The sequence below is a fragment of the Triticum aestivum genome, chromosome 7A, assembly GCF_018294505.1.
Source record: "Triticum aestivum cultivar Chinese Spring chromosome 7A, IWGSC CS RefSeq v2.1, whole genome shotgun sequence".
Classification (NCBI taxonomy): Eukaryota; Viridiplantae; Streptophyta; class Magnoliopsida; order Poales; family Poaceae; genus Triticum; species Triticum aestivum.
Window position 1 is genome coordinate 634,892,768 of NC_057812.1, and position 72,089 is coordinate 634,964,856.

Here is a 72,089-nt window from a genome sequence, read left to right on the forward strand (position 1 = left end):
AACTGATTATGTTTTTGCTATGTCCGTGTTCTTGTTAGTTTATTTTCGGATCCCTTTTGGCTCAAGGTCACTAAGGGACTTTTGTTAAGCTTGTTGAGTATCTCCATGCCATGTTCTTCTTTTCCATGTTCAGGTCCTGTAGCATGTTGTTTTGTTGCTCCAAAGAGGGCTATATGATCTGAAATTTCAGACAAGTGTTAATTTCACTAAGTCTGAGATCTGTTTTCCATTTGCGTTTTTGCCATGCTTGTTTGAACCTGTTAATGGATGAATTGGCCGTAGCTCAATGCTAGAATTTTGTTAAGCATCTTGAATGCTTCCCTGCCATGTATTTTGTTGCCATGTTTGAGTGTTGTAGCATGTTCATTTCGTTGCATTTAGAGGCCTACTTGCTGTAAATTGCAGACCGGTGTCATATTTGAGTCGCTTGCCTTTTCCAAACTGTAACTCCGATTCCGGCGTTCTTTATATCGTTTTCAAGCGATTTCATATCATCTTTCCAGTGGCACACTTGGAATTCCAAGTTGAGGCCAGGTTCATGCATTTCCTGTCATATCTTGCATTTTGCATCCCGCATAGCATACCATCATTGCATCTTATTGTTTGAGCTTGCACGTGGTTGATTGTATCCTTGTTGCTTGTTTGTCTTGTTTGGATAGAGCCGGGAGACGAGTTCGCTAACGAGGAGCCCGTTGAGTTTGCTTTTGAGGATCCAGTCAACTCTGACAGATTTGCAGGCAAGATGATCATACCCTCGAAATCACTACTATCTTTGCTATGCTAGTTTGCTCGCTCTTTTGCTATGCCAATGCTACGATGCCTACCTTTTGCTTGTCAGTCTCCCAAATTGCCATGTCAAACCCCTAACCCCCCATGTCCTAGCAAACCGTTGATTGGCTATCTTACCGCTTTGCTCAGCCCCTCTTATAGCGTTGGTAGTTGCAGGTGAAGATTGGAGGCCGTTCCTTGTTGGAACATTTATTTACTTGTTGGGATATCATTATATTGCTATGTTATCTTAATGCATCTATATACTTGGTAAAGGGTGGAAGGCTCGGCCTCTCGCCTAGTGTTTTGTTCCACTCTTGCCGCCCTAGTTTCCGTCATATCGGTGTTATGTTCCCGGATTTTGCGTTCCTTACGCGGTTGGGTTATAATGGGAACCCCTTGATAGTTCGTCTTGATTAAAGCTTTTCCAGCAATGCCCAACCTTGGTCTTACCATTTGCCACCTAGCCTCTTTTCCCTTGGGTTTCCGGAGCCCGAGGGTCATCTTATTTTAAACCCCCCCCCCCCCCCCGGGCCAGTGCTCCTCTGAGTGTTGGTCCGAACTGAGCTGCCTGCGGGGCCACCTCGAGGAAACTTGAGGGTTGGTTTTACTCGTAGCTAGTCTCATCTGAGTGTGCCCTGAGAACGAGATATGTGCAGCTCCTATCGGGATTTGTCGGCACATTCGGGCGGTGTTGCTGGTCTTGTTTTAACCTGTCGAAGTGTCTTGAATTGCCGAGGTACCGAGTCTGATCGGAACATCTTGGGAGGAGGTCTATTCCTTCGTTGACCGTGAGAGCTTGTCATGGGCTAAGTGGGGACTCCCCTGCAGGGTTTGAACTTTCGAAAGCCGTGCCCGCGGTTATGGGCAGATGGGAATTTGTTAATGTCCGGTTGTAGATAACTTGAACCTTAACTAAATTAAAATGAATCAACCGTGTGTGTTACCGTGATGGCCTCTTCTCAGCGGAGACCGGGAAGTGGACACGGTGTTGGAGTAATGTTTGCGCAGGTTGCTCTCTAGTTTCTCGCTCGCGCTTTGCCTCCTCTTCTCGCTCTATTTTGCGAATAAGTTAGGCACCATATATGCTAGTCACTTGCTGCAGCTCCACATATTTTTACCTTACCCTTCCTATAAGCTTAAATGGTCTTGATCGCGAGGGTGCGAGATTGCTGAGTCCCTGTGGCTCATAGATTACTATTACACCAGATGCAGGTCCAGGTGATTCCGCTCCAGGTGGTGCGTACGAGCTCAAGTGGGAGTTCGACGAGGACTCTCAATGTTACTATGTTTCCTTTCCTGATGATCAGTAGTGGTGCCCTATTGGGGGTGATCGGGACCATGTCGCTTGTTGGGTTATCTTTCATTTTGGCGCCGTAGTCGGGCCATGAGTGTTTGGTTGATGTATGTTATTTATGTACTTGATTGATGTGGCGAGTGTAAGCCAACTATGTTATCCCTTTTCATTATCTATATTACATGGGATGTTTGTGATGATTACCTGACTTGCGACATATGCCTTCAATGCGATTATGCCTCTAAGTCGTGCCTCGACATGTGGGAGATATAGTCGCATCGAGGGTGTTACATCAGCTCAGCTCCGCCTAGCCAAAAAAAATAGAACAACCGAAGGTGAAGAGCAGAGTATAGCCAAGGGGCTTTATTTCCAAAGTTTCCTCCCGGGGCCCTTAATTCATTGAATTCGTTGGCATAGGGGTGTCCCAGGCAGTGGTTCATTCAATGAGAAATAAATACATGAGGGCAGGATTCGTCGTGCCGGGCTAATTCATTCTGGAAAAAGGGGAAGGGAGTCACTTGAGCAATGTGAAGGGAAGGAAGTCGTGGGCTGAGCCGGAGGTCACTTTTCCCGATCCATCTCATAGGTGTTTTTCCTCTCTCACCCCATCATCGTACCCAGTACTACAATCAGCTCAACCCTATCTATTCATCTCTTTTTTTACATGGAATGTTTTGGGTCTCTCTTGTTCATAGATCTTGAAAGTGGATCAACAGAAATTTCTTAAAGGATTTATCTACAAAAAGATCAAGATCTCTATCATCATCCATCTCTATATCTAGATATGGATGAACCCTCGAAGCCTGTCCCCTACAATGATGCCCCCTGGGCAAAAGGAAAGGGGCCCCTCAATCGTTCTAATCATTTCTCTCATTCCCTTTTGTTTGTTTTTTGGGGTTGGTTCGTTTCCTCCTCCTATCTACGCAATTCTCTGTATTCATTCGTGATCATCTTAGGTGAAAGGATAGGTATAAATTTTGTGGAGGGGCGGCTGTGAACGGGGGGGCGGAGTCCGCCCCCCCCCCCCCCCCTTGTGTGGCGCCCCCTCCTCTCCCTCAAACCTATATATAGTAGTGGCTTTGGCACTTTTTCAGCACACAAGTTTTGGAGCCTCATCTAGTTCTACTTGGTTCTACTTGATCAATTAGAACTAGACCAAGATCCTCTAATGCTCATAACTAGAAGCCTAGTGTGGTTCTAATCTCCTCCCTCTAATTCTTTGGCGACGATTAGCTCTAGGCGACGAAGCGCTACCAAATCATGCAGACCGCACGCTTGCAACTCATAGAGAGGTTCGTGGGTGGTTCATGGGATCGTTCACAATTCAAGGGACTCCAAATACAATCTACACCGACTCATCTTCTTCCGCTGCTACTCAAAGTCAGTAACGACCAAATCCAAACCGTTAATGCATATTCATATTCTTGGGTGATCCGAGGGCATTTTTTTTGTTTTCTACTACGTTTCCCGACAGTTTAGGCTCCACCCCATTAAGACAAGTCCCAAATAAAGTGTCTATGTCATTAGGTGGGATAACATTAAAGTCCACGTGCATTGTGCGCCATAGTAAATTGGCCAGTGGGCATGGAAAGTACATATGTTGCATTGATTCATCAGTTTCACAAAAACAACATCGTTTGCAAGGTTTTCATTGGTAAAGATTATGTTCTTGTGAACAAACCACATAAAAGCTTTTATACTTAGGGGTACCTTAATTTTACAAATGTGCGATGATTTTGGGATTGGTCCAGTATTAATCAAATTAATATACATTGATTTAACTGAGAATACACCTGACTCCGACAGTCTCCAATATAGTGTATCCGGCTCATCTGATAGGTTGATCTCCATCAAACTCCACACGAGATGCAACCATCTATCCCATCACTCACCCACAAATGATCTTCTGAAATGAATGTTAAGGGAAACGGATCCTAAAATTGTACTAACGAAAGCATCTTTCCGTTGTACAATATTGTAAAGGGTAGGATACTGAATGGCGAGTGGTTTTCTCCTAGCTATGTGTCCTCCCAAAACCCGATGGTATTACCATTCCGAACACTGAATTTGGTCCTATTGAAATAAGCCACCTTCGTAAAGATCAATACTTTCCAAAATAGTGAATCATTCGGCTGAGCCGTTACATATGCGAGTGTTTTGGAATATAGGTACTTGTTACGCAACAATTATATCTACACTCACTCGTTCTCCCCCGGAAGTCTGTACAAGCATTTGCTAAGTAGGCACCTATTCTTTATATCCAGGTTTTCAATCCCTAGGCCCCCTTGGTCCTTCGGCCTACATATTATGTCCCATTTAGCCAACCTGTATTTTGAATTGTTCTCGTCGCTTTGCCCCCAAAACTTGATCGATATCAATCTAACCTTTTCCGTACCCCCACAGGTAATTCAAAGAAAGATAAAAGGAACACCGGCATACTCATCAACACAGAGTTAATGAGAATTAGTTGTCCCCCATAAGACATAAGCTTGCCCTTCCAGCAACTTATTTTTTCTCAAATCGATCCTCAATGCGTCTTCACTCTTTATTAGTTAGCTTTTGATGATGAATTGGTATGCCCATATATCTACAAGGGAGGGCTCCCGACTCACACCCAAACAACTGTCTATAATTATCATGTTCTTCTTTGGCGCACCCAAAGCATAATAATTCACTCTTGTTGAAATTAATTTCCAAACTCGATAGTTGTTCAAAAATGCATAAAACCAGCTTCATATTCCTCCCCGTCACCAGATTGTGTTCCATGAAAATAATAGTATCGTTGGCATATTGGAGGATGAAAACCCCACCATCCACTAAACGAGGGATTAGTCCACCTACTTGACCTTCCTCCTTGGCCCACCAATGAGAACTGCCAACATATCAGCCATAATATTAAACAACATAGGAGACATTGGGTCCCATCTCTTAATCCTTTTTGCCTCTGGAAATAATGACATATGTCATCATTAACCTTTATTTCAATGCTGCCTTTTTGTACGAAAGATTCGACTTGCTTCTTCCAGGATTCATCAAAACCCTTCATATGTAAGGCCTATTGCACAAATGGTCATTTAACTTTGTCATATGACTTCTCAAAATCCACCTCGAAGGCAACTCCATCTAGTTTCTTCGAGTGAATTTTGTGCAAAGTTTCATGAAGAACGACTAGCCCCTCCAGGATATGTCGTCCCGACATGAAGGCCATCTGTGTCGGCTGCACTACAGAATGCGCAATATGTGTGAGTCGATTAGTGCCAACTTTTGTAAATATTTCGGAGCTCACATTAAGCAGACATATCGGTCTGAACTGCTCAATGTGGACTGCCTCCTCCTTCTTTGGCAACAAAGTAATGGTCCCAAAGTTGAGGTGAAATAATTGTAATTGACCACAGAACAAATCACGGAACATGGGCAGAAGGTTTCCCTTAATAATGTCCCAACACCTCTTATAAAATTTAGTTGGAAAACCATCCGGACCGGTGCGTTATTATTTTTCATCTCTGCTATCGCCTCAAATACCTCATTCTTAGCAAAGGGAGCCAACAGTATCTCGTTCTCGTCGGTCCCCAGTAGACCTGGCCATCCTCCGGGCCAGGCCGGGCTTCGGGCCAGGCCTGACCAAGCCCGAGGTAGAAAACTCAGGACCGAGCCTGACCCGACCCGGCCATCGGGCCTAGTTTTCAGGCCCGAGCCCGGCCCGTCACAGCAAAAAAAACACCGGGCCTCAGCCCTCGGGCCGGGCCTCTTTAGTAAATGGCATAAACAGTGGGCCTAGGCCTGGCCCGACCTAGCCTTCAGGATCAAAACCTAGGCCCAGGCCCGGCCTAGGAGCAGCGTCGGGCCGGGCGGCCCATGGCCAGGAGCCCCAGCTGATTCACATCATCAGTCATTTTCTCATCAAGCAACACACAATTATTCTCTCATGCCCCAAAGAGTTCTATAGAATTCTGAGATATACAATTTTAGGTTCTCGTGTCCTACAGTAGTACCCTCATCCTGTTCCAATTGTATGATTCTCTTTCTGTGTTTTCCATTCGCAATCATATGAAAAAAACTAAGTATTATTATCTCCAGAGTCACTTGTCGGACCTTCACTCTGAGAGCCCATTATAATTATCTCCTCTTCTCGAGCTTCTCTTCGGCTTCTCGTTTAACCTTGCGATTGGTTGCGCCTAGCACATTGACCTCGTCTTTCAGGTCTAAATCAATAATTAGATTGAGAAGCCTCTCCTTCACCAATTTGTAGACACCACTTTGATTCTTTGCCCAGACCTGCAGGAACTATCTCAAATGTCTAATCTTACATTGGCATTTCTCGATGTTTGTCTGACCTCGGTTTTCCATAGCCCATTCCCTAGCTATCAAATCGAGGAAGCCTTCCCATTCAAACCATGACAATTCGAAGGAGAAAACATTCTTGTTTCCTACACGGCTTCCCCAAAGTTAATAAAAATAGGAGTATAATCAGATAGGCCCCTCTGTAATGCTTGCATCGTTACAGAGGATATTTTTGTTTGCATTCCACACTACCGAGAACTCGATCCAACTTCTCACACGTTGGATTGTCCAAGTTGTTCATCCAGGTGTTTTGTCTACCTATGAGATCGATCTCTCTGAGATCTAGACTTTCAATGATTGCATTGGACATAAAAGACCATGGTGCCACTTACAAAATAGGAATGACAAACCGGGTAGATAAGAGAATTCAAATAAAGAGGAAAAGAAGATATCAACCGTCGGGCTGGCCCTCTTGTTCTTTGTTCTTTCTCTCCCCCAAACCGGGTAGATAAGAGAATTTCAAATAAAGAGGAAAAGAAGATAGCAACTCTCAAAACGAAACGGGCTTGCCCCATAACATTGCCCCCGGGAAAGAGAACAACTGCCCGAATCTTCGTGTGTTATCCAATGGGGATAAAATTTGAATGATGACAAATTAAATTTAGTCAAGTGAAAAATGACAATTCTTTTTTATTTGCATCTCTCTCTGATGTGTAATAATGTTGGAGTGTCATTTTCTAATCGCCAATATTGAAACTCTGAGAATGCAGTACTGCAGAATTGATAGCACAGTGATACTCTCATTTACAATTCTGTTGCAGCTCAAGCTTTCTACATTTTTCTTTTTTTTGAGAGTACGCAATCGCGTACCTTAGCTTTATAGAAGAAGGAAATATGTACAAGAAATTGTTACAAGTGAGGGGTATGATCTGGCACACAACTTAACCGATGTTGCCTGAGATCCCCAGCTCCACTCCAACACTACACTCTACTACTCACAAAATATGCTAACTCCACGTCCTCCTGCCAACGCCCAAGTGCGCATGATTTCGAAAGTCTGCATGGTAAAATGCTGCACTGTGTCAATCGCAGTTCTCTGGCCAAAAACCATACCGTTTCTATGCTTCCAAAGCTGCCAAGTGAATAGCATCACTAGCGAATCAAAACCATTTCTGTGATTAGCTGGTATTACTGTGCGACTCGCCATCCACCAGTCCTCCAAGGAGTCATTTGTGGTTGGGACCAGAGAGATATCCAACCGAGCTTGTTGAAAGCATTTGTGCCAGATTTGTCGAGCAAATACACATTGAACCAGGATGTGATCCACCGTGTCTTCCTCCTGGGCACATATGTAGCATGGTGATCGATGATCTTGAAGCCCATGTCTGAATCTATGATCGGCCGTCCAGAGACGATAATGCGTGGCTAGCCACATGAAAAGCTTGCAGGAGAGAGGAGCCCAACACTTCCAGATGGCCTTTGCCGGGGCAAAGCCAATGCTACCTTGCCAAAGCATCGCGTAGGTAGATGCCGAGGAGTAGACGCCAAGGTTGTTCCATTTCCAGATTGGGGTATCCACCTGCACTGGGTCAAGCTGAATGGTGATCATGATCTCCCAAAGCCGGACAAGTTGCACCAGAACCTCTGCTGACAAGTCCCCGGATACATCATTGGCCCAGCGATGTAGAAGAAGAGCATTCGCTACTGTCCTCCTGTTAGCCACTTGCGTGCGCACACATGCACGAACCAGCGGCGCGATCTCAGCAATGGTGGAGCCATTGAGCCATCTATCCTTCCAGAACAAGATACGCTGTCCATCTCCCACCTTCCACTGAACAAGGCACGTGAAAGCCGCATGTGTCTGCTTGTCCATAGTAAGAGAAAGGCCCTACCATGGCCTGCCCTAATCTGTGCGCTTCAGCCATTCCCAGCGTAGTCGAAGGGCGAGCCCCTGCCTGTTGAGGTCGAGTACTCCGAGTCCGCCAAGATGTTTGGGACGGCAGACTCGCTTCCAAGCCTCCATGTATTTGCTCCGATCCCGCCCAGAAGAATGCACGACAGGCTTTATCCACTTGATTCAGTGCCCACTTGGGGGCCTCAGCGATGAGTAAGTGATGCATAGGCCTGGCATGAACCACATTATTCACTAGAATCAGTCGTCCTGGCCTTGTAACCAGCCCTCACTGGTAGAAAAAGGGCCTATAGTCCCGGTTCGTAAGGGCCTTTAGTCCCGGTTCCTGAACCGGGACTAAAGTGTCGGTACTAATGCCCCGACCCTTTAGTCCCGGTTCAATCCAGAACCGGGACTGATGGGCCTCCACGTGGGCAGTGCGCAGAGCCCAGTCGGGAGACCCTTTGGTCCCGGTTGGTGGCACCAACCGGGACCAATAGGCATCCACGCGTCAGCATTTCTGTGGCTGGGGTTTTTGTTTTTTTTGAAAGGGGGGGGGTTGGGGGTTTTGGGGGGTTAATTTAGGTGTTTCATATATTGTGTTAGCTAGCTATAATTAATAGAGAGAAGTGTCCTCTCTTACGTCCGTGCTTGGTCGACGCTACGTACTATACATACGTATAGAGAGGACTAGACACGCTAGTTAGCTAGTAAGCAAACGAAGGAAACAGAAGATCGTCATGAACATATATGCATACAGAGAGAAGTGATATCGACCACCTCTCCTTCTCCGAGAGATTGGTCAAACAACAAGTTCTCGTATATCTATCCGACACTACCGGCTACATATATACAATAATTATCTCTTACAAATATAATCATACGGACTCATGGTCCACATAGTATTCTCCGTCTTCAGCGATCACTTGGTCAAGAAAGAATGCCGCCAATTCCTCTTGAATTGCTCGCATGCGAGCTGGTGCTAGGAGTTCATCCCGCTTCCGAAACATCTAATTTGAAGAAGGGGGTCAATACACATATATATGAATGAATGAAACTCAATACAAATGATGGTAATAAAATAAAATTGTGAATGTTGCGTACTTCATATTGTTCGTCAGAGTACCCGCCCCGCTCACAGGTCATGTGGCGGATGGACTCGCAGACGTAGTATCCACAGAAATCATTCCCTTGTTCCTGCCACAACCACTTTACAAGAAATAGAGGTCAATCAAACTGATAAGCAAGAATGCTAAATGGTATTGATGAAACTAGCGCTTGAATCACTAGGAGATGCACGGAACATGGTACTATAGTACTTACTTTTGGGTGTCTAAATTCCAGCTCCTTCGGTAGTCCCGGAACTTTTCTGGTGAATTTTCTCCAAACCCTGCCGAACAAAGAAAACAATTACTTGATATCAAGAAATGAACAAAGTTGCTGATATGGTGCATAATGATCGATTTAACTTACTTCTTGAGGATTTCAGTCATGTCTGCATACTCCTGGGGATCTTTTCGTTTAGAGTCCAAGACGGTTACTACTCCCTGCTCAAGCCTAATCTCTAGGAGAATATAGTGGAAACTGCACACGCATGCATAACTCATCAATTACATTACTATAACCTGGACTAATATATAAGGGAAACCGAATATGCACAAGACAGTAACACTCACTTGAAGTTGTAAGGAAAGAGTATTATATCTTGGTTTTCATTTTTTTTTGAATGATCATAGCAAGTTGGCCTCGGTATCTCCGGGACGATGTTCAACCTCAGTTGCATCTATGAGATATGTGTTAACGAACCCAATATCACCGATTTGTCTTTTCTTCAATTCGGCGATCTTCATTCTGCATAATATAGTGAGGATAACTATAAATACATGCAATGAAAGAGATGAGCTATATAGAGAGACTTAATGACAGAAGTAGTAGTACTTACAGACAGTAGCAGGTGATCGTTGTTTTATTGAGGGCCAATTGATTGAAAAACTGATAGAACTCCTCAAATGGAATAGGCAATAGTTCAATTCCAACGAGGTCATGCTCCGGTTTAACTCTCGCATACAAAGTACTCCTCCCCCCAGACTCTCTGCAGATTTTCAAGTACCAATCATGTAATCTTCGCATCATCTTTGTTAAAGATTTTTCATCTTTGACGAGAGGCTTCCCGTACTCGTATCTGTGTATCTGCACCTCCATGGTATCATAATGTACATCGTCGGGCAGGTAATCGTCAACGTTGCCATAACCGGGCACCATCCTCGGATCGACGATGTCGCTAGGCACCTTGAGGGGGGGGCACGATTGCTTCGCTTGTTCGCCGAGCTGGGCAATTTGTTTCCCAGCTGCTCGTCGTTCTTTCAGCCTTTGATCACTGACTGTACTTCCCGACCGCTCCGCTTCGGCCCATGTCTTTGCAATAATGCGCTCATAGTTGCCTTTCGGCGGAGACTTGGGTGGTTTTGCCAGGGCAGCCAGAGTGCGCTTCACTTTCACCGGATCTACCTTCTCCTCCGGAGGTGGATGTCTCTTTGCTTTCAACCCTTGAAACCAGTCATCCACTTCGGTTCGCGCGATCTTCGCGTTCTCCTCCGGGGTCCTCTCATATGGTAACTTCTCTGGAGTCTTCAGAGAAGGACCGAATCTGTATGTCCTCCCGCCTCTGGTTGTACTGCTAGACGCCGACCGAGCAGACGGAGCGGTTGTATTCTTTACTTGCTTACGAGGCGGAGGAGAAGGACTACGACGCGTCGGAGCAGCTGGAGCGGCGGCAGGTCTCTTCCGCCCTTGCTGACGAGGCGGAGAAGGAGGAGGTTGGCTTCTCGGGCGCGTCGGCGCAGACGGAGAAGGAGGCGGAGTGCCACCACGCGCCGGAGAAGGAGCCGGCCGAGGGCCCTGATCGTCACTCGCCGGAGGAGGAGGCGGTGGAGGAGGCGGAGTGCCCTGACTCGCCGGAGGAGGAGGAGGCGGAGGTGTCCAGTTCGGAAGGTTGATGAGCTCCTTCCGCCATAGGCATGGAGTCTTCAGAGCAGACCCCAGCTGAGTCTCCCCTTCACCGGTAGGGTGGTCAAGCTGGAGGTCCTCAAATCCCTCTGTTATTTCATCCACCATCACCCTAGCATATCCTTCTGGAATCGGCCAGCAGTGAAAAGTTGTGCCGGGTTCAGTAGGATAAACAGAGCCAATAGCCGCCTTGACCTTCAAATTCTTCCATTGCGTCATAAGGTGGCAATTTTGAGACTCCGTGATAGCATCCACGGGATAGCTGGCAGGAGCCGTCAAGGCATGCTCCGGCTGAAGTAGCTCGGTGGAAGCCACGCTGCTTCTGCGCTGAGATGGCGGGGTAGCTTCGGGGGAGGCTTCGGCAGTACGTTTGCTGTGATTTGCTTCTCGTTCCTCTATCGCGTCTACCCTTGCTTGCAGCGCCTGCATTTGGGTCTGCTGCACTTTTTTCCTCCTCTCATGGGATTTGTAACCGCCTGCGTCCGGAAACCCAACCTTCCACGGAATGGAGCCTGGCGTGCCTCGTGTCCGTCCAGGGTGCTCAGGATTCCCGAGGGCCATTGTGAGCTTGTCGTTCTCTCTGTCTGGAAAGAACGTCCCTTCCTGCGCTGCTTCGATATACTGCTTAAGCTTACTGACTGGTATGTCCATTTGATTGTTCGTCCAAATGCACTTCCCTGTTACAGGGTCCAAGGTTCCGCCAGCCCCGAAGAACCAAGTCCGGCAACGGTCTGGCCAGTTAATTGTCTCTGGTTCGATCCCTTTATGAACCAGATCATTCTCAGTCTTGGACCACTTAGGCCAGGCTACAAGGTAGCCACCTGACCCCGTGCGATGGTGAAGCTTCTTCTTCACAGCATTTTGCTTGTTTGTCGCCGACATCTTCTTACTCTTTTCCGATGTCTTGTGGGCCACAAATGCGGGCCAGTGATCTCTGATCTTCTCATATCTGCCCTTGAATTCTGGTGTCTCATTATTTTCGACAAACTTATTCAGCTCTTTCTTCCACCTCCTGAATAGTTCTGCCATCCTCTTCAGAGCAAAAGACTTGATTATTTCTCTTTAACTGGGTTCTCTAGATTATCCTCTGGCGGTAGGGTGAAATTTGACTTCAGCTCAGTCCAAAGATCATTTTTCTGCATATCATTGACATAAGACACCTCAGGGTCTTCTGTAGCCGGCTTAAACCATTGCTGGATGCTTATCGGGATCTTGTCCCTAACCAGAACCCCGCACTGAGCAACAAATGCGCTCTTTGTCCTGAGGGGTTCAATAGGTTGGCCGTCGGGCGCGATTGCTATGATCTCAAACTTTTCATCTGAGCTCAACTTTTTCTTCGGGCCTCATCTCTTTACCAAAGTTGTGCTCGATCCGGAGGGCTAGAAAAAAGAACAAAGACTTAATTAATATGTGTACATACCAAAACAATGAATGCATCAATCAGCTAGTCAGCATAGGCTTAACTAATATATATACCTGGCCGGACTCGGTTCGGTCACCGGAGCCGTCATCACGGTCTCCTTCTTGCACCGGCATTGGGTCACCGGAGCCGTCCTCATGTTCTTCTTCTTGCACCGGCATTAGGTCACCGTAGCCAGCTTGTTCACCCTCTCCTTCCAGACCATCGGTTTCGTTGAGAAACAACGAGATGGCATCACTTCCTTCTGTGATTATGTCCCTCAACAACGCTTCTTTTGCTTCATCTAGGGCGGTGTCCATAGTTTCTACAAATATTTACAACATGGCAATTATTATTCAAACATGACAGATGGATATATTAGTGCCAAACGTAGAACTAGCTACCTAATCATAGTAAGCTATCAGGAGGGGGTATATATCGACAACGACGACACTACATCTATGTCCCTCGACGACCCTCGTTCCCGATAAAAAAAAGAGGAAGAAGAAGAAAAAAAGAGGAGAAGAAATAATAGAGGAGAAGAACTCCTCTATTCTTTCTTCTCCTCTTTTTTTTTCTTCCTCTTCTTTTTTTATCCTCTTCTTCCTCTCATGTTCGAGAGGATCGCCGAGGGGTCGGGAGGTTGCCTAGTGTCAAAGGATTCAACAAAACCATGTCTTCATCATTAGGCGAAAGTAACATGTGCATGATGGTATGAAGCTCTTCAAAGTTGTTCTGGAACGGAGTCCCAGATAGGATAATTCGCTTTTTGGTACAAAGTTCAGAAAGAGCCTTCCGAATATCGCTATTTGGAAGGCCTTTGCTGAATTCGTACCAAAAGGCGGATTATTCTATCCGGGACTCCATTCCAGAACAACTTTGCAGAGCTTCGTACCAACATGCCCTGGTTACTTCCGGCTAATGATGAAGGCATGGATTTCTTCAATACTTTGACACTAGGAAACCTCTCTCGACCCCTCGGCGATCCTCGACCCCTCGAACCCTCGACGACCCTGGAACCCTTGACCCCTAGACGACCCTAGAACCCTCGACCCTTGACCCTATAGAACCCTCGAACCCTTGACCCTGAAACCCTCGACCCTTGACCCCTTAACGACCCTCGACCCTCTACCCTAGTTCCCGACCCTCGACCCCTCGGCGATCCTCGACACCCTCGTTCCCGATAAAAATTAAGAAGAAGAAGAAGAAGAAGAAGAAGAAGAAGAAGAAGAAGAAGAAGAAGAAGAAGAAGAAGAAGAAGAAGAAGAAGAAGAAGAAGAAGAAGAAGAAGAAGAAGAAGAAGAAGAAGAAGAAGAAGAAGAAGAAGAAGAAGAAGAAGAAGAAGAAGAAGAAGAAGAAGAAGAAGAAGAAGAAGAAGAAGAAGAAGAAGAAGAAGAAGAAGAGGAGAAGAAGAAAGGAATAGTGGAGAAGAAGAAAAAATAGAATATATTCTATTTTTTCTTCTTCTCCACTATTCCTTTCTTCTTCTCCTCTTCTTTTTTCTTCTTCTTATTTATTTCTCCTCTTCTTCCTTTCCTCTTCTTCTTTTTATTTAGTTCTCTCGACCCCTCGTCCCTCTCTCGACCCCTCGACGACCCTCGTCCCTGATAACATTTTTTTTCTCCCCTCGACACCTCTCAACCTCTCGTCCCACTCTCGACCCCTCATCATCATCTATCACCCCCCTCGTTTCCTTTTTCCACTCCTTCCTTTTGTTCTTCTTCTTCTTCTTCCTTCTTCCTTCTTCCTCTTTTCTTCCTTTTCCTTATTTTACTTTTTCCTCTACACTAACCTAATTAAAATGCACTAACCTAAAATCGATATCTACTAACAAACTAAATAAAAAATTAATACATATATGAAAAAACATATATAAACAAAAAAATGCTATGAACATTATATTCATACATACATATATAGCCACACCCATTCATCATATAGCTATAAACAAAAAAAATAATACATATATGAAAAACATATATAAAAAACAGAGCCTCGACGGCGGCGGCTCACAACGGGGGCGGCCGGCGAGGGCGACGGCGGCGGCGGGCTCGAGGCGGCGCGGGACGCGGGCGACGATGTCGGGGCGGCATGAGCGACGACGGGGAGGCGCGGGGCAGAGCCTGGCGGCGACGGGGTAGGGGCGATGAGGACAGCGGGCTCGGGGCAGCGCGGGGCGCGGGCGACGGCGGGGGCTACAACGACGTGCGCGGGCGACGACGATGAGGAACTGAATGAAATTTTTGACAAGTGTTGTATATATAGCAAGAGCATTGGTCCCGGTTCGTGGAACAAACCGGGACCAATGCCCCCTTTAGTCCCGGTTGGTGCCACCAACCGGGACCAAAGGCCAATTTTCAGCAGCCCAAAGGGCGGGAAGCGGCGGCCTTTGGTCCCGGTTGGTGGCACCAACCGGGACTAAAGGGGGGCATTGGTCCCGGTTGGTGCCACGAACCGTGACCAATGCCCCCTTTAGTCCCGGTTGGTGCCACCAACCGGGACCAATGGCCTTGTGCTGCCCCGCGCCCAAAAGTTTAGTCCCACATCGCTAGCTGAAGGGCGCCGGCACTTGTTTATAAGCGCTGGTGTGCCTCCCCATTCGAGCTCCTCTCTAATGCAGGCTTTCGGGCCTAAACTTGCTACTGCCTGTGGGCCTATTGGGCCTTCTGCGGGCCTGAATCCTGGCCCATGTAGGGTTTCTAGTCGTATTCAGGCCGTGGAGGCCCAGTAGGTGGCATTTTTTTTGGTTTTTTCTTTTTTATTTCTACATTTTTTGGTTTTTTATTTTTTTTATTTCTACTTAAAACTAAATACTTACAGTTTTTTAGTGATTTCTTTTTGCTTTTAGGTCACAAAAATTATAAACTTTCTGTTAGTGCCATTAGTTTTAAATTTTGAATAGTTTAAATTTGAATTTTTAAAAATTTGTGTGAATCACTAGTTTATGAATAACTTTACTATAAAAATAGAATTTTTTTCTATTTATTTTTTATTTATACTTACAACTAAATACTTATAGTTTTTAGTGATTTCTTTTTGATTTTAGGTCACAAAAATTATAAACTTTCTGTTAGTGCCATTAGTTTTAAAATTTTGAATAGTTTAAATTTGTATTTTTTAAAATTTGTGTGAATCACTAGTTTATGAATAACTTTACTATAAAAATAGAATTTTTTTCTTTTTTGCTATTTATTTTTATTTATACTTACAATTAAATACTTATAGTTTGATTTTAGGTCACAAAAATTATATTATTTTTGCTATTGAAGAATATTATAGTTTTATTTTAGTTGATCATAACATAATATTTTAATTGATTGTTTTTATTTTCATAAAAGTTTTGTAGTTCATTCTGTTTGCTATTAATTCATTCTTTGAGCTAAATGACTCTGAAATTGGAAAGCATTTAAAAATGAACTCTGAAAAGGTTGAAAGTTGGCATGGTATCATCATTTCACCCACATAGCATGTTCCAAAAAGTAGAGAGGGTTACGACAAAAACTTGATGCACTTCATGTACAAAATGGACAATCACTTTCGAAGTATCAAAGTTTCGGACAATAACTGCGCCACATCATTGTCTAGGACGAATGGTTCATCTGTGTACCCAAGATTGTTTAGATCCACTGTTGTCATACCGTACTGTGGGTCTACCTGTACCCCGCCTCCTGACATATTGATCCATTTGCCTCAACACATAAAACCTTGAACCATAAGACATGAAAGCATTTCAAATGAACTCTGAAAAAGTTGAAAGTTGGGATGGTATCATAATTTCACCCACATAGCATGTGCATGTACAAAACGGACAATGGTAGCATGTTCGTCTGTTACAAATTTGGCATGGTATCATCATAATAGTTGCGGGAGAAAGTCTTCACTTTTTCTTCGCTTGTGTCATTTGCTTATTGCGCCGTAACCATGGATAATCTTCATTGTTTATCAGGATGCTTGGGTCAGCCTTGACATTGAAGGGAGGAATTTCATGAAACTTTTCATAATCTTCAGACATGTCTGTCTTGCCGTCCACTCCCAGGATGTCCCTTTTTCCTGAAAGAACTATGTGGCGCTTTGGCTCATCGTATGATGTATTCGCTTCCTTATCTTTTCTTTTTCTCGGTTTGGTAGACATGTCCTTCACATAGATAACCTGTGCCACATCATTGGCTAGGACGAACGGTTCGTCAGTGTACCCAAGATTTTTCAGATCCACTGTTGTCATTCCGTACTGTGGGTCTACCTGTACCCCGCCGCCTAACAGATTGACCCATTTGCACTTAAACAAAGGGACCTTAAAATCAGGTCCGTAGTCAAGTTCCCATATGTCCACTATGTAACCATAATATGTATCCTTTCCGCTCTCGGTTGCTGCATCAAAGCGGACACCGCTGTTTTGGTTGGTGCTCTTTTGATCTTGGGCGATCGTGTAAAATGTATTCCCATTTATCTCGTATCCTTTGTAAGTCAATACAGTCAAAGATGGTCCCCTGGACAACAAGTACAACTCATCACAAACAGTGTTGTCACCTCTGAGACGTGTTTCCAACCAACTGCTGAAAGTCCTGATGTGTTCACATGTAATCCAGTCGTCGCACTGCTCCGGGTGTTTGGAGCGCAGACTGTTCTTGTGTTCATCGACATACGGGGTCACCAAGGTAGAGTTCTGTAGAACTGTGTAGTGTGCTTGAGACCAAGAATATCCGTCCCTGCATATTATTGAGTCTCTTCCAAGAGTGCCTTTTCCAGTCAGTCTCCCCTCATACCACGATTTAGGGAGACCTATCTTGTTAAGGCCAGGAATGAAGTCAACACAAAACCCGATAACATCCTCTGTTTGATGGCCCATGGAGATGCTTCCTTCTGGCCTAGCGCGGTTACGGACATATTTCTTTAGGACTCCCATGAACCTCTCAAAGGGGAACATATTGTGTAGAAATACGGGCCCCAGGATGACAATCTCGTCGACTAGATGAACTAGGACGTGCGTCATGATATTGAAGAAGGATGCTGGGAACACCAGCTCGAAACTGACAAGACATTGCGCCACATCACTCCTTAGCCTTGGTATGATTTCTGGATCGATCACCTTCTGAGAGATTGCATTGAGGAATGCACATAGCTTCACAATGGCTAATCGGACGTTTTCCGGTAGAAGCCCCCTCAATGCAACCGGAAGCAGTTGCGTCATAATCACGTGGCAGTCATGAGACTTTAGGTTCTGAAACTTTTTCTCTGGCATATTTATTATTCCCTTTATATTCGACGAGAAGCCAGTCGTGACCTTCATACTGAGCAGGCATTCAAAGAAGATTTCTTTCTCTTCTTTCGTAAGAGCGTAGCTGGCAGGACCTTTATACTGCTTCGGAGGCATGCCGTCTTTTTCGTGCAAACGTTGCAGGTCCTCCCGTGCCTCAGGTGTATCTTTTGTCTTCCCATACACGCCCAAGAAGCCTAGCAGGTTCACGCAAAGGTTCTTCGTCACGTGCATCACGTCGATTGAGGAGCGGACCTCTAGGTCTTTCCAGTAGGGTAGGTCCCAAAATATAGATTTCTTCTTCCACATGGGTGCGTGTCCCTCAGCGTCATTCGGAACAGCTAGTCCACCGGGACCCTTTCCAAAGATTACGTAGTGTAAATCATTGACCATAGCAAGCACGTGATCACCGGTGCGCATGGCGGGCTTCTTTCGGTGATCTGCCTCGTCTTTGAAATGCTTGCCTTTCTTTCGACATTGATGGTTGGTCGGAAGAAATCGACGATGGCCCAGGTACACATTCTTCCTGCATTTGTCCAAGTATATACTTTCAGTGTCATCTAAACAGTGCGTGCATGCGTGGTATCCTTTGTTTGTCTGTCCTGAAAGGTTACTGAGAGCGGGCCAATCGTTGATGGTCACGAACAGCAACGCCTTAAGGTTAAATTCCTCCTGTCTGTGCTCATCCCACGTACGTACACCGTTTCCATTCCAAAGCTGTAAAAGTTCTTCAACTAATGACCTTAGGTACACATCAATGTTGTTGCCTGGTTGCTTAGGGCCTTGGATGAGAACTGGCATCATAATGAACTTCCGCTTCATGCACATCCAAGGAGGAAGGTTATACATACATAGAGTCACGGGCCAGGTGCTGTGATTGCTGCTCTGCTCCCTGAAAGGATTAATGCCATCCGCGCTTAAAGCAAACCATACATTCCTTGGGTCCTTTGCAAACTCATACCAGTACTTTCTCTCAATTTTTCTCCACTGCGACCCGTCAGCGGGTGCTCTCAACTTCCCATCTTTTTTTCGGTTCTCACTATGCCATCGCATCAACTTGGCATGCTCTTCGTTTTTGAACAGACGTTTCAACCGTGGTATTATAGGAGCATACCACATCACCTTCGCAGGAACCCTCTTCCTGGGGGGCTCGCCGTCAACATCACCAGGGTCATCTCGTCTGATCTTATACCGCAATGCACCGCATACCGGGCATGCGTTCAGATCCTTGTATGCACCGCGGTAGAGGATGCAGTCATTAGGGCATGCATGTATCTTCTCCACCTCCAATCCTAGAGGGCATACGACCTTCTTTGCTGCGTATGTACTGTCGGGCAATTCATTATCCTTTGGAAGCTTCTTCTTCAATATTTTCAGTAGCTTCTCAAATCCTTTGTCAGCCACAGCATTCTCTGCCTTCCACTGCAGCAATTCCAGTACGGTACCGAGCTTTGTGTTGCCATCTTCGCAATTGGGGTATAACCCTTTTTTGTGATCCTCTAACATGTGATCGAACTTCAGCTTCTCCTTTTGACTAATGCATTGCGTCCTTGCATCGACAATGACCCGGCGGAGATCATCATCATCGGGCACATCGTCTGGTTCCTCTTGATCTTCAGCAGCTTCACCCGTGGCAGCATCATTGGGCACATCGTCTGGTTCCTCTTGATCTTCACCAGCTCCCCCCGTTGCAGCATCACCGTATTCAGGGGGCACATAGTTGTCATCGTACTCTTCTTCTTCGCCGTCTTCCATCATAACCCCTATTTCTCCGTGCCTCGTCCAAACATTATAGTGTGGCATGAAACCCTTGTAAAGCAGGTGGGAGTGAAGGATTTTCCGGTTAGAGTAAGACCTCGTATTCCCACATTCAGTGCATGGACAACACATAAAACCATTCTGCTTGTTTGCCTCAGCCGCATCGAGAAACTCATGCACGCCCTTAATGTACTCGCGGGTGTGTCTGTCACCGTACATCCATTGCCGGTTCATCTGCGTGCATTATATATAATTAAGTGTCCAAATTAATAGAAGTTCATCATCACATTAAAACCAAAGTGCATACATAGTTCTCATCTAACAACATATAGCTCTCCAGAGCATCTAATTAATTAAACCATACATTGAAACTATGTAAAACATTTCAATGCGAAAACAAATGCGATCATAATCGCAACCAAGGTAACAATTGATCCAACGGCATAATGATACCAAGCCTCGGTATGAATGGCATATTTTCTAATCTTTCTAATCTTCAAGCGCATTGCATCCATCTTGATCTTGTGATCATCGACGACATCCGCAACATGCAACTCCAATATCATCTTCTCCTCCTCAATTTTTTTTATTTTTTCCTTCAACAAATTGTTTTCTTCTTCAACTAAATTTAACCTCTCTACAATAGGGTCGGTTGGCATTTCCGATTCACATACATCCTAGATAAATAAAATCTATGTCACGTTGGTCGGCATAATTTTCCTAAACAATAAATAAACCAATAGTTATAAAGATAATATACATACCACATCCGAATCATAGACAGGACGAGGGTCGACGGGGGCGGATACCAAAACCATCGCACTATATAAGATGCAATAATAAATGTAAGAAAATGATACAAGTATCTATCTAAACATACAAGTAAGAATATTTTTCCTTTCAGAAAGAAGATAAGAACAAGAGGCTCACCACGGTGGTGTCGGTGATGAGATCGGCGCGGGTGATCGACGGCGGTGAAGACGGGGATGGGGCATGACGGACCGCTAAATCTAGACAAATCTCGAGGAAAATGGAGCTTGGAGGTCGAGCTTCAAGAGGAGAAAGCTTAAGTAGAGTGGCTCGGGCATTCCATCGAACACCTCATGTGCATAGGAGGTGAGCTAAAGCACCACAAAGCCCTCTCCCCCTCGGCCAGAAAAAACAGAGCATTGTGCTCTGCTCTTGCGCGAGGGGGTATATATAGGCACCTCATTGGTCCTGGTTGGTGGCATGAACCGGGACTAAAGGGGAGCCTTTGGTCCCGGTTCAAGCCACCAACCGGGACCAATGGTGGTGGGCCAGGAGCGAGGCCCATTGGTCCCGGTTCGTCCCACCAACCAGGACCAAAAGGTCCAGACGAACCGGGACCAATGGCCCACGTGGCCTGGCCGGCCCCCTGGGCTCACGAACTGGGACCAATGCCCACATTGGTCCCGGTTCTAGACTAAACCGGGACTAATGGGCTGACCTGGCCTGGACCAAAGCCCTGTTTTCTACTAGTGCCTCTTTGCCAGCCCGGTAGGAAATTGAGGACTTGATCCACAATTGGTTGCCACTCCGCTCTCGTAAGTTGTTTGATCGAAAGCTGTAATCCAAGGTATCTACACGGGAAGTGGTCCATGCTCCAGGGTAAAGCTTGAGAAACACGCTGTCGATCCGCATCGTCCGATTGGATCATGATCGCCGAAGACTTCGCAAAATTCACATGTAATCCCGACGCTCTGCCAAAAAATTGCAGAGCTTCTCTGACGAAGCACAAGTCGCTGATTGTGGGCCTGATGAAAAGTATCACATCATCCGCATAAATTGACAGACTCTGAAGAGGAGTGCATCCTGGCATTGCTCTGATCGCACCCATCTATTGTGCTTTGATCATCATGGAGGAGAGTGTGTCCATGGCAATTACAAACAGAAGAGGGGAAACTGGGTCTCCTTGGCGCAACCCCTTCGCATGCCTGAACTTCTTTCCCTAACAGCCATTTACTATCACTCTTGAGCTTGCTGTGGTGAGCAGAATAGCCAGGCGTGAACACCACAGTTCTGAGAACCTTCGCACACAGCACTTCAAACAAAAAGGACCAGGAGATTGAGTCAAATGCTCGTGAGATGTCCAATTTTAGCATCACACCTTTGGCTTTCTTTTTGTGCAAATTACGGGCCACCTGTCTGACAAGCAGGAAGTTGTCATGTATATTTCTCCCACGGATATAGGCAGATTGATTCATCTTCACCAACTCTCCCATACGCGGACAGAGCCTAGATGCCATCAGTTTTGAGTTTATCTTAGGAATGCTATGAAGGAGGCTGATTGGCCTGAAGTCTCCGATCTGACAAGCATCAGGTTTTTTAGGTATGAGGGTGATTATCGCTTGGTTGAGCCTACCAAATCCTCTGCCATTTCCCAACTGGAATTTGTGAATAGCCACCATCATGTCGCCTTTGATAATCCGACAGGCTTTTCTGAAAAATAGACTGATGAAACCATCCGGTCCGGGCGCGCGCTCAGCAGGCATCTCCTTTATCACCGACCAGACCTCCTCCTCGGTGTAGATACTGTCCAACTCGTGCAGGTCAAGGGGCTCTACCTCCAGAAAGGCCAGGTCCATGGTTTGATCTCTGGAATGATATGTGCCCAGCAGCTCCTTGTAAGTGTCATAGAACGCATCTTCATTGCCCTCTTGCTCTGTAATGATCTGATCGCCGTGATGCAGTGATACGTCCATTTTGCACCATGCTTTTATATCGATATTTATTGCATTATGGACTATTATTTCACTTTATGTCACAATACTTATGACTATTCTCTCTTATTTTACAAGGTTTACATAAAGAGGGAGAATGCCGGCAGCTGGAATTCTGGGCTGGAAAAGAGCAAATATTAGAGACCTATTATGCACAACTCCAAAAGTCTTGAAACTCCACGGAACATCTTAAAATAAATAAAGAAAAATCCTCGCAAAAGATGAAGGCCAGGGGGCCCACACCCTTCTCACGAGGGTGCCCCCCCCTAGTGCGCGCCCCCTACCTCGTGGGCCCCTGGTGGCTCTCCGACGTCCATCTTCTCCTATATGAAGTCTTTCGATGAGAAAAAAGGAGGAGGAACTTTTCAGGACGAGACTCCGCCGCCACGAGGCAGAACCTTGGCGGATCTAATCTAGAGCTCCGGCAGAGCTGTTCTGCTGGGGATACTTCCCTCCCGGAGGGGGAAATCATCACCATCGTCATCACCAACGCTCCTCTCATCGGGAGAGGGCAATCTCCATCAACATCTTCACCAGCACCATGTCATCTCCAAACCCTAGTTCATCTCTTGTATCCAATTCTTGTCTCAAAGTCCGGGATTGGTGCTAGTAGGTTGCTAGTAGTGTTGATTACTCCTTGTAGTTGATGCTAGTTGGTTTAATTGGTGGGAGATCATATGTTCAGATCCTATATGCATATTATTACCCCTCTGATTATGAACATGAATATGCTTTGTGAGTAATTACGTTCGTTCCTGAGGACAAGGGAGAAGTCTTTCTATGAGTAGTCATGTGAATTTGGTATTCGTTTGATATTTTGATAAGATGTATGTTGTCTAGCCTCTAGTGGTGTTATGTGAACGTCAACTACATAACACTTCACCATTATTTGGGCCTAGAGGAAGGCATTGGGAAGTAATAAGTAGATGATGGGTTGCTAGAGTGACAGAAGCTTAAACCCTAGTTTATGTGTTGCTTCGTAAGGGGCTGATTTGGATCCATATGTTTCATGCTATGGTTAGGTTTACCTTAATACTTTTGTTGTAGTTGCGGATGCTTGCAATAAAGGTTAATCATAAGTGGGATGCATGTTCAAGTAAGAACAGCACCCAAGCACCGATCCACCCACATATCAAATTATCAAAGTATCGAACGCGAATCATATGAACGTGATGAAAACTAACTTGACGATATTCCCATGTGTCCTCGGGAGCGCTTTTCCTATTATAAGAGTTTGTTTCGGCTTGTCCTTTGCTACAAAAAGGATTGGGCCACCTTGCTGCACTTTACTTACTTTTGTTACTTGTTGCTCGTTACAATTTATCCTATCACAAAACTATCTGTTACCACTTATTTCAGTACTTGCAGAGAATACCTTGCTGAAGACCGCTTATCATTTCCTTCTGCTCCTCGTTGGGTTCGACACTCTTACTTATCGAAAGGACTATGATAGATCCCCTATACTTGTGGGTCATCATGCAGTGCCAGGATGAAGTTCCTAAGCTTCCTGCCATTGGCAATAAGGTGGAAAAGCTTCGTGTTGGCATCCCCCTCACTAAGCCAACGTATCCTAGAATGCTGCCTAGCAATTGTGCGTTCGAGAGATGCCAACCCAAGGGAGGTGAGCTTCAGCGTGTTGCGCAGCCACCTCTCTCCGGCTGACAGAAGTCTATGGTCCAGCGCCTTGTCGAGTTGTAGAATAATCTAGTTAGCGACAGCAATCTGTAGCTTAACGTTCCTCACTTTTTTTTTGGCCCCACATAGTGAGATACTGCGCCGTGTTTCTAAGTAGCACATCTAGCCGATGGAAAGGCTCTGTGATCTCCGGATCGCACTTCCAGGCTTCCTCCACTGCTTCCTCAAACCCGTCCAATTTAGTCCAAAAAGACTCAAATTGGAATCTCCTATGCGGGTGAAGGTGATCGTCCAAAGCCAGATGAAGTGGGCAGTGATCTGATGTAGCTGTGGACAAAGCCTGCAGTAGACAATCAGGATGATCTAGTTCCCAATCCACCGAGACAAAAGCTCGGTCAATTTTAGTCATGGTGGGCACCTCTCTCTCGTTGCACCAAGTAAAAAGCCGACCGTGGAGGAAGAGCTCCTTCAGACCATTATCGTCGACAAATCTTCTGAATGTGCCCATCATACGCCTATCAAGCAGCGAGTTACTCTTGTTAGAGGCCTGTAGTATTAAGTTGAAATCACCAATTACTAGCCAAGGACCCGGGCAGAGCGATCTTCTGGCCATAAGCTCCTCTAAGAATTGAATCTTCTCGCCATCATCCTGAGGCCCGTAGACAACTGAGAGCCACCAGGGCACCCCATCCAGAGGTGCAACGTAAGCCATGACAGAGTTGCTGTCCCGCACACAGTTAGATATGCCAATAACTAATGAGTCCCATGCCAGGATGATTCCACCTCGAGTCCCAATAGCCGGCAAGTACGCAAACCCATCATAGGATGGGCCACAACATTGCAAAATAATAAACTGGTCTGCAAACTCGAGTTTAGACTCCTGGATACAAAGTCTTGTCGGCCTACTAGAATCTACGAATTCTCTCAACGCCTTCCGCTTAGCCGGACTGTTCAAACCGCGAACATTCCAGCTGGTAAACTCCAACTTGACGCGCGACATTGGGTAGAACGAGCACTCCCAATTCCGCACAACCTAGGCCATGGCGATGGCCTCCGGAGTACCCTCCTTCCCGAAGTCCAACGGCAGAGACTTTCCGAAGATTGCCGCAATGGTGCGTAGATGTCGTTCTGGCAGCGGTGAGTTGAATAGGCCTCGCAGTTGGTCAAGCGATTCCTCCGAGATCGCCAACTCGTCCGGGGCAATGCCCAAGGCTTGCAGCAACACGGTCTCTGTCGTCAACGCCTTGGATCTCCTAGAGCTGGAAGAGCTGACGGATCGCGTGTTCCTGCGCGGGGTGAATGGGTCTTGACCAGGACGTATGCTGTTTGCAACTTCGATCTCTCGTAATAGAGGCGGTGCTAGTTTCTTGAGGAACCCAGAGCAAAAAGACTTGATGCTAGTTAGGGCTGCTAGCTCTTTGGAGGAGAGGTTGGTAGTGATAGTTGTTTCTGCCAGATTAAGGCTTTCTTCTCCAATATCTCCCACCATGGACGTGGGTATAGTGCGTGCATGGGCATGCAACGTAGTCACATCTCCACCCCTACTAGTCTCAGACACGGGCCCCACCAGATCAGAATCCAAGATGGGCGTTGGGGCCTCCACCGATTCCATAGCCTCGTGAGTGGCCAACATCTCGGCCACTGGGTCCCAACCAGCAGAACATGACAGTGGACCGGCCGTGGGCGGTGGGATCAACTGCGGCAGCGTAGGTGCCACAGCATGGATTGGAGTCGATCGCGCTGGCTCAATCAGCCGCAGCGGATCTGGAGCGCAGTCCACCACCAACTCTGGGCCCTGCCCCACGACCAGAACAGTATCCACCACCAACTCTGGGGCCTGGCCCTCGACAGTCACAGTCGTCGCCGGCAGGATTACCTCGGGATTCTACACAGTTTGATCCTTCGAGAGGTCAGATTGTCGGTCCATCTCGGGATCCAGGACCGTCTCTGTAGTCTCACCAACCACCTTTTCTGGAACCGTGGTCTCGATCTCCGCGCCAACGGACTGAGTTGGCGCTCCCAACTGCCCAGCTGACGCGAGACCAATCACCGGAGGCGAATTCGAAATCCGCTCCACTACCTCCCTTTGCGCCGGCCCACCACAGTCCATCTGGACCCCACTCATGACCGCATCCACAGCCAGGCCACTCCTGCTCATTGGTGGGATGCGCCAGTTAGAGGGCCCCACTCGTCCTTCTAGGACCTGGCGATAGGATCTGCCAGCACCGCCGCTTCCCGCTGGACCAGCATGATTCCGGCCAAACCCACGGTTGTCGCAGACGCCGCGCGTCCAGTTCTGCACCGTCCACTCGCCGCCCTGAGACGCTGCCGAACTGCCTAGCAAGCCGCGCTGGCCACTGTCACCGTCCGAGCTAGGCGAGCGACGCCAGAGCTCTGGAGGAGAGAAATCCCGCAATTTGCCAATGTGAACCAAGATCGGATATTCCAACAGCTGACGAAATGACGGGCGGCGCTCCGCCGGGTTTTCTCCAAGTGCGGGCGGCTCTTGAAGGAAATATGCCCTAGAGGCAATAATAAAGTTATTATTTATTTCCTTATATCATGATAAATGTTTATTATTCATGCTATAATTGTATTAACCGGAAACATAATACATGTGTGAATAGATAGACAAACAGAGTGTCACAAGTACGCCTCTACTTGACTAGCTCATTAATCAAAGATGGTTATGTTTCCTAACCATGAACAAAGAGTTGTTATTTGATTAACGAGGTCACATCATTAGTTGAATGATCTGATTGACATGACCCATTCCATTAGCTTAGCACCCGATCGTTTAGTATGTTTCTATTGCTTTCTTCATGACTTATACATGTTCCTATGACTATGAGATTATGCAACTCCCGTTTACCGGAGGAACACTTTGGGTGCTACCAAACGTCACAACGTAACTGGGTGATTATAAAGGAGTACTACAGGTGTCTCCAAAGGTAGATGTTGGGTTGGCGTATTTCGAGATTAGGATTTGTCACTCCGATTGTCGGAGAGGTATCTCTGGGCCCTCTCGGTAATGCACATCACATAAGCCTTGCAATCATTGCAACTAATGAGTTAGTTGCGGGATGATGTATTACAGAATGAGTAAAGAGACTTGCCGGTAACGAGATTGAACTAGGTATTGGATACCGACGATCGAATCTCGGGCAAGTAACATACCGATGACAAAGGGAACAACGTATGTTGTTATGCGGTCTGACCGATAAAGATCTTCGTAGAATATGTAGGAGCCAATATGGGCATCCAGGTCCCGCTATTGGTTATTGACCGGAGACGTGTCTCGGTCATGTCTACATTGTTCTCGAACCATAGGGTCCGCACGCTTAACGTTACGATGACAGTTATTATGAGTTTATGCATTTTGATGTACCGAAGGTTGTTCGGAGTCCCGGATGTGATCACGGACATGACGAGGAGTCTCGAAATGGTCGAGACATAAAGATTGATATATTGGAAGCCTATGTTTGCATATCGGAAGTGTTCCGGGTGAAATCGGGATTTTACTGGAGTACCGGGAGGTTACCGAACCCCCCGGGAGTCATATGGGCCTTATTGGGCTTTAGTGGAAAGGTGAAAGGGGCTGCCCATAGTGGGCTGCGCGCCTCCCCCCCTCCCCTAGTCCTATTAGGACTAGGAGAGGTGGCCGGCCACCTCTCTCTCTCTCTCTTTCCCCTTTGGAATCCTATTTGGAATAGGATTGGGGGGAGTCCTACTCCCGGTAGGAGTAGGACTCCTCCTGGCGCGCCGAAGGGCTGGCCGCACCTCTCCCCCCTTGCTCCTTTATATACAGGGGCAGGGGGAACCTCTAGACACACAATTGATCCCCGTGATCGTTCCATAGCCGTGTGCGGTGCCACCTGCCACCATATTCCACCTCGATCATATTGTAGCGGTGCTTAGGCGAAGCCCTACGACGGTAGAACATCAAGATCGTCACAACGCCGTCGTGCTGACGGAACTCCTCCCCGACGCTTTGCTGGATCGGAGCCCGGGGATCGTCATCGAGCTGTACGTGTGCTAAGAACTCGGAGGTGCCGGAGTAACGGTGCTTGGATCGGTCGGATCGGGAAGACGTACGACTACTTCCTCTACATTGTGTGATCGCTTCCGCAGTCGGTCTGCGTGGGTACGTAGACAACACTCTCCCCTCTCGTTGATGTGCATCACCATGATCTTGCGTGTGTGTAGGAAATTTTTTGAAATTACTACGTTTCCCAACGGTGGCATCCGAGCCTAGGTTTTATGGTTTGATGTTATATGCACGAGTAGAACACAAGTGAGTTGTGGGCGATATAAGTCATACTGCCTACCAGCATGTCATACTTTGGTTCGGCGGTATTGTTGGACGAGACGACCCGGACCAACCTTACGCGTACGCTTACGCGAGACCGGTTCCCTCGACGTGCTTTGCACATAGATGGCTTGCGGGCTACTGTCTCTCCAACTTTAGTTGAACCGAGTATGGCTACGCCCGGTCCTTGAGAAGGTTAAAACGGAGTCTATTTGACAAACTATCGTTGTGGTTTTGATGCGTAGGTGAGATTGGTTCTTGCTTAAGCCCGTAGCAGCCACATAAAACTTGCAACAATAAAGTAGAGGATGTCTAACTTGTTTTTGCAGGGCATGTTGTGATGTGATATGGTCAAGGCATGATGCTGAATTTTATTGTATGAGATGATCATGTTTTGTAACCAAGTTATCGGCAACTGGCAGGAGCCATATGGTTGTCTCTTTATTGTATGCAATGCAATCGCGATGTAATGCTTTACTTTATCACTAAGCGGTAGCGATAGTCGTGGAAGCATAAGATTGGCGAGACGACAACGATGCTAAGATGGAGATCAAGGTGTCGTGCCGGTGACGATGGTGATCATGACGGTGCTTCAGAGATGGAGATCACAGGCACAAGATGATGATGGCCATATCATATCACTTATATTGATTGCATGTGATGTTTATCTTTTATGCATCTTATCTTGCTTTGATTGACGGTAGCATTATAAGATGATCTCTCACTAAATTATCAAGAAGTGTTCTCCCTGAGTATGCACCATTGCGAAAGTTCTTTGTGCTGAGACACCACGTGATGATCGGGTGTGATAGGCTCTACGTTCAAATACAACGGGTGCAAAACAGTTGCACATGCGGAATACTCAGGTTATACTTGATGAGCCAAGCATATACAGATATGGCCTCGGAACACGGAGACCGAAAGGTCGAGCGTGAATCATATAGTAGATATGATCAACATAATGATGTTCACCAATGAAACTACTCCATCTCACGTGATGATCGGACATGGTCTAGTTGATTTGGATCACGTGATCACTTAGAGGATTAGAGGGATGTCTATCTAAGTGGGAGTTCTTAAGTAATATGATTAATTGAACTTAAAATTGTCATGAACTTAGTCCTGGTAGTATTTTGCAAATTATGTTGTAGATCAATAGCTCGTGTTGTTGCTTCCCTGTGTTTAATTTTTGATATGTTCCTAGAGAAAATTGTGTTGAAAGATGTTAGTAGTAATGATGCGGATTGGATCTGTGATCTGAGGTTTATCCTCATTGCTGCACAGAAGAATTATGTCCTTGATGCACCGCTAGGTGACAGACCTATTGCAGGAGCAGATGCAGACGTTATGAATGTTTGGCTAGCTCAATATGATGACTACTTGATAGTTTAAGTGCACCATGCTTAACGGCTTAGAATCGGGACTTCAAAGATGTTTTGAACGTCATGGACCATATGAGATGTTCCAGGAGTTGAAGTTAATATTTCAAGCAAATACCCGAGTTGAGAGATATGAAGTCTCCAACAAGTTCTTTAGCTAAAAGATGGAGGGGGATCGCTCAACTAGTGAGCATGTGCTCAGATTGTCTGGGTACTACAATTGCTTGAATCAAGTGGGAGTTAATCTTCCAGATAAGATAGTGATTGGCAGAATTCTCTAGTCACCATCACCAAGTTAGTAGAACTTCGTGATGAACTATAATATGCAAGGGATAACGGAAACAACTCCCAAGCTCTTCGTGATGCTGAAATCAACGAAGGTAGAAATCAAGAAAAACATCAAGTGTTGATGGTTGACAAGATCACTAGTTTCAAGTAAAGGGCAGAGGGAAGAAGGGGAACTTCAAGAAGAACGGCAAGCAAGTTGCTACTAAAGTGAAGAAGCCCAAGTCTGGTCCTAAGCCCGAGACCAAGTGCTTCTACTGCAAAGGGACTGGCCATTGGAAGCGGAACTACCCCAAGTGATTGGCGGATAAGAAGGATGGCAAAGTCAACATAAGTATATTTGATATACATGTTATTGATGTGTACTTTACTAGTGTTTATAGCAAACCCTCAGTATTTGATACTAGTTCAGTTGCTAAGATTAGTAACTCGAAGCGGGAGTTGCAGAATAAACAGAGACTAGTTAAGGGTGAAGTGACGATGTGTGTTGGAAGTGGTTCCAAGATTGATATGATCATCATCGCACACTCCCTATAATTTTGGGATTAGTGTTGAACCTAAATAAGTGTTATTTGGTGTTTGCGTTGAGCATGAATATGATTTGATCATGTTTATTGTAATACGGTTATTCATTTAAGTACGAGAATAAATTGTTGTTCTGTTTACATGAATAAAACCTTATATGGTTACACACCCAATGAAAAATGGTTTGTTGGATCTTGATTGTAATAATACACATATTCATAATATTGAAACCAAAAGATGCGAAGTTAATAATGATAGTGCAACTTATTTGTGGCACTGTCGTTTAGGTTATATTGGTGTAAAGCGCATGAAGAAACTCCATGCTGATGGGATTTTGGAATCACTTGATTATGAATCACTTGATGCTTGCGAACCATGCCTTGTGGGCAAGATGACTAAAACGCCGTTCTCCGGAACAATGAAGCAAACAACAGATTTGTTGAAAATCATACATACTGATGTATGTGGTCCGATGAATATTAAGGCTTACAGCAGGTATCATTATTTTCTGACCTTCACAAGATGATTTCAGCAGATATGGGGATATCTACTTGATGAAACATAAGTCTGAAACACTTGAACAGTTCAAAGAATTTCATAGTGAAGTGGAAAATCATCGTGACAAGAAAATAAAAGTTTCTACGATATGATCGCAGAGGTAAGATATTTGAGTTACGAGTTTGGTCTTCAGTTAAAACAATGTGAAATAGTTTCACTACTCACGCCACCTGGAACACCACAGCATAATGGTGTGTCCGTACGTCATAACCGTACTTTATTGGATATAGTGCAATCTATGATGTATCTTACCGATCTACCACTATCGTTTTGGGGTTATGCATTAAAGACAGCTGCATTCACGTTTAAAAGGGCACCATCAAAGTCCGTTGAGACGACACAATCTGAACTATGGTTTGGCAAGAAACCAAAGTTGTCGTTTCTTAAAGTTTGGGATTGTGATGCTTATATGAAAAGGTTTCATCCTAATAAGCTCAAAACCAAATCGGAGAAATATGTCTTCATAGAATACCCAAAGGAAACTGTTGGGTACACCTTCTATCACAGATCGAAGGCAAATTCGTTGCCAAGAATAGATCCTTTCCAGAGAAGGAGTTTCTCTCGAAAGAAGTGAGTGGGAGGAAAGTAGAAAACTTGATAAGGTAATTGTACCTTCTCCCCTATTGGAAAGTAGTTCATCACAGAAATCTGTTCTTGTGACTACTACACCAATTAGTGAGGAAGCTAATGATGATGATCATGTAACTTCAGATCAAGTTACTACTGAATCTCGTAGGTAAACCAGAGTGAAATCCGCACCAGAGTGGTACGGTAATCCTGTTCTGGAAATCATGTTACTAGACCATGATGAACTTGCGAACTATGAGGAAGCGATGATGAGCCCAGATTCCGCGAAATGGTTTGAGGCCATGAAATCTGAGATATGATCCATGTATGAGAACAAAGTATGGACTTTGATGGATTTGCCCGATGATCGGCAAGCCATAGAAAATAAATGAATCTTCAAGAGGAAGACGGACGCTGATAGTAGTGTTACTATCTACAAAGCTAGAATTGTCGCAAAAAGGTTTTCGGCAAGTTCAAGGTGTTGACTACGATGAGAGCTTCTCACCCGTATCTATGCTTAAGTCTGTCCGAATCATGTTAGCAATTGCCGCATTCTATGAAATCTGGCAAATGGATAAACAAAACTGTATTCCTTAATGGATTTATTAAAGAAGAGTTGTATATGATGCAACCAGAAGGTTTTGTCAATCCGAAAGGTGCTAACAAAATGTGCAAACTCCAGCGATCCATCTGTGGACTGGTGCAAGCATCTCAGAGTTGGAATATACACTTTGATGAGTTGATCAAAGCATATAGTTTTATACAGACTTGCGGTGAAGCTTGTATTTACAAGAAAGTGAGTGGGAGCACTACAGCATTTCTGATAAGTATATGTGAATGACATATTATTGATCGGAAATAATGTAGAATTATTCTATAAAGCATAAAGGAGTGTTTGAAAGGAGTTTTTCAAAGAAAGACTTCGGTGAAGCTGCTTACATATTGAGCTCCAAGATCTATAGAGATAGATCAAGACGCTTGATAAGTTTTTTCAATGAGTACATACCTTGACAAGATTTTGAAGTAGTTCAAAATGGAGCAGTCAAAGAAAGAGTTCTTGCCTGTATTACAAGGTGTGAAGTTGAGTAAGACTAAAAGCCCGATCACACAGAAGATAGAAAGAGAATGAAAGTCATTCCCTATGCCTTGGCCATAGGTTCTATAAAGTATGTCATGCTGTATACCAGATCTATTGTATACCCTGCACTGATTTGGCAAGGGAGTACAATAGTGATCTAGGAGTAGATCACTGGACAGCGGTCAAAATTATCCTTAGTGGAATAAGGATATGTTTCTCGATTATGGAGGTGACAAAAAGGTTCGCCGTAAAGGGTTACGTCGATGCAAGTTTTGACACTGATCTGGATGACTCTAAGTCTCAATCTAGATACATATTGAAAGTGGGAGCAATTAGTTAGAGTAGCTCCGTGCAGAGCATTGTTGACATAGAAATTTGCAAAATACTTACAGATCTGAATGTGACAGGCCCGTTGACTAAAATTATCTCACAAGCAAAACATGATCACACCTTAGTACTCTTTGGGTGTTAATCACATAGTGATGTGAACTAGATTACTGACTCTAGTAAACCCTTTGGGTGTTGATCACATATCGATGTGAACTATGGGTGTTAATCACATGGTGATGTGAACTATTGCTGTTAAATCACATGGCGATGTGAACTAGATTATTGACTCTAGTGCAAGTGGGAGACTGAAGGAAATATGCCCTAGAGGCAATAATAAAGTTATTATTTATTTCCTTATATCATGATAAATGTTTATTATTCATGCTAGAATTGTATTAGCCGGAAACATAATACATGTGTGAATAGATAGACAAACAGAGTGTCACTAGTATGCCTCTACTTGACTAGCTCGTTAATCAAAGATGGTTATGTTTCCTAACCATGAACAAAGAGTTGTTATTTGATTAACGAGGTCACATCATTAGTTGAATGATCTGATTGACATGACCCATTCCATTAGCTTAGCACCCGATCGTTTAGTATGTTGCTATTGCTTTCTTCATGACTTATACATGTTCCTATGACTATGAGATTATGCAACTCCCGTTTACCGGAGGAACACTTTGGGTGCTACCAAACGTCACAACGTAACTGGGTGATTATAAAGGAGTACTACAGGTGTCTCCAAAGGTAGATGTTGGGTTGGCGTATTTCGAGATTAGGATTTGTCACTCCGATTGTCGGAGAGGTATCTCTGGGCCCTCTCGGTAATGCACATCACATAAGCCTTGCAAGCATTGCAACTAATGAGTTAGTTGCGGGATGATGTATTACAGAACGAGTAAAGAGACTTGCCGGTAACGAGATTGAACTAGGTATTGGATACCGACGATCGAATCTCGGGCAAGTAACATACCGATGACAAAGGGAACAACGTATGTTGTTATGAGGTCTGACCGATAAAGATCTTCGTAGAATATGTAGGAGCCAATATGGGCATCCAGGTCCCGCTATTGGTTATTGACCGGAGACGTGTCTCGGTCATGTCTACATTGTTCTCGAACCGTAGGGTCCGCACGCTTAACGTTACGATGACAGTTATTATGAGTTTATGCATTTTGATGTACCGAAGGTTGTTCGGAGTCCCGGATGTGATCACGGACATGACGAGGAGTCTCGAAATGGTCGAGACATAAAGATTGATATATTGGAAGCCTATGTTTGGATATCGGAAGTGTTCCGGGTGAAATCGGGATTTTACCGGAGTACCGGGAGGTTACCGGAACCCCCCGGGAGTCATATGGGCCTTATTGGGCTTTAGTGGAAAGGTGAAAGGGGCTTCCCATAGTGGGCTGCGCGCCTCCCCCCTCCCCTAGTCCTATTAGGACTAGGAGAGGTGGCCGGCCACCTCTCTCTCTCTCTTTCCCCTTTGGAATCCTATTTGGAATAGGATTAGGGGGGGGGGGGTCCTACTCCCGGTAGGAGTAGGACTCCTCCTGGCGCGCCCAAGGGCTGGCCGCACCTCTCCCCCCTTGCTCCTTTATATACAGGGGCAGGGGGCACCTCTAGACACACAATTGATCCCCGTGATCATTCCATAGCCGTGTGCGGTGCCCCCTGCCACCATATTCCACCTCAATCATATTGTAGCGGTGCTTAGGCGAAGCCCTGCGATGGTAGAACATCAAGATCGTCACCACGCCGTCGTGCTGACGGAACTCCTCCCCGACGCTTTGCTGGATCGGAGCCCGGGGATCGTCATCGAGCTGTACGTGTGCTAAGAACTCGGAGGTGCCGGAGTAACGGTGCTTGGATCGATCGGATCGGGAAGACGTACGACTACTTCCTCTACATTGTGTGATCGCTTCCGCAGTCGGTCTGCGTGGGTACGTAGACAACACTCTCCCCTCTCGTTGCTGTGCATCACCATGATCTTGCGTGTGCGTAGGAAATTTTTTGAAATTACTACGTTTCCCAACAGCTCTGGCACCCACAATCTTCGGCATGCAGGGATCTCGTCCGGGTCCACGCACCAGGCACGAAGCTTGAACAGAGAGAGATCTTCCCTGCTTTCAGTCTCCGGTGCCAGGCTATCAATCAGACATGAACTTCCCAGCAGCTCCGCCGCCGTGGATCTGGCCCAAGCATGGGACGGCACACCCTCGATCATCAGATCAACCTGAACACGCATCAGTCTGGATTTTGCCTGAGCCTGCCTCAACCACGGCTTGATGAAGAGCTTGAAACCCTGGTGCTCCACCAATGGACAAGCCAATGCTCTGTTTCGGAGTTCATGCGAAGCGAACACAATGAGGAAATCCTCCGGGTGATATTTGTGCGCCGAAAAGCGATAGCTCGGGATGTTGAGCTCTTCAGAGATTGCTATAGCTGCGTCCACACATGAAACCGGCAGCCGTGACCCCCCGACATAAGCCACCACAGCCAGCTGCAGCCAGCGCTCGAGGTCATCCATCCCCTCAGAGCGTGCCAAGATGCAGACCTCCGCTGCCGCCGGGGCCGAGGTAGTGTAGGCGGGCACCATGGGAGTGAAGCTGGGCGCAACTGGCGAAGACAGCACACGCGGTGCATCCTGCCTAGGCTCCGGCAGCAACCCCCCCACACCGTGCAGCGACGCCGGCACCGGCCCGGTCCTGGCAACCTTGGAGATCACCGCTCGACGGAGCTCATCTGCCGAGACGGGACTGCGCGGCCTCATGCACTGGGAGGAGACATGTCCAGGGAGCCCGCATCGGATGCACATGGGGTCGTTCGTGCAGTCTTGCCGCCGGTGACCATCCTCAAAACACCTGAAACAGAGGCCCCAAAGATCATGTGGGATTTGACGATGCTCCGACGAGGTAGGAGAGCTCCGACCATCCTGCACGCCAGCACCCTACTAGCGCCGCAGCGCACGACGACGACGCCACATGGCCTTGCGGGAAGGCCCTGGCTTGCGCCATCCCGCATCGGGCGCAGGGGCCGCCTGGACCGTAGGACCGACCACCGCAGCGCCCGCCGACGAGGAGCCCGCCGACCCCGGCGAGCCAGAGAGGCCGAGGCCGGACACCACCGGTCTGTCGCGCGGGAAGGCCGACGAGACCGAGGGAGGGCTGCGCGACCCGGAAGCCATAGACGCCAACCGGAAGAGAGGGGAGGGGGGGAAGGAGGAGAAGGGGCCCGCAAGGGCGCAGGCAAGCGGCGAGGAGGCGTGGACGCCGGGGCCGAAGTGGCCGCCGGCGGGGAGGCGTGGACGTCGGGGCCGGAGTGGCCGCCGGCGGGAGCGGGGAGGGAGCGCTAGGCGGCGGAGGGAGCACAGGAGTGGCCTAGTACTGACGCAAAGCTAAAACCCAGTGAGTTTGTGGATTCATTTCTAGCTTTCTACATTTTTCAGGCATGCTTACAAGGTGTGTTCGTCCCTGGCGGTAAATTCGTCAATATACATTACAAAATAAATCATCTTTGAACATTGGAGGAATGAAAATGCACTCCCAAGTGATGAGGTAGAATGGTAGAATGGGCATTGGAGCCCCTCTAAAACCTCGAACCCGTCGCGCGATAGGCGCTCCTCAGGGAGTAAATTGCTCAAAACCACCACATTTGTGGCTAGGATACTCCAAAACCACCATCTTTACCAAAAATCACAAAAAAACCACCACTTCTGCGCCTAGTGAATAACAAATCGTACTGATCCGAAATTGAGCGCGTCTAATAGTAAAACTGACGGGTGGGACCTGTCTATCCAGCCTGATGTGGCGAAGACAAGTCATAGTCAATGTTTGACCTATTGATGTGGACCAGGGTCCCACCTGTCAGCCACACATCTTGTCTCCTCTCTCCTTTCCTTCTCTTCCCTCCTCTCCTTCCTTTTCACAGGAGCTGCGGCCATGGATGAACGACAACGGCGAGCCCCCCCCCCCCCACCCCGGTGCGCCCTTGCCCGCTCCGGCGAGGCCGAACTCCGGCGTGTCCGCGCCCCTGCCCACTCCAGCGAGGTCGAACCCCTCCGGCGAGATCGAGGCGCCCCGTGCCCGCTCCGGCCCCGTGTGCCCGTACCCCTGCCCACTCCGGCGATACCAAGGCCCCGCGCCTGCCCGCTCCGGTGAGACCGAGGCCCCGCGTGCCCGCTCTGGCGAGGCGAAGCCCGCGCGTGCCCGCGTCCCAGCCTACTCCGGCGAAGCCGAGGCCCTGCGTGCCCGCTCCGGCGAGGCGGAGCCCGCGTCCCAGCCTACTCCAGCGAGGACGAGGCCCTGCGTGCCCGCATCGCTGCTGTAGGCTGCTGGGGAGGAGGCAGCGGACCACGGCGCCTTGCGGGGTGGATCTGGTGGCCGGTGCCTAGATCCGGCGGCTAGTGACGAGGGAAGCTCGTAGGGCGTCGCCGCTGTGTCAAGTGAGGTGGCCGGAGCCGGCGAGGCTAGCGAAGATGGTTGCGGGCAGGTGCATGGCACGGTGGTAGCGATCGACATGGTGGCGTGGTGGCCTGAGGATGAAGAAGAGAATGGGGAAATAAGACATGTGGCTGACAGGTTGGGCCCTGTGTCCACCTCAGCGGGTCAACACATTGACTAGGACTAGTTTTATCCACATCAGCCTGACGGACGGGTCCCGTTCTTCAGTTTTGTTGTTAGTCACGACTAACATCTGATTCAGTGTGATTTGTTATTCACTAGGCGCAGAAGTGGTGGTTTTTTGTAATTTTTAACAAAAATGATGGTTTTGAAGTACCCTAGTCACAAATGTGATGGTTTTGAGCAATTTACTCCTCCTCGGGGAACAGCTCACGAAGCCGGCTACCGCCTCGGCGGGTCAGCAGCTTCTGCCCCGCGGCGGCGAGCAGCGTGGATGCCATACACATGCTACCGAGCACGCGGAAAATTCTGAGGAGCTGGTCGGTCGCGCTGTGGCCAGGGAACAGTGGCTCGCCGGCGAGCAGCTCCGCCATGACGCAGCCGAGCGACCAGGCATCCACGAGCTCGTCGTAGTCCGGCTTCCCCAGGAGCATCTCGGGAGCCATGTACCAGAGCGTGCCAGCCTGACCGCGCGGCGGCGTCGCGCTCGCCATGGAAATGACCAGCCCGAGCCGAGATCACATATCTTCACCACGCCCTCGCCGCCAACGAGGATGTTCCCGGGCTTGATGTCCCGGTGGACGATGCCCGGCTCGTGCATCCTCCCGGCGCCGCTCAGAAGCTGCCGCATGACGCGGCGGGTCTCCTTCTCCGCGAACGGTCGGCGGCGACCACGCAGGACGTGACAGAGGCTCGGGCCGACGTGCTCTAGGACGAGGCTGCACGATGCCGTGCAAGCCGACGACGGAGGGGTGGCCGCGGCACGCCGCGAGGTAGCACGCCTCACGCAGCAGGTCGCGGTGGAGCGTGTCGGCACGGCGCCTCCTCTTGCCGCTGCCGTCGTTGGGCGAGCGGATGAGGCATTTGAGGGCGACGTCTTGACGACGACGCTGAAGCCGCCCTTCCCGAGCACGCGCGTCAGCTCGTAGTCCTCGGTGCTCCCGATGCGCCGTCGCTTGCGGGAGCCGGCGTCGTGGTTGTTGATCATGGCGTCAATGGCGGCTTCGGCGGCGGCGATTCGCCAGACGGTGGCCATGGGTTGCCCGCTCCAGCTGCTGGTGCGTGTCGGTGACCATGGGGTGGCAAGATTTCGTGGCGTGCGAGCAACGCGTGGTGCGCGTTTGCCGCTGCTCAATCGGATTCCACTGGAGCGAAACGCGCTTCCGAATTCGATCGGGAGTGGCGCTCTACTCGCGTCACCGCCTCGCCGGGAGATATAAGCTGCATTGGGGGCCTTGCCGGGCAATCGCCTTCTTCCTTCCCAGTTTCGCCATCCAATCCTTCCCACTTCTCCATCCACTCCAAGGTCGATCACAGCAGCTCGCGGAAAAGCCGCCGCCGCCATGGCCGCGCAGATGCTCCGCCGGTGGAACAGCTTCTACGGCGCCTTCGACCCCGTGGACGCCGCCATCGAGGCCGCCGACCCAGACCAATTTTCCCGCCACGTGTTCCAGCGCGCGAGGGGGGACCTGCTGGTAGGGCTCTGCAACGCCGCCGACGACGACCAGGCGGAGCGTATCTGCGGGTTTCTCGACGACCTCATGGCAGAGTCTCTCGAGACGCTCAGGGTGGTTCCATCAACGCCGGGGGTGCCCATCTCCACGGAGTTCGCCGAGTCTGTGCGCGCGCTGCGGGAGCACGACTCGGAGCGCGTCCGCCTCCTCGCGCGGGGCATCGTCAGCAGGTGGGAGGCCTCCGTCGAGGACGACGTCGCCAAGGTCACACTCACACCAGCCAAGAAGAAGCTGCCGCAGCCCAAGGCGACCGTCGGCAAGCAGCAGGATGTCTCCGACGCGAAGACGAAGCGGCCTCACAAAATCTTCGGCGAGCCTTTGGCCAAGAAGACGGCGGAAATCATCAAAAAGGCGTCCGATCCTGCCGCCGGCTTTGTCGACGGTGACCGTGCCCAGCTCTGCTCGGAGGAGAAGATGGAAGCCGCGAAGCGCAAGCTCCGCCAAGGTTACCAGGAAGCAGCGGACGCCAAACGGCGGCGCAAGACGCAGTTGGTGCAGGCACCCAAGATGATGCAGCCGGCGTCTCAGATGCAGCCGATCAGGAGGTGCACTAGCTCCATGGTCAAGAAGACCTTCGCGGTCAGGACGCAGCTTCAGGTGTAGCTCTAGTCAAGAAGACAGTTGATCCAGAACTAGTCCTGGTCACTTTCTAGGTCACTTTTATGTATATCCTTCTTCTCGAAGACTCGAACATGGCATATTTTAGTTGTAAGTAGCAGTATAGCCCTACTGCAATGCAGTTGCTCGTAGCTCGTATGCATGTTCTGTACGCATGTTCTGTACGTGATCGAAAGAAGTTGATGGATTGAAAGCGGGATTTAGTGTTAAAAAAATCTGCTGAAATCTGCAAAGAACTTGGAAAGAAATTGATCCTCGTCTTGGGAAAGATGTGATTGCGTCGAATTATATAATTCTGCACGGGCCTAAGCAATCAACAAATCTCTAATCTCTACTTTTGCAATTTTGAGTTCTCATGTCCATGTTCAGACTTGCAGAGGCCGGGGTCTTCCCCCTTTTCGACCAAAAAGGTTGAAACTTGCAGTCCAAGTTGCAATTGGAATTCAACCAAAATTGACAAAATTCTCTTGCTGTTTCTTGATACAAAACTACATATGTACAACATAACCATGATATACATTCAGAAAAAGATGAATCTTTTCTGAGGTTTGCAAGTTGGATTGTGCTCAACACCGATTACATACAAAGCAGGACATGCATATATCAGCTTTTGCCTTCTTCTGTTTACAGGGAGGTATTTTAATTTTAATGTAGAAAAGGCTATGTTATAAAGAACAAAATGCAAGCTCGTGCCATCTTTCATGTAGAAGTAATATTTACAGTTCTCGCAAAAAAAAGGAATATTTGCAGGTGTACATGATTCCCCTTTTATACATAGTGTGGCGAGAATGTTCACATTCCAAACCCTGATTCAGTATTTCAGTTCATATCCACAGACCCAGGAGAGCCAGTCATCACACTCCATGGTCGTCACTGATAAACAAGGGCACAGAGACCCCTACGCACCTTCTCTGCCCTTTCTATCACCAAGCGGTCCGCAATACCTGAACTTCGAACTAGAGACGCAGTGTCCCACCATAATGTTGAGTGATGGAATCCTACAAAAAGGATGATGGGCTTTCACTCGATCAGTTTGACAAGTTTGTGGACAAAAATGTCCAGAATCTGAATTGCCGAGTTGATGCCTCTACTTGCATCCAGCTTGCAAATTTGTTTGCATGCAGCGCAAATTACTCATATTTCAAAATGTAGTGGACCTTTAAAGCTTAAATAGAAACAACTAAAAACTTTATAATCAGAACGAAGATGGAAGGTGGACAACTGTCTGGTTCCATCTAAAAACTAAGGTGGTTTATCCCTCATGTTTGTGAAAGTCAAAAGTGATAAAGCAAAGGACCCGAAGGCCAGCCATAACAAATACAGTGGTAAATCCTAACAATGTTGTCCACAACCAAAATGATGATAATTGAACATGTAAATTTTACCTGCAGCAAAGGGAGAATGCTATTGTGCAATTCCAGAAAAAGCTCAGATGCTGACGAGAACCTGCAATGGGAAAGTTCAGTGGTTAATAATAAGAACCTGGTTTCATGAATAACCTTCCTCATCATGAGGGAGACTAACTACCACATTTATACCAATTCATGTTCACTGAGTATGCACATCTTGGTTTGCAACAATTTCCCAACAAATTCATATCTAATAATGGTTAAATGACTGCATGATTTACCCCTTTTTTCTCGAACAGTACACTTTACCTTTTCAAAAGAAGGAAACATTTGTACAGCTCTTCAATATCAGAATCAACTTTCAGGTGTACATACTCTGTAAGAAGAACAGAGAGTCGGGAGAATGTGTCGCTCCATTCTTCGCTACCTGAGGTAGGACACAGAGGGAGTAGGGAAGCAACATGCTCTAAAATTGAAGATAAAGGTTGACTGGAGATAGAATTTGCGTGTTGCTCTGCAATGGCATTCAATAGTAGGGAACTGCTAACTCTGAACTGTTCAGCCCATTTCTGAGAACTTCCCGCCAGAACACAAATCACTGGATTTTTTGGATCATCAGCTCCTCCATTCTTCAGAGATTTATTTTCAGTAATGTTTGAAGTGCGGCATGTAGGATCCATTGGCCTATGTAATGGAAGCACATTGAACAAATCAGCCTTGACATCCTCGGGTAATTCCTGCAAAACTGTGAAGTCTGCCTGGCTTAGAGAATTAGGCATGAAATCAAGCCGTGTGACACTCTCTGTATCAATCAATTCATTGGCTCTTGAGCACGAAGCATGGGCAGTTTGAACTTCCTGGTCTGATGCCCCCTATGGGAGTAATGGCAACAATTAGGATACTTGAGGAATGGTTCAAAATAGGAATGACAAAGTAGCAGATTTGACTAGTGCTTCCACTCTGTTTCCAGTTTTAAGTTTACTGATCATCTCACCTTAATATTATTCCGTTTTTCCAAATGCATGGAGTCAGTGCGCTCTCCATATTGGTGCAACCTTGCATTACAAACAGGTACAGAGTTCTGGTTAACGGCAGGTAAAACACGAGATTTTGAATTGCTTTCCTTGCCTTCATCGCCCTTTATCGTGCCCAGAAAACCATGCAATTCTCCCTTATACATGTCATTCATTTCAGATATTATCTCTGGAGGAAGGTTCTTGAGGACCTCCAAATCAAGTTCAGATAATGGTGGCAACTCAGCAGCATGAACTCTGGTAGACCTACCACTTGTAAGCTTCACCTTCGACGAGTGGGATGCAACACCTGTAAGTGATGGTCTGGAGCTTCCCAAATTTCGTATCTCACTGGTAGAGGCTCCTATAAGATCTCTGACAAGTCAAAATCTTTTAAACAAATCCATGGGACGGAAAATTTGCAAATTCAACGCTAAGCATGTAAAGCAACATCAAAATAATGCATTTGCTATACGATGGAAAATGACACCTTGATATAATAAAAAAGTAAAAGAAAAAAAAGACCAATACCTGCACCATCACTGTTCCCAAGAAAGCAGGTTCTCTCGCTGCATTGTTTCTTGAGCTTCTCAGATGATGAACCAAGCCATGATTTAAGCATATTCCCTTGTTGTGCTTCATTAAAAAATAAAAACCATAAGGACATAAGCATTCATAAAATCAGGTAAGCAACATTCCGATTTTTTTAACTTTTCAAAATGTGTATTTCGACAATGGGTGCATATTCCGATTTTTTTTAACTTTTCAAAATGTGTATTTCGACAATGGGTGCATATGCACCTAGGAGCCAAAGGCAATTACCGATTTTAGCAGGAAATTTATGAGCATTGCAACCTGGAGATAGTATCTGAAGGGTGGTGAAATTTATGAGCTTGTCTTAAAACCAATACTACATGAGAGTACCTTTAAAAAACAATGTGACATAAACACTGCACCTTTTTGGTGTTCTTCTAATGCACAACAACACGCATTTAGAAGCGTGTTCGAGAAAAAGGTTGCTACATAAACAGTGCAGCAATGTGTATGTATACCATGCCCAAAAGGGTGTTAAGAAATTGAATAGTTAGAAGATACCTCCGCGACCTAAATCTGCATGTTCAAGCTTTGACATTTTTAGTCCAACTCCTCGCACTTCCTTCACATCTAGAATATGGCACTAGAACTTAGTATTCAACAAAGTAACCGCAGAAAAGAGGCTACTTGGACAGACTTATGGCAGTCTACTGTGGTGTGTATAAGGTATGAGAAGAATATATCGAAACTTACCAACATGCAAAGCTGCAAACAATTGTCTTGCAATTCTCTGAAGCGTGACTAAATTGTCAGTTGCACCTGTCATCTTTGAAACAACAAAGGAGAAGAAAGAAAGGTAAAATAGCAGTGATAAAAAAATCACATGATGCATTAAAAATACAAAATAAAATAACAGGCACATATGCACTAAGAACTGAAACTCATTTTACAGGATAAATAATTGCCAATCCCTTGCCGAAAATGGTCAACATTACAAAACAATGAAACAGAATAGCCAAGTTCATACAGAAAAGCCGAAGGAAACTAAGATTACAACACAATGACACAACTCTATATTCAAATGCCATTATTTAACCCTTACTGTGGTAGAACGACTCATGGTTTCGCAGTCACCACACCCCATAAATTTTAGTGGCTCTCCAGCACCTTTCCTTCTTGTTTTCACCTTCAAGGCAGAACATATGGCTATAAACCTTTAACCAACTGGCAAAAAATGGAGAGAAAAACTGTGTTCAGTCAGCCCAAAGAACCTTAAGGGTAATAGTACGGCCCTGTAGTCCACATCCTTGTAAGCGTAAAGAAACCTCCTTGCTGAGGTTGACTAGAAAATTATCAGCCTGCAAATAACAAAAAGAATATCAAACACGAAAAGGGGCAGCACTAAAATAATAAACAGGAAAGAGAAATAAAGAAGAACATACATCTTTGTTCTCATTAAATCTGACTCCCCAATTGACTTCGGCACCCACAGATTTTGTTTCCTGTATTATTTGGGTCCCAAAAAATGTTTAAATATATCAGATTATTCGGTTCCAAAAGAAAAGGATTACCAAAATCAACAGTGCCTGCTAGGTATCAGTGATAAGTAAAATTAAACCTTTGATCCCTATGAGAAAAAAAATGTGCCCATGTCAACAGCTAACGCAATTAAAAAGAAGACAACTATTATTCTTGGAGACCAAGTTAGTCCAATCGTGTATGATGTGTCCGCTATGAGCTATTACTGAAGCAATGCATATGGCACAGTTGTATTTCAGCAAATTGCCATGCTACGCAGAAGCTAGGGGGGAACCATCATAAACCAAAATAAAGCAAAAATAGTGCAATCTATACATGCAGGAGGCACACAATACTTTAAAACAAAATAATTATATTTCATTTTCCCTATGACTTTTGTATCCAATAGCGACAATCCATAAGAATTATACCAAAGGAACATTAGGACATTTTGTACATCTGTAAGAAGAAACTTATCTTCGGCATTTTAGTAAAATGTGCACAAAATAAGCAATATTAACATATTGAAGGCATGCATCCTTCACATAATTAATTCCTTCCAAAAGACAGGACATCTTTACGAAACAAAAACAGTTCTACGAATTTCAGGGGGGGCTGTTGTTCCTTGTATTCACAAGGCATACTTCCTGTCTATGAAATTGGCTACGAGATCAATTCAGGAGAAAACAATTACATAAATGTAGTTACTTCGAGGCATTTGCAACAATGAGTTAATCATGTGCAGTTTCAAGGTACCATTCTTAGCTATGCAACCTTAACACAAAACTGGCATCAAATTTGCATGTTTCCCTGCAAGAAAATTATGGCCTTGACAATACAGGCGCAGGTTCTCACAACAGAAAAAATAAACTAGGGTGCTTCTACCTGAACAGCTTCAACAACTGAATGATCAATTCCTCTGCAATAGTTCCATAGCATGTTACTGATCTTTTTTCCGAAGTCCTTCTGGAGAGCATCCTATATAAGAATTGTTTGCACGGTAGTAAGTTAACTGATGAAATCAGTAATGAAACCATATGTACAGACCTCCAAATCACAGATATGGCAATGTGTGATATAATCTTTAGGTAGCAGATATCCCAGATAAACTGACAAACAGTTTCTCGTTGAAAAAGATGGAGCAACTGATATTCATTCGAATCCGTATTAGTAAATTTAGTCAAGCATGGTATCAAACTTGTAAAAATAAAGGATCACTTGACTGTGCCCTTGTCAATTTCCTTGAAGAGAAGGGACAACTGTATATTAAATTACACAAATACGATGTTGACACAAACCTTTGAAATGTTGCGAAGCTGACCACAGTGTTCAACTTCTTTGCTTTTCAGTTTATCGGAAACAGTATAACCAATGCCTGGAAGTGCTTTGATAGGGAGGGTACTCAAATAATCATCAACCTGTAACAGCGTTGCTCTTAGACAAAACAGAAGTCGATTAAGCAAGTCAAAAGAAACTGTGCCATGATGAATAAAGCAAATACTTGCACTAGTTAACTGTCTTGAATTATATTCAACTGTATGCAAAGACTAAAGTAAAATCAGTAAGCAGATCGAGAATATTTTCCACAAAATATTTACATGACACAGTCATAAACTCTCAAGGTTATTTTTCATTTACCTCATATACTCTCCAGGTGAATAGCCATTAGCACCTTACGGTGTAGTTAGATCTAATATACCCAGAAACAAATTACAGTTTTCTAAACAACAGAACATGCACAACCTCGCAGTTGTAATCAACAGGGCAATTCCTTCATATTTATTCCTACAAAAATGCTGTTCCAAACAGAACTCATTTGAACTAACCTGGTACATGGAATGGAACGGCTTTACAAATCTAAGGATGGACGCGATTAACATCGACGCATACCTTCTCAGATGAAATAAATAACTGTCCGTTCGGCTTTGCGGATCTGGTGGCTAATCGGGCTAGGAGCCTGTTTTCAGCAATACCTGCACTGGCAGTGCACTTTGTTGTACCAAAAATCTCATTTCTCATTATTTCTGTAACTTCCTCTGGATTATCGTGTAAGCATTCCGTCATGTCCAAAAAAGCTTCATCACAGCTCAAAGCCTAAATAACTTTGTTAGATTTCTGGATGCAAGTGTGGCAATCACAGTGCCAGGATTGTATTGACATGAATACATGCTGAGTAATCATGGGATAATACAGTACAAACCTGAACCTTAGTGCAATATTTATGCAAAATACCATAGAACTGATCCGCAACCTACAATAGTTCCATACCAACATCTCAATTATAACAACGGGAGTGTCCAGACAAAATTGAAGGCGAACTGACCATCGTAGTAAACTATATACCTCCCCGTATGCATCGAAGTTATAAGGAACAACCGTTAGGTGAGGGCACCGAGCTTTGGCATCTCTAACGAACATGCCAGCCTTTATCCCTGGAACCCACGAAAGAGGACACATAAATACTCAAACGTGTCCATAGTAACAAGATTTTAAGCTCCAGTTGTGATATTAAATAAAAATAAAAGCACCATAGCTTCGTGCAGGGTAGTTTGCAGATGATATTTCTGCGGTTCCTTTAGGATTGTCGGAATGACAAACTGCTACCGGCTTATCGTGTAGCTCTGGCCTATTTCTGATGACGACGGATACAAAAAAGCAGTCCTGGAATTGCGGAGAAAATGTGTAAAATGTCAAGATAACAACTATGATGCAAATAGCTCTGGCATACACAGCACCAAAATACAGTAATGAATCTGCAGAAAGGTTATGCCCAGGATCAAGATAAGCAACTGAGAAAATATTGATCTTCAGTCTTCTGTGAGTATTTAATTCAACTACTGACTGAAATATGTATCTTGGACTGAAGTTTTAAAGATCTGATTTGCTGCTTACCTGCTAGTCTCTGTGGATGATTTTTTTTTTCACAAAATCCAATGGCATGGAGAACTAAGTCATGGTTAGCGGTATTTAGCTCTTTTTCATCACATTCCTCTAAAAAGATGGTGTGTCCTTTACAAGTAGAATTTCAATTTACCACGCTTGTTAGATTCATTATTATATTTAAAAACCAAGTTACAAAACTGTGACTGATCACTGATCAGGGATTCCTAACTCATAAGCATGGCATAACTAAACCTGGATTCTAAAGGTCACAAAGTGATATGCCTAATTATACAGCTAAATATAGTGCATAGCAAAAAAAAAGGAACTTCACGGCCAAATTTACAAGTATAGAAGTACAATTTGTTTGTGGTTGTACAGCTAGCAAATAGGATGACATGTTAACCAGATTACCATATCAATATGAATGATTGTTTTCTTCTTCCCTGAATGATCATTGTTGCCCTTACTGCTTTTAGCTCCAGGTAAATTTGAGAAGCGCTTGCGGTAGCGATTTCGCCAAGTCCCAATGAAATGCAGTCGAGAATGCTACAGTACCAAATAAGGTTATCGTAAAAATAATCAGTGTGACAAAAAAATGCAACATCACAGTTATGGAAAGATATCTGATATTACAATGAAATAGAAGCAACAAAGCATTTCAGTAGTTACGAGCTTCAGAAATTATTAATGAAACCTCAAACCACCCCTCCATATACACTTACTGCACACAAGATTGCATTCTGTCCAATCCTTGCCAACACAAGAACAGGACTTGGACATAAATGTGATTACTTTAAAAGAGAATATTTTCAAGACTTCAGTGGCAATGTTACAATTTTAAACCACACCATGCCAAAAATAGTGTAACAATTATGATAACAGAACATCGATGACGCTGAATTGTTTGAGTAACATGCCTTGAAATAATTCTCCACAAAATTAGGATCTGTCAGGGCTGAATGTGACCGGCTAGAAGATTTAGCTGTATCTTTCTCCAATGAACCAATTGACAAATGGCTGCCCACAGAGGCTGTACCGCATACATCTGAACACCTTGAAGTAGCATCAGGAGACTGAGCCACATGAAGTTCAGGATCCATGTCATTATCCATACTTTCTGAAAATGCTATTTTACAGGCATTATCATCCTCAGCCACTGCAAAATCTTCACCATCCCGTTCTTCAAATGTTGAAACTCCATGTTCATCTGAGGATAGTGAGTCCTCTGCTACCTCCACATTCATCAATGGAACTTCATGTTCATCCGAGGATAGTGAGTCCTCTGCTACTTCCACATTCATTAATGGAACTCTATGTTCATCTGAGGATAGTGAGTCTTCTGCTACCTCCACATTCAGTAATGGCCCTTCCTGTTCACAAGACTCGGTTTGGTCACATGATCCCTCCTGAGCAGAAGAAGTTTGGAACTCAAGGTCTTTGTTTTCATCATTTTGATTGCCCTGATACTGTATTCCATTTTGTTTCCCAGAAAAGAAAGCAGAAAGCTTCATCTGCTTTCGGCTTGAAGAATTATGCTGACTTATTTGGTATGGAACCCCTAAGTGAAAATAAGAAAACAGAATCATAATTACATACAAGAACAAATGAAGTAATATAAGAGCATACAAACTTTAGGTGTCATAAAAAAACTTCACAGGCTATACATGTGATGTACTGAATTAAATATAAGCACCTTCAGTGAGAAAAATAAAATTATCTTAGGTGGAAATAAGCAAAGAATTGAATCTTTCCATAATAATTAACATTGTGTTCAATGAAAAAAGTTTGCTCATTCTGCTAGCACCTGATATTTACTGATACATATGGCTACATTTCATAGATTTAAAATTTGAAGAAAATGATCTTACTAATTGCATCGCAACTCACAACTCAAGCAAACCTATTATTATACAAAAAAAACTAGCAGCAAGGTTTAACTAAACACTCAAGGAAAAGCTGCAACAATGAAGCAGATCATTCAGCACTAACAGGCTTGTTACAAAAATCGAAGGGGGGAAGAAAAGTACAGCTGAGGAGCCGGTTCTCTGCAAGGGAATCCACCACCCACCCCGGCTTGACAACAGGAAGCCCTTTACTGAATGCTCTGGATTAAGCAGCAACAATATCAGAGAGAACACACACCGAAAAACATAGTTATTACACGCGTCCGTAGACTGGCACAGAAAGTGAACCTCCATTTTGTATTAGTACCTCATGTTCCGCATTTTGCTCTCCGGGAGGTGCGTGCAGATGATGTGTGTCACCGTGTGCCTCGAGAAGTAGTTGACGAACCGGCCTCCGTTGTTCAGCATAATCTCCTTCAGCTCCTTCCAATCCCCAAACAATAATAAGATTGGAAGAAATCGACATAGCGTCCACCGATGAAGCTACAACAAAATCCGACGGAATCAGACAACTACAGTATGAGCCGGCGAGCGGCGGGGGGCACCTGGCTAGAGGGGACGGTGAAGCCGTCGACGAAGATGGAAACGCCCGCGAACAGGGCCCCGGGCGCCGCGGCGGAGGTGGAGGCGTCGGCGTCGAACTGCGCGGAGAGCTTGCTGTTCTTCGCGGACATGTAGCTCCCGAAGTCGGCGAACGGGGAGGAGGCGAAGGCGCGGCGAGGGTTCTGGGCCGGGGCGGGGGCGGAGGCGGAGGTGGAGGCGGGGTTGGAAACAAGCGACGTGCCGGGGTCGTCGTCGCCCCTCGCCCGCTTCTGGCCGGAGGAGGAGGCCGCCGGCCTCGCCGGCGGCGAGGAGCGGCGGCCGGAGGAGGAGCTCATGGCGGGAGGGAGGGGGCGAGCGGGGCGGGGAATTTTCGGGAGCGCGCGAGTCGAAAGGGAGGGGGACGGTCGTGCTTTGCTGGAGCCGGTGGGTGCTAGTCCACTCTGCCCCGCCGATAGGGGGTGAGACAGGCACTTGTGCAAATAAAACGATCATATGAAATGGTCACAAAAGGATTTACTCAAATGTTATGAAATGGTCGGTTTTTAAATCTTGAATTTCGAGTACATTGGGAGTACTACTTATGAAATGGTCAGTTTTTATATCTTGAATTCCGAGTGATCGTTCGACTTTTTTTGCAGGGAGTCGGTCATTAGTCATTGATAAGACGGTATTTATCTTATGTCATGCACATGTAATAATTTAAAGAAGGAAACAAACTAGCATGCAAAATGGATTATCTCCTAAATTTATGGGGATTATACTAGAAAATATGAAACAAAGAGATGACAACATGTACAGCACGTAGAATAATCTTTTATCTTATTATGCGGGATTTCAACCGGATCCATGGCGAGGGCTACACGATGGTTTGGTTTTGCCAGGGATGGACGCGCCTGATGGGAGTGGGGAGTTGAAGCCGGGGTGGCGGCCCCGGATCGACGGTTGCAACGACATGCTTGCTCAGGTTGACCTTGGCAGACATGATTTTTCTTCGTGACATGAGGAGTTGTGATGGATAACGGGAAGAGTAGAATGGTTGTTGTGGTTGGGGTGTGCTACACAAGAGGCTTGGCTCCATGGTAAGGTACCCTAAGGGCTTTATATCTGCAAGCCCATTGATGGGAGACGAGGAACTCCGGCGAAAACCTTTTGACAATGGCATCGTATGTGGGCATTTGTTTTCTCCTTGGATGCGTTTTCTCAGAGATCCTCATCCTCTCTCTTCTTGTAGTGATTGGGCTCTCCGGGTGAAAATCCAAATTCCGGACTTGTGGACTGGGCGGCGAGGGCGTCTACGTTGTAACCTCCTTGGAGGCATCGCCTTGGAGGGCTAGCTTTTGGCCGTTGTGCGGGGTTCTGTCACCGTCGTGGGTGGTGTATGACGAGGCAACGACTCCGAGATGGTCCTTGCATGTCGAGGTGGCAGCCTGGGGCAGCAGTGCGACGATAGCTCCATGAGATCGAGTTGCAACCCGGCATGACTTGAGTGGCAACCTTGAGCTGCAGGGGCGACAGGGGAGTCGGCTTGGTCAACGCGTCTCAGTGGGGCTAGTTGGACTATATGTCGAGGCGGTAGCCTCGGAAGTGGTGTGACGGTCGTGTTCTGCAGGCAGTTTCCTTCTACGGCGTCGGTTGCGAGAAGATGGGTCATGTGGCGTTGCAACTTCTATTAGAGTGGTGGCATGTCGGGGCGACAACTCCAAAAGGTTGTGTCACATGAGTGCATACGGCGCGACGGAGCGGGAGGGTGGTGGCCCCAAGAGTCTCACGGCTTTGAGGGCATTGATCTTGTGTCGTGTCGACGAGGTTGTTGTGAAGGTTGGTCATCTGTATGTTGTCTGTTACAATTGACGCGAAGCACTATGGAGTGCATATGTCTTCAGCGATGCAAGAGAGTTCTGAGTGCGCTCCTTGTTAGGGAACGTAGCAGAAATTCAAAATTTTCCTACGTGTCACCAAGATCTATCTATGGAGAGACTAGCAACGAGGGGAAGGAGAGTGCATCTACATACCCTTGTAGATCGCTAAGCGGAAGCGTTCAAGTGAACGGGGTTGATGGAGTCGTACTCATCGTGATTCAGATCACCGATGATCCTAGTGCCGAACGGACGGCACCTCCGCGTTCAACACACGTACAGCTCGACGATGTCTCCCATGCCTTGATCCAGCAAGGAGAGAGGGAGAGGTTGAGGAAGACTCCATCCAGCAGCAGCACAACGGCGTGGTGGTGATGGAGGAGCGTGGCAATCCTGCAGGGCTTCGCCAAGCACCTACGGGAGAGGAGGAGGTGTCACGGGAGGGAGGGAGGCGCCAAGGGCTCAGGTGTGGATGCCCTCCCTCCCCTCCACTATATATAGGGGCAGGGGAGAGGGGGGAGGCGCAGCCTTGCCCCTTCCTCCAAGGAAGGGGTGCGGCTAAGAAGGGGGGGAGGAGTCCATCCTCCCCAAGGCACCTCGGAGGTGCCTTCCCCCTTTAGGACTCTCCCCTTTTTCCTATATCTTGGCGCATGGGCCTCTAGGGGCTGGTGCCCTTGGCCCATGTAGGCCAAGGCGCACCCCCTACAGCCCATGTGGCCCCCCGGGGCAGGTGGCCCCACCCGGTGGGCCCCCGGGACCCTTCCGGTGGTCCCGGTACAATACCGATGACCCCGAAACTTGTCCCGATGGCCGAAACAGGACTTCCTATATATAAATCTTTACCTCCGGACCATTCCGAAACTCCTCGTGACGTCCGGGATCTCATCCGGGACTCCGAACAACATTCGGTAACCACATACAAACTTCCTTTATAACCCTAGCGTCATCGAACCTTAAGTGTGTAGACCCTACGGGTTCGGGAGACATGTAGTCATGACCGAGATGTTCTCCGGTCAATAACCAACAGCGGGATCTGGATACCCATGTTGGCTCCCACATGTTCCACGATGATCTCATCGGATGAACCACGATGTCAAGGACTCAATCAATCCCGTATACAATTCCCTTTGTCTAGCGGTATGGTACTTGCCCGAGATTCGGTCGTCGGTATACCGATACCTTGTTCAATCTCGTTACCGGCAAGTCTCTTTACTCGTTCCGTAACACATCATCCCGTGATCAACCCCTTGGTCACATTGTGCACATTATGATGATGTCCTACCGAGTGGGCCCAGAGATACCTCTCCGTTTACACGGAGTGACAAAATCCCAATCTCGATTCGTGCCAACCCAACAGACACTATCAGAGATACCCGTAGTGTACCTTTATAGCCACCCAGTTACGTTGTGACATTTGGCACACCCAAAGCACTCCTACGGTATCCGGGAGTTGCACAATCTCATGGTCTAAGGAAATGATACTTGACATTAGAAAAGCTTTAGCATACGAACTACATGATCTTGTGCTAGGCTTAGGATTGGGTCTTGTCCATCACATCATTCTCCTAATGATGTGATCCCTTTATCAACGACATCCAATGTCCATGGTTAGGAAACCGTAACCATCTATTGATTAACGAGCTAGTCAACTAAAGGCTTACTAGGGACATGGTGTTGTCTATGTATCCACACATGTATCTGAGTTTCCTATTAATACAATTCTAGCATGGATAATAAACGATTATCATGAACAAGGAAATATAATAATAATCAATTTATTATTGCCTCTAGGGCATATTTCCAACAGTCTCCCACTTGCACTAGAGTCAATAATCTAGTTCACATCGATATGTGATTAACACTCAAGGTCACATCCCCATGTGACTAACACCCAAAGAGTTTACTAGAGTCAATAATCTAGTTCACATTTACCATGTGATTAACACTCGATGAGTTCTGGGTTTGATCATGTTATGATTGTGAGAGAGGTTATAGTCAACGGGTCTGAACCTTTCAGATCCGTGTGTGCTTTACAAATCTCTATGTCATCTCCTAGATGCAGCTACCACGTTCTATTTGGAGCTATTCCAAATAACTGTTCTACTTGGAGCTATTCTAAATTGTTGCTCCATTATACGTATCCGGTATCTCTACTCAGAGCTATCCGGATAGGTGTTAAGCTTGCATCGACGTAACCCTTTACGACGAACTCTTTTACCACCTCCATAATTGAGAAAATTCCTTAGTCCACTAGTTACTAAGGATAACTTTGACCGCTGTCCTGTGATCCATTCTTGGATCACTCTTGTACCCCTTGACTGACTCATGGTAAAGCACACTTCAGGTGCGGTACACAACATAGCATACTGTAGAGCCTATGTCTTAAGCATAGGGGACGACCTTCGTTCCTTTCTCTCTATTCTGCCATGGTCGAGCTTTAAGTCTTAACTTCATACCTTACAACTCAGGCAAGAACTCCTTCTTTGACTGATCCATCTTGAACACCTTCAAGATCACGTCAAGGCATGTGCTCATTTGAAAGTACTATTAAGCGTTTTGATCTATCCTTATAGATCTTGATGCTCAATGTTCAAGTAGCTTAATCCAGGTTTTCCATTGAAAACACTTTCCAAATAACCCTATATGCTTTCCAGAAATTCTACGTCATTTCTGATCATTAATATGTCAACAACATATACTCATCAGAAATTCTATAGTGCTCCCACTCACTTCTTTGGAAATACAAGTTTCTCATAAACTTTGTATACACCCAAAATCTCTGATCATCATCAAAGCATACATTCCAACTCCGAGATGCTCACTCCAGTCCTCAGAAGGATTGCTGGAGCTTTGCATACTTATTAGCATATTTCAGGATAGACAAAACCTTCCGGTTGTATCACATACAACCTTTCCTCAAGAATCGTCGAGGAAACAATGTTTTGACATCCTATCTGCAAGATTTCATAAATAATGCAGTAATTGCTAATATAATTCCAACAGACTCTTAGCATCGCTACGGGTGAGAAAGTCTCATCGTAGTCAACTCCTTGAACTTGTCGAAAAACATCTTAACGACAAGTCGAGCTTTCTCAATGGTGACACTTACCATTATTGTCTGTCTTCCTTTCAAAATCCATATGTACCTAACAGCCTTACGACCATCAAGTAGTTCTTCCAAAGTCTACACTTTGTTTTCATACATGGATCCTCTCTCGGGTTTTATGGCCTTGAGCCATTTATCGGAATCCGGGCCCACCATCGCTTCTCCATAGCTCTTAGGTTCATTGTTGTCTAGCAACATGACTTCCAAGACAGGATTACGTACCACTCTGAAGTAGTACGCATCCTTGTCATCCCACGAGGTTTGGTAGTGACTCGATCCGAAGTTTCATGATCACTATCATAAGCTTCCACTTCAGTTGGTGTACGTGCCACAGGAACAACTTCCTGTGCCCTGCTACACACTTGTTGAAGTGACGGTTCAATAACCTCATCAAGTCTCCACCATCCTCCCACTCAACTTTTCGAGAGAAACCTTTCCTCGAAAAAGGACCCGATTCAAGAAACAATCCCTATTGCTTTCGGATCTTAATTAGGAGGTATACCCAACTGTTTTTGGGTGTCCTATGAAGATGCATTTTATCTGCTTTGGGTTCGAGCTTATCAACCTGAAACCTTTTCACATAAGCGTCGCAGCCCCAAACTTTCAAGAAACGGCAACTTAGGTTTCTCCAAACCATAGTTCATACGGTGTCGTCTCAACGAAATTATGTGGTGCCCTATTTAAAGTGAATGTGGTTGTCTCTAATGCCTAACCCATGAACGATAGTGGTAACTCGATAAGAGACATCATGGTATGTACCATATCCAATAGGGTGCAACTATGACGTTTGGACACACCATCACACTATGGTGTTCCAGGCTGTATTAGTTGTGAAACAATTTCCACAATGTCTTAATTCTGTGCCAAACTCGTGATTCAGATATTCATCTCTATGATCATATCATAGATCTTTTATCCTCTTGTCACGACGATCTTTGAACTTCACACTGAAATTACTTGAACCTTTCAATAATTCAGACTCGTGATTCATCAAGTAAATATACTCAACATCTACTCGAATCATCTGTGAAGTAAGAACATAACGATATTCACTGCATGCCTCAGCACTCATTGGACTGCACACATCAAAATGTGTTACTTCCAACAAGTTGCTATCTTGTTCCATCTTACTGAAAACGAGGCTTTTCAGTCATCTTGCCCATGTGGTATGATTCGCATGTCCCAGGTGATTCAAAATCAAGTGAGTCAAAACGGTCCATTTGCATGGAGTTTCTTCATGCATATACACCAATAGACATGGTTCGCATGTCTCAAACTTTTCAAAAACGAGTGAGCCCAAAGATCCATCAATATGGAGCTTCTTCATGCGTTTTATACCGATATGACTTACGTGGCAGTGCCACAAGTAGGTGGTACTATCATTACTATCTTTTGGCATGAACATGTGTATCACTACGATCGAGATTTAATAAACCATTCATTTTAGGTGTAAGACCATTGAAGGTATTATTCAAATAAACAGAGTAACCATTATTCTCCTTAAATGAATAACCGTATTGCGATAGACGTAATCCAATCATGTCTATGCTCAACGCAAACACCAAATAACAATTATTTAGGCTTAACACCAATCTCTTTGGTAGAGGGAGCGTGCGATGCTTGATCATATCAAGCTTGGAAAAACTTCCAACACATATCGTCAGCTCACCTTTAGCTAGTCTCCGTTTATTCCGTAGCCTTTTGTTTCGAGTTACTAACACTTAGCAACCGAACCGGTATCTAATACCCTGGTGCTACTAGGAGTACTAGCAAAGTACACATTAACACAATGTATATCCAATATACTTCTATCGACCTTGCCAGCCTTCTTATCTACCAAGTATCTAGGGTAATTCTGCTCTAGTGGTTGTTCCCCTTATTACAGAAGCACTTAGTCTCGGGTTTGGGTTTTACCTTGGGTTTCTTCACTAGAGCAGCAGCTGATTTGCCGTTTCATGAAGTATCCCTTCTTGCCCTTGCCCTTCTTGAAACTAGTGGTTTCACCAACCATCAACAATTGATGCTCCTTCTTGATTTCTACTTTCGCGGTGTCAAACATCGCGAGTATCTCAAGGATCATCATATATGTCCCTGATATATTATAGTTCATCACGAAGCTCTAGCAGCTTGGTGGTAATGACTTCGGAGAACCATCACTGTCTTATCTGGAAGATCAACTCCCACTCGATTCAAATGATTGTTGTACTCAAGCAATCTGAGCACAAGCTCAACAATTGAGCTTTTCTCCTTAGTTTGCAGGTTAAGAAAGTCATCGGAGGTCTTATACCTCTTGACATGGGCATGAGGCTGAAATCCCAATTTCAGCCCTCAAAACATCTCATATGTTTCGCGATGTTTCAAAAACGTCTTTGGTGCCTCAACTCTAAACCGTTTAACTGAACTATCACGTAGTTATCAAAACGTGTATGTCAGATGTTCGCAACAACCACAGACAACGTTCGAGGTTCAGCACACTGAGCGGTGCATTAAGGACATAAGCCTTCTATGAAGAAATGAGGACAATCCTCAGTTTACGGACCTAGTCCGCATAATTGCTACTATCAACTTTCAACTAATTTTTCTCTAGGAACATATCTAAACAGTAGAACTATAGCGTGAGCTACGACATAATTTGCAAAAACCTTTTGACTATGTTCAGGATAATTAAGTTCATCTTATGAACTCCCACTCAGATAGACATCCCTCTAGTCATCTAAGTGATTACATGATCCGAGTCAAACTAGGCCGTGTCCGATCATCACGTGAGACGGACTAGTCATCATCGGTGAACATCTTCATGTTGATCGTATCTTCTATACGACTCATGCTCGACCTTTCGGTCTCCGTGTTCCGAGGCCATGTCTGTACATGCTAGGCTCGTCAAGTTAACCCTAAGTGTTTCGCGTGTGTTCCGAGGCCATGTCTGTACATGCTAGGCTCGTCAACACCCGTTGTATTTGAACGTCTGAATAAAACACCCGATCATCACGTGATGTTTTGAAACACCGAACTGTCGCAACGGTGCACAGTTAGGGGAGAACACTTCTTGAAATTGTTGTAAGGGATCATCTTATTTACTACCGTCGTTCTAAGCAAATAAGATGTATAAACATGATAAACATCACATGCAATCAAATAGTGACATGATATGGCCATCATCACTTTGCTCCTTTTGATCTCCATCTTCGGGGCTCCATGATCATCATCATCACCGGCATGACACCATGATCTCCATCATCATGATCTCCATCATCGTGTCTTCATGAAGTTGCCTCGCCAACTATTACTTCTACTACTATGGCTAACGGTTAGCAATAAAGTAAAGTAATTACATGACGTTTAAGTTGACACGCAGGTCACAAATAAATAAAGACAACTCCTATGGCTCCTGCCGGTTGTCATACTCATCGACATGCAAGTCGTGATTCCTATTACAAGAATATGATCAATCTCATACATCACATATATCATTCATCACATCCTTTTTGGCCATATCACATCACATAGCATACCCTGCAAAAACAAGTTAGACGTCCTCTAATTGTTGTTTGCATGTTTTACGTGGCTGCTATGGGTTTCTAGCAAGAACGTTTCTTACCTACGCATGAACCACAACGTGATATGCCAATTGCTATTTACCCTTCATAAGGACCCTTTTCATCGAATCCGATCCGACTAAAGTGGGAGAGACAGACACCCGCCAGCCACCTTATGCAACTAGTGCATGTTTGTCGGTGGAACCGGTCTCACGTAAGCGTACGTGTAAGGTTGGTCCGGGCCGCTTCATCCCACGATGCCGCCGAATCAAGATAAGACTAGTAACGGCAAGCATATTGAACAATATCGACGCCCACAACTACTTTGTGTTCTACTCGTGCAAAGAATCTACGCAATAGACCTAGCTCATGATGCCACTGTTAGGGAACGTAGCAGAAATTCAAAATTTTCCTACGTGTCACCAAGATCTATCTATGGAGAGACTAGCAACGAGGGGAAGGAGAGTGCATCTACATACCCTTGTAGATCGCTAAGCGGAAGCGTTCAAGTGAACGGGGTTGATGGAGTCGTACTCGTCGTGATTCAGATCACCGATGATCCTAGTGCCGAACGGACGGCACCTCCGCGTTCAACACACGTACAGCTCGACGATGTCTCCCATGCCTTGATCCAGCAAGGAGAGAGGGAGAGGTTGAGGAAGACTCCATCCAGCAGCAGCACAACAGCGTGGTGGTGATGGAGAAGCGTGGCAATCCTGCAGGGCTTCGCCAAGCACCTATGGGAGAGGAGGAGGTGTCACGGGAGGGAGGGAGGCGCCAAGGGCTCAGGTGTGGATGCCCTCCCTCCCCTCCACTATATATAGGGGCAGGGGAGAGGGGGGAGGCGCAGCCTTGCCCCTTCCTCCAAGGAAGGGGTGCGGCTAAGAGGGGGGGAGGAGTCCATCCTCCCCAAGGCACCTCGGAGGTGCCTTCCCCCTTTAGGACTCTCCCCTTTTCCTCCACTCTTGGCGCATGGGCCTCTAGGGGCTGGTGCCCTTGGCCCATGTAGGCCAAGGCGCACCCCCTACAGCCCATGTGCCCCCCCGGGGCAGGTGGCCCCACCCGGTGGGCCCCCGGGACCCTTCCGGTGGTCCCGGTACAATACCGATGACCCCGAAACTTGTCCCGATGGCCGAAACAGGACTTCCTATATATAAATCTTTACCTCCGGACCATTCCGGAACTCCTCGTGACGTCCGGGATCTCATCCGGGACTCCGAACAACATTCGGTAACCACATACAAACTTCCTTTATAACCCTAGCGTCATCGAACCTTAAGTGTGTAGACCCTACGGGTTCGGGAGACATGTAGTCATGACCGAGATGTTCTCCGGTCAATAACCAACAGCGGGATCTGGATACCCATGTTGGCTCCCACATGTTCCACGATGATCTCATCGGATGAACCACGATGTCAAGGACTCAATCAATCCCGTATACAATTTCCTTTGTCTAGCGGTATGGTACTTGCCCGAGATTCGATCATCGGTATACCGATACCTTGTTCAATCTCGTTACCGGCAAGTCTCTTTACTCGTTCCGTAACACATCATCCCGTGATCAACCCCTTGGTCACATTGTGCACATTATGATGATGTCCTACCGAGTGGGCCCAGAGATACCTCTCCGTTTACACGGAGTGACAAAATCCCAATCTCGATTCGTACCAACCCAACAGACACTATCAGAGATATCCGTAGTGTACCTTTATAGCCACCCAGTTACGTTGTGACGTTTGACACACCCAAAGCACTCCTACGGTATCCGGGAGTTGCACAATCTCATGGTCTAAGGAAATGATACTTGACATTAGAAAAGCTTTAGCATACGAACTACATGATCTTGTGCTAGGCTTAGGATTGGGTCTTGTCCATCACATCATTCTCCTAATGATGTGATCCCGTTATCAACGACATCCAATGTCCATGGTCAGGAAACCGTAACCATCTATTGATTAACGAGCTAGTCAACTAGAGGCTTACTAGGGACATGGTGTTGTCTATGTATCCACACATGTATCTGAGTTTCCTATTAATACAATTCTAGCATGGATAATAAACGATTATCATGAACAAGGAAATATAATAATAATCAATTTATTATTGCCTCTAGGGCATATTTCCAACACTCCTCTCATAGGAGTCATGACTTCTTCTTTGGACAGCAGTGGAAGGGCGGCTTGTTCAATTGAGCGGGGCTTTCCATTGCTATGTGTTTGTGAGCAGTGGCGAATCTAGACAGAAACTGGAGGGTGGGCTCAAAGCCTGTATCATGCCAATATCTGTTGGGTTGGGCTTGCAAGTGGCTGAATTGGGCCATAAAACTAGTAGTAAAAAAAATTCTTGCATTGGTCTTCTTGTGGCCATCGTTATATCATTGGTGTGAGCAGGTTTGTCCCTATGTGTTATGATGTCCGAGCCTGAGTTTGAGTTATGCTGTGTCGGTTTCCGCATGATTTTTCATAATTAATTTCAGAAAAATAATTCATACTGCTTAATCTAAATTGTGATATACTAGCTGGCCATGAACCAAACATTTCCCACATTAAAAGTCAACTCTTATACCCCTAAAAAAGAAAGTTAACTCTTGAACAGGACGAGATGGTCGAAATTTGGCCAGCATATTATCGAACGCTAGAGATGAAGTGTTTTCTGATGCATTGGTCAAACTCGACACGTGCAAACAGCATCTCAACAAAGGGAATTGCTTCACACACGACAGTTAACACACGACGCCTGCACGATGCTTCCTCCCCGTGAGTGCCCCTGCATGCACGCTAGCTCAACAAAAGAGAAGAGAACGCATGCATATAAAACCAAAAAAATCGATCGGATTTGTCCTAGCGCCTTGTTGGTCGCCTGAGAACAGAAACGGAGCAGCGCACGACGAAGCAGTCTCTGCGCATGTACTTCCCCAGATCTGCACGGCTCACGAAACCGTAAAAGCCATGTTCTTGGCCCTTGAGCAGGAACTCCGAACACTTCTTCTTCCGCACAGCCGCCGACGGCTTGCCGGACTTGTCGAGCAGCGTGAACGCAAACTTCGCCCCGACGCGCTCGATGGCCTGCAGCTCGCTCAAAAGCACGAGATTGAGCGATGAACTCCACGGGGAGAAGCGCACGGCCCAGTCGTAGCCGCCGACGGAGAAGGTGTCGGACTGGAAGGACTCCCCAACTCCGGCCATCGTTCGAGCCAAGGAGTAGTCTTCGACCTTGAAGTCGAAAACTCTTCTCGCGCCGACAGTGAGGCTCATCCGGTTTGGCTTCGCCATTGGAGGGCAGGTAGTAAGGTTGTTGAGCTGCTAGCCAACTCTATCTCCACAGCAACGCTGAGCCATCGACTGCGCTGGTAGAGCACTATTTATAAATAGGTGATGTGGACACATGAACAAGTCGTCGCGTACTGCTGCATTTACCGCGGAGTGAATACGCCAACGAATGGGAGCGTCCGCCTCTTGGGGGACTCGCGGACAGCTGGTTGCTCGGTTGACGAGGAGCCGAAATCATAGAGAGCGACGAAGTTTGACTCGAAGCTCAAAACATTGACTCGGGGTTCCAATTTTTTTGTTAGATGTCTAAAGCACACTCTCAAATCAAACATTAGTAGTACTTGGAGTACGTATTATTAGCTTTGGAATTTCAGTTCGAAATTCAAAACCTCCATTCGGAAATGTAAAAATCTCACGTTTGAACTTGGAGTCAAGCTCAAAGTTCGGGATTTTGAGTATTTTTCTCAAAAAGAAGAAAATTCAGGTTCGCGTTAGATGATGCACGCAACTACCATAATTCCAGCAATGGAGTAGGCGGAACTTTTTCGAACGGATTTGTCCTAGTGCCTTTTTGGTCGTCTGAGAACAGAAACGGTGCAGCGCACGACGAAGCAGTCTCCGTGGACGTACTTCACGAGATCCTTCTCGCACATGAACCCGTCGAAGCCCTCCTCCTGGCCCTCGAAGAAGAACTTTGAGAACTTCTCCCGCCGTGCCGCCGCCGACGCCTCGCCGGACTTGTCGAGCAGCATGAACCCGAACTTCACCCCGACGCGCTCGCCGGCCTGCATCTCGCTCAGAAGCGCGAGTTTGAGCGATACACCCGGCGCGGGCGCGAGGCGCACGGCCCAGTCGTACCCGCCGACGGTGAAGGCGTCGGACTGGAAGGACTCCCCGGGTCCGGCCATCTCTCTGGCCATGGAGTAGTGTTCGACCTCGAAGTCCAAAACTCTTGTCGCGGCGACGGTGAGGCTCAACATCGGAGAGCAGAGATTTTTCTTCTTTTTTTGCGTAAATGGGAGGGCTGTTGAGCTACTGTCTCCACAGGCCACAGCAATGCTTGGCCATCGATTGCGATAGATAGCACTATAAATAGTACTTACTCCGATGTTGCATTTTCATCTTTACTTAGTATATATATGAATATTGCCGCACGAACCGAGGAGGAATTCCTCGTCTACTGCTTGGTCACCGCGGTGTAAATATGCCAACGAATGGAAGCTGGCGCCTCTTCGGCGCTCGGGACAGCTGGTTGCTTGGTTGAGACTAGTCATAGTGTGGAGTAACTTAAAATAGTAACATGCATATGTGTTAGATGACGCGCACAAATACCATAATTTTGAGAAATGAAGCTAGATTTCAAGTTTGGAAACGCAAAAGTTTATAAAACTAAGAATTTTCCATGTTTACAAATACACTAGCAAGAATAGTGCCCTCTTATTCAAGTGGCTTCTAAGCAATGTTGCTTCGAAATATACACTTCCAAATTCTTCGCCAAGGTTCTCTCTCTATGGCTGACGCTGTGTATCGCCCCGGACACATCCACCGGTTACTGGCCGTTACCGTTGAGTATAATATTTATTAGGAAGTATAGTATAGACTAGGATTTGTTCCTGCCTTGTATTGTACTCTAAGTTGATCATTGTACTTCTGTATATATGCCCATGAAGCTCAAGCAATTCATTAGATTCCACCAATCTCTCTCTCTCTCTCTCTCTCTCTCTCTCTCTCTCTCTCTCTCTCTCTCTCTCTCTCTCTCTCTCTCTCTCTCTCTTCTAACATGGTATCAGCTTTAGCTCGATCCTAAACCCTAGCCGCCGCCATTTCTTTCCGGGGCGGTCGGTCTTCATGACCGCCACACCCCCTCTCCCCCCCCCGCGCCCGTACATAAGGTTCGTCCGCCGGTTGTATTGACCGGCCGCTCTAGTGAGTCTTTTTCCCGAGCACATGCAATGGGGTTTCTCTCTACCGCCGGTCATCTTGATCGGTGTTTTCTTTTTGGTTTTCCGATCTAAGATCGGTTTGAGTTGCCCGCCGCGCCGTCGACCCCCGCGCGCCTCTACTCTGACACCGACGTGACCAGCCGACCTCTTCTCCGATCGGCGGCCACGCACGCCGAGGCGGTCCATCAGGACTAGCCGTCGTTCGCGCGTTAGCCCGCCTGTCGCTCTACACCGGCTGTCGCCGCCCTGCTTCGATCGGGACCTCTCCAATTCCACCCGCCTCCGTCGCGTCTGCACGGCGGCCCTGCGGTCTGCCTTGCTGTAGCGACCAGACCTCAAACAGTCTGATCTCTGTGCTCCGGTGTCATCCCTGGATCAGTAATGCTGACACCACACAGTACTCGAAGGATTTATAGCAGAGTAGCAATCACACACTTATTACATCGAGTGTCTCAAAAGAGAACTTATTACAATAAATATGGCTTAAGACCATCTAATAACGATAACAACGGAAGGCTTGGAAGATAAGTGAGTCCATCAACTCCAACGGCATCACTGAGTATAGAACCACGACCTAAAAACTCTTTAGTCGTCGTCTGAAAAGTCTGCAATATTAACGTTGCAGCCCGAAAATGGGTCATCACATGGAATATGCTGGCAAGGTAACACATAGAGAGTAATGGAATGAAACATCTATACTACATGCATATTTGGCTGGTGGAAAGCTCTATGGTTACAGTTTTGCGTAAAGCCAATTTTTCCCTACTTCAAAGAAATAAATTTATTTAACTATCATGGTGGTTGTTAAACATTGAGAATGGTTGTCAGCATCCTCAATCCCAATTAAGCATCATCATTAAAATCCAACAATATTAATTAAAGTAACATGATGAGATTCACATGATAATCCAAGTACTAGATACTCAAGATGTCCATAACCGGGGACACGGCTAACCATGATTAGTTTATACACTCTGCAGAGATTTGCGCACTTTCCCCACAAGACTCGATCGCCTCCGTTTGGTTTCTCGCACTACATGGTGTTTGAGAAAACGGATGACCGAGACATAGTCTTTCAGAAGCGCTAGCACCTTACGATCGGGTAGACCGTACCACCTACATCCCCTACATCTGCTAGTCTACCACTGTAAGAGTTCGCACGACTTAGTCAACTATGCTAGAGCCCATAATAGCTTGTGGCTGCACACGGAAGTTTCTAGCATGAATAGTCTCATGATCCCTTTAAGCCTGGGTGGCGGTCCAAAAGAAAATAGGCAAGTCCTGGAATACCCAGGTGCCTCAATCCACCCAGATGTGTGTTTAAGTTGCCACCTTAGATAAATCATTAATTAACAATCTCACATCTGTCATGAATATCACTCACCCAATCCACGTCTACTAGCATAGCATGGCATAATAAGCAAACATAGAAGTAACTCCCAAAGGTTTGATAATAACAGGTAATAGGTACTACCTCATCTACTTCCCATCCCACAATTTAATTAGATCCTAATCATGCAATGTGTGAGGATTGATCTAATGCAATAAAACTGGGTAGTAGAAAAGGTATGATCAAAGTGTTACTTACCTTGCTGATGATCCGCGAAACCTAACGATTCGAAGTAACAAGCGGCACACTCCGGGTATTATATCGCAGACAAACAAACAAGCATACAATAAGTACTCATCTAATGCACAGGTAAAACTCAAATAAGAGATCTAACCAGAAGGTTCAACTTAAGAACTCCGGTTGGCAAAAAGAATCAAATCGAACGAAGCAACGAAAATCAAACGGCGAAAGAAAACAACTTCGTTCTAGTAATATCTAGATCTAGGGCAAATTTTATAGTAGCAAAACCTTGTTTAAGTTGGTTAAACGAATAGAGGGTTTCGAGACGAATCCCTAGGCGCTTGAATCGCCTGATTCCGATAAACGAGCGAAAAGTTATACTAAAACGAAAATCGGATCAGGAATCGCGATCAGAAAAATCGCGGATTTAATCCGAGAAAAAGAAAAACGACGAACGCCGAATTTTTTTTCTCTTTTTTTCGGCACGGAAAATGAGGCGCGACGAACCTCGGCGGCGGGATCCGCGGCGGCGGCGGACGTCGTCGACGGCGGCTAGGGCGGGGCTAGGGTTTGGGCGCTTTAGGGTTTCTCCCCGGGGCTGGGCCTCGGCTTATAAAGGCCTCCCGGGTCGGTGTCCAGGTCGGACACGGCCCGTTAAGTCGGTTCGTTTTTTTAATTATTCCGCTCGGAAGAAAAAAATAAAAAGAAATACTAAACGGACTCCAAAATTCCGAAATAAATTTTCACGGGCTTCTAAAAACAAGCCGCACAAGGTGGACATTTATTTGGGACCTAAATGCAATTTTGGAAAATGCATTTTTTTCCTAAATTCAAATAAAAATACCGAAAAACTCTGAAATAAAATCTTATTTGATTTTATTATTAAATCCTCAATATTTCTTTATTTTGGGAAACTCATTTTATTCCCTCTCTCATATTTTTGTAATAGAAATAATTGATGATAAAATAAATAAAATCAAATGATCCTATTCCCAAAATTTGAGAAAACTCAAATATGAAAATAACGAAACCCCCAACTCTCTCCGTGGGTCATTGAGTTGCGTAGAATTTCTAGGATCAACCAAAATGCAAAAATAAAATATGATATGCATGGTGATCTAATGTATAACATTCCAAATTGAATATTTGGGATGTTACAAACCTACCCCCCTTAAGATGAATCTCGCCCTCGAGATTCGGGTTGGCTAGAAAATAGGTGAGGGTGGTCTTTGAGCAAATCTTCCTCTCGCTCCCAAGTGGCTTCATCCTCTGAGTGGTGGCTCCACTGAACTTTGCAAAACTTGATAACCTTGTTGCGAGTAACTCGGCTGGCAAACTCGAGAATCTTAATTGGTTTCTCCTCGTAGGTCAAATCGTTATCCAACTGAATAGTTTCCAAAGGCACTGTATCTCTCAACGGTATGTCAGCCATCTCCGCGTGACATTTCTTTAACTGAGAAACGTGGAACACATCATGTACTCCTGACAATCCTTCGGGCAATTCCAACTTGTAGGCTACTTCTCCCATACGTTCCAAAACTCGATATGGTCCTACAAATCGTGGCGCTAACTTCCCTTTAACTCAAAAACGCTTTGTTCCACGAAGTGGAGATACTCGAAGATAAGCTCTATCTCCAACTTCGTAAACTGTCTCCTTGCGTTTAGAATCCGCATAACTCTTCTGTCTGGACTGGGCTACCTTGAGCCTATCGCGAATCAACTTCACCTTCTGTTTAGACTCTTTAATCAAGTCAGGTCCAAACAACTGGCGGTCTCCAACTTCGTCCCATGACAATGGTGTCCTGCACCTCCTTCCGTACAAAGCTTCGAAAGGGGCCATCTTTAAACTGGTTTGGTAACTGTTGTTGTAAGAGAACTCTGCATATGGCAAATTATCGTCCCAACTAGATCCATAATCTAGTGCACAAGCTTTCAGCATATCCTCCAAAATCTGATTGACTCTCTCGGTCTGTCCATCTGTCTGTGGATGAAAAGCTGTACTGAATTCTAGCCTGGCACCCAAAGTTTCATGCAACTGTTTCCAGAACTTTGAGGTAAACTGGGTTCCTCTATCTGATACGATACTCCTTGGAACTCCATGCAAACATACGATCCTGGTCATGTATATCTTTGCCAACTTAGCACTGGTGTAGGTGGTCTTTACTAGGATGAAATGAGCTACTTTTGTCAATCGATCAACTACAACCCAAATCGAGTCATAGACTGAACGAGTCCTGGGCAATCCCGTGATAAAATCCATGCCTAGCTTATCCCACTTCCATTCGGGTATCGGCAATGGTTGTAACAATCCTGCTGGCTTCTGATGCTCTGCCTTTACTCTCTGACATACATCACAAACTGCTACATACTCCGCAATATCCTTCTTCATTCCGGTCCACCAAAAAATATCCTTCAAATCCAAATACATCTTGGTGTTTCCTGGGTGAATCGAATATGGTGAGTCGTGTGCCTCTTGCAGTATCAACTTCCTGATCTCCGGGTCATTGGGCACGTAAACACGGTCTTCAAACCATAGGGTGTCGTGCTCATCCTCACGAAATCCTTTAGCTTTTCCTTTGCCCAGTTTCTTCTTTGTAGCGGCAATCTCTTTGTCAGCTTTCTGAGCTTCCCTGATTTTATCCATCAAAGTTGACTGAATCTCTAATGCTACTACATAGCCTCTCGGAACTATTTCCAAACATAGTTCATGAAGATTTTCTGCTAACTCCTTGGGTATTTCTCCCGTCATTAATGTATTGACATGGCTCTTACGGCTTAATGCGTCAGCTACTACATTAGCCTTTCCAGGATGATAATGCAATTTCATATCATAATCCTTGATAAGCTCCAACCATCTCCTTTGTCTGAGATTCAACTCCTTCTTTGTGAAAATGTACTTCAAACTCTTATGATCCGTGTACACCTCACAATGATTTCCAATGAGGAAATGTCTCCATGTCTTCAAAGCATGCACTACGGCTGCTAACTCCAAATCATGCGTGGCATAATTCAACTCATGAGGCTTCAGTTGTCTTGAGGCATATGAAACAACTCTCCCTTCCTACATAAGCACTGCTCCAAGTCCTCGACGTGAAGCGTCGCAATACACCTCATAATCCTTGGTCTGGTCTGGCAAGATCAATACTGGTGAGGTAACTAAGCATTTCTTCAACTCCTGGAAACTAGCCTCACACTCCTATGTCCATATGAACTTGGTATCTTTCTTCAACAACTCAGTCATAGGCTTTGCAATCTTTGAGAAATTCTCAATAAATCTCCAGTAGTATCCTGCGAGTCCAAGAAAACTCCGGATCTCTCCAACTGTTGTTGGGGCTTCCCACTTGGTCACAGTTTCAACTTTAGCGGGATCTACTGCTATTCCTTCTCCAGATATAACGTGTCCGAGGAATCCTACTTCCTTCAACCAAAACTCACATTTGCTGAACTTGGCATATAGTTGATGTTCTTTGAGCTTTCCAAGTACCAAACGCAAATGCTCCTTATGTTCCTCTTCATTCTTCGAATAAACCAGGATATCATCAATGAACACTACGACGAACTTATCCAAGAACTCCATAAACACTTTGTTCATCATGTTCATAAAATAGGCAGATGCTCTAGTCAGACCAAATGACATAATGGTATACTCATACAGCCCATACCTGGTGGTAAAAGCTGTCTTAGGAATATCCTGTTCTCGAATCTTCAACTGGTGGTATCCTGATCGCAGATCGATCTTGGAAAATACCTTAGCTCCTTGCAATCGATCAAACAGACCATTGATCATTGGTAGTGGGTACTTGTTCTTGATCGTTACTTCATTCAATCCTCGATAATCAACAACCATCCTTAACGATCCATCCTTCTTCTCCACTAGAAGTACTGGCGATCCCCAAGGCGAAGAACTTGGGCGAATATATCCCTTATCCAGTAACTCCTTAATCTGCTTCTTAATTTCCACCAAATCCTTTGCTGGCATCCTATATGGTCTCTTTGATATTGGAACTGTGCCTAGCAATAGCTCAATCAAAAACTCAATATCTCTATCCGGTGGCATGCCTGGCAACTCTCCTAGAAATACTTCAGGGAAATCCCTTACCACTGGTACTTCCTCCTGCACAACTCCTGTTAAGCAATTTACTTGAGTCCTCTTTGGCACATGCCGGGATACATACTTGATCCTTCTCCCTTCTGGTGTGGTAAGCAAAATTGTCTTACTATCACATTCAATATTCCCTTCATATCACATCCAATCCTTGAGATTCCAATACTATTAGGTCTGAGGGAAAAACATAGTTACCAATCCTTAATGGTAACCGATCACACCATAGACTAGCCACATACTCTGCTCCGGACGAGGTTACTAACATGGGTGACCTAAGGGCTTGGGTTGGTAGGTTATACTTATCCACAAATCCCCTTGAGATGTATGAATGCGATGCACCAGTATCAAAAAGAACAAGTGCAGTAAACGACTTAACCAAAAACTTATCTATTACTGCATCGGGCTGAGCTTCAACCTCCTCCACGCTAACGTGGTTCACCTGTCCCCTATTGAAAGGGTTCGGCTTCTTCCCAGAACTTCCATTGTCATTTTGGCCTTCAGGACATTCATTGGCATAATGTCCGGTCTTCGAACACTTAAAGCAAGTGACTTGGCTCAAGTCCTTCTTGGCTGGGGTTGATGGGTTGGTGCGGTTCTGGCCGTTGCTTCCTCCATTGCCATTTCCATTCTTGGTGCCATTGTGATTGTGTGAGCTACCTACTCCATGGGTATGCTGAAAATGTCCTCCCGGTCTAGGGGTAAAACGTGGCTTCTGCTGAGCTCCTGAATTGTACTTTCCATGTCCATACTTCCTCTTGCGATTTTCAATTTGCTGCTACTTCCCTTCAATCATAAGAGCACGATCTACCAACTCCTGGTAGTTGTTGAAGGTTGCTACCATCAACTGCATGCTCAACTCATCATTCAGTCCTTCCAGAAACTTCTCCTGCTTTGCTGCATCCGTAGCAACGTCATCTGGGGCATAACGTGCTAGCTTACTAAATTCCTCCACATACCGGCCAACTGTCCTTCCTCCTTGGCGCAAGTTGCGAAACTCACGCTTCTTCATGGCCATAGCTCCTGCTGAAACATGTGCAGTACGAAAAGCCTGCTGAAACTGGTCCCATGTGACAGTGTCTACAGGGAAAGTGGCTGTGAAATTTGAAGGAAATATGCCCTAGAGGCAATAATAAAGTTATTATTTATTTCCTTATTTCATGATAAATGTTTATTATTCATGCTAGAATTGTATTAACCGGAAACATAATACATGTGTGAATACATAGACAAACAGAGTGTCACTAGTATGCCTCTACTTGACTAGCTCATTAATCAAAGATGGTTATGTTTCCTAACAATAGACAAAGAGTTGTTATTTGATTAACGGGATCACATCATTAGGAGAATGATGTGATTGACATGACCCATTCCATTAGCTTAGCACCCGATCGTTTAGTATGTTGCTATTGCTTTCTTCATGACTTATACATGTTCCTATGACTATGAGATTATGCAACTCCCGTTTGCCGGAGGAACACTTTGTGTGCTACCAAACGTCACAACGTAACTGGGTGATTATAAAGGATCTCTACAGGTGTCTCCAAAGGTGAATGTTGGGTTGGCATATTTCGAGATTAGGATTTGTCACTCCGATTGTCAGAGAGGTATCTCTGGGCCCTCTCGGTAATGCACATCACATAAGCCTTGCAAGCATTGCAACTAATGAGTTAGTTGCGAGATGATGTATTACGGAACGAGTAAAGAGACTTGCCGGTAACGAGATTGAACTAGGTATTGAGATACCGACGATCGAATCTCGGGCAAGTAACATACCGATGACAAAGGGAACAACGTATGTTGTTATGCGGTCGGACCGATAAAGATCTTCATAGAATATGTAGGAGCCAATATGAGCATCCAGGTTCCGCTATTGGTTATTGATCGGAGACGTGTCTCGGTCATGTCTACATTGTTCTCGAACCCGTAGGGTCCGCACGCTTAAGGTTTCGATGACAGTTATATTATGAGTTTATGAGTTTTGATGTACCGAAGTTAGTTAGGAGTCCCGGATGTGATCACGGACATGACGAGGAGTCTCGAAATGGTCGAGACATAAAGATTGATATATTGGACGGCTATATTCGGACACCGGAAGTGTTCCGGGTGATTTCGGAGAAAACCGGAGAGCCGGAGGGTTACTGGAACCCCCGAGAGAAGCAATGGGCCATATGGGCCTTAGTGGAGAGAGAGAGGGGCAGCCAGGGTGGGCCGCGCGCCTCCTCCCCCCTGGTCCGAATTGGACTAGGAGAGGGGGGGCGGCGCCCCCCTTTCCTTCTTCCTCCCCACTTCTTCCCCCCTCCTAGTAGGAGTCCTACTCCTACTAGGAGGAGGACTCCTCCTTGGCGCGCCATAGGGGCCGGCCGGCCTCCTCCCCTTGATCCTTTATATACGGGGGCAGGGGGAAGCCCTAGACACACAAGTTGATCCACGTGATCATATTCTTAGCCGTGTGCGGTGCCCCCTTCCACCATAATCCTCGATAATATTGTAGCGGTGCTTAGGCGAAGCCCTGCGACGGTAGTACATCAAGATTGTCACCACGCCGTCGTGCTGACGGAACTCTTCCCTGACACTTTGCTGGATCGGAGTCCGGGGATCGTCATCGAGCTGAACGTGTGCTAAAACTCGAAGGTGCCATAGTTTCGGTGCTTGATCGGTCGGGCCGTGTAGACGTACGACTACATCAACCACGTTGTGCTAACGCTTCCGCTGTCGGTCTACAAGGGTACGTAGATCACACTCTCCCCTCTCGTTGCTATGCATCACCATGATCTTGCGTGTGTGTAGGATTTTTTTTGAAATTACTACGTTCCCCAACAGTGGTACAAGAGCCTAGGTTTTATGTGTTGATGTTATATGCATGAGTAGAACACAAGTGAGTTGTGGGCGATATAAGTCATACTGCTTACCATCATGTCATACATTGGTTCGGCGGTATTGTTGGACGAAGCGGCTCGGACCGACATTACGCGTACGCTTACGCGAGACCGGTTCTCCCGACGTGCTTTGCACAAAGGTGGCTAGCGGGTGACAGTTTCTCCAACTTTAGTTGAACCGAGTGTGGCTACGCCCAGTCCTTGCGAAGGTTAAAACAACACCAACTTGACAAACTATCGTTGTGGTTTTGATGCGTAGGTAAGAT

At 46.0% G+C, this 72,089-nt stretch overlaps 1 protein-coding gene across 2 annotated transcripts; it reads right to left on the reverse strand.

Annotated features, from left to right (window-relative positions):
- Positions 1-40,270: 40,270 nt before the first annotated feature.
- LOC123148830 (DNA repair protein REV1) lies at positions 40,271-49,970 on the reverse strand. Of its 2 annotated transcripts, none has more exons than XM_044568337.1 (21): positions 49,565-49,970; positions 49,327-49,442; positions 49,143-49,219; positions 48,033-48,673; positions 47,527-47,661; positions 46,761-46,893; positions 46,576-46,664; positions 46,433-46,483; positions 46,123-46,326; positions 45,531-45,650; positions 45,118-45,210; positions 44,157-44,216; positions 43,986-44,072; positions 43,817-43,900; positions 43,468-43,540; positions 43,276-43,344; positions 42,712-42,816; positions 42,162-42,544; positions 41,477-42,039; positions 41,204-41,264; positions 40,271-40,816 (listed from the first exon to the last, which is right to left on the reverse strand). In XM_044568337.1, the coding sequence occupies exons 1-21, from the start codon at positions 49,895-49,897 to the stop codon at positions 40,775-40,777; spliced, it is 3,519 nt and encodes a 1,172-aa protein (XP_044424272.1). In that variant the 5' UTR covers positions 49,898-49,970; the 3' UTR covers positions 40,271-40,774. The 2 variants fall into 2 exon arrangements, with proteins under 2 accessions (XP_044424272.1, XP_044424271.1); XM_044568336.1 differs by having other exon boundaries at positions 49,327-49,502.
- Positions 49,971-72,089: the final 22,119 nt, after the last annotated feature.

What these genes read in the sequence shown, in the direction of transcription:
- LOC123148830 (XM_044568336.1), bottom strand. Translation starts at nt 49,897, where the DNA reads ATGAGCTCCTCCTCCGGCCGCCGCTCCTCGCCGCCGGCGAGGCCGGCG. An exon ending in TTGTGGAGAATTATTTCAAG is followed by an intron (nt 47,662 to 48,032) that starts GCATGTTACTCA and finishes TTGGTACTGTAG; the next exon opens with CATTCTCGACTGCATTTCAT. An exon ending in AAAAACGGAATAATATTAAG is followed by an intron (nt 42,040 to 42,161) that starts GTGAGATGATCA and finishes TTACTCCCATAG; the next exon opens with GGGGCATCAGACCAGGAAGT.